Genomic DNA, 72,089 nt, shown 5'->3' with positions numbered 1-72,089 from the left:
ATGTGCTTGATGCTGTGCCAAGCTTTACATATACATATGTATGCATGTATGGAGCCCTGCTGGCACAACAGTTAAGCACTCAGCTGCTAACTGAAAGGTCGGTGGTTCAAACGTACCAGCCGCTCTATGGGAGAAAAGACCTGGTAATATTCTCCAAAAAAGATTTCAGTCTAGGAAACCCTATAGGTCAGTTGTACTCTGTCATATATGGCTGCTATGAGTTGGAATCAACTCAACCACACACAACAACTGTATGTATATACACACACACACATTTGTTGCTATGAGTCAGAATTGACGGGACAGTGGCAGTGAGTTGGCAAACAAAGGTAGAAGGCGTGAGTTATTTGTGTAAAATACGGTGTGTGTTTATGTGTGTGTGTGTAAGAGAGCTTATATGCCTCATATAATTCACAGAAACCTTATTATATGACATTATTATCATCTCTGTTTAAAATTGAGAAAACTAAAACTTAGAAAGGTTGAGTTGCACAATCAGTAAGCCAAAATTCAAACTCAGAATTTCCAGCTCCAATAACCCCATTCTTTAACTACCACACTGTACCTCTCAGCATAGCAGTGCCTCCTGGAATATGGTCAAGGGCCCCCTGCTTTGAAAGTACCAAGATAGATTGTTAAAATGCGGATTTCAGGGCCCTGACCCTTCTGTACTGAGTAGAGCCTTTGGGGTGGGACCCAGTACTCTGGATTTTTATCAAGCCCTTGGACTGATTCTTGTGCTCACTAAAGGTTGCAAACCAGGGTCTATAGCTTAAGAACAGGTCTCTGGCCCAGGGCCTTCCCTTATTATCCCAAAATATAGGTGGGAAACGTGCTGTAGAATTGTGTAGGACTTAAATGGGGTTGGAGTAGCTGGCCTGAGAGCCCATGGCTGGGGAGTCCAGACTCTGATCCTCAGCTTCCCACTTGGAAGCAGAGGCGTTCTCAGGCTCAGCAGACTCAGCTGGCAGCAGACTAACAAGAACAGTTGGCACCTGATGTGGGCCCATGGGCTGGGGAAACAAGAAGGTGCCAAGAATGTTTTTTTATTGGCATGAAAAGAGTGGTTGATTGAGATTTTACTACCTAATTCAGTATGTGGAGCAATATCTGTTTTGTATTATTTTCTTGTCAAAATGGCATTTTTCCATATTTTATAGCAATAAAATTACCTTGGCAGGAGTGTCATGCAACTTAAACGAAAACACTGTCCAATGAAATGGCATTTTACCAACATTTAGCAGATGTCCTATGCTAGAAGGAAAGGGAAGGGGGGCTCCCCATGGCTGTTATGGAATCAGCCCAGTTCTCAAAAGCAGTGCCTGCCCCACTTTCTGTCCCCTCCTACCACGCCAGGAGTCACAGCTGGCCGGTTGGCTCTTGCATTCTCTCTCTGAATTTTGTTTTCCCACTAGAAGTCATTAAGTATGATTCTGGAGACACTTGGGGTATCCCCAACCAGGCCAGCTCAGGTCTGGACTGACTCACAGCCAATGTCCCTCCTATTCCCCTTACCCAACTTTCCTCGAGGCACCAACCTGGAAAGAATTGTTGCAGTAACATTACAGGCTCTAGACCCAGCAGCAGTCCCGGGGTTGTCTCGGGATGGCTTGGCCCTCTCTGCCTGGCTGGAACATCCTGTGATTAAGACATAGAATTTGGATGAGAGCACCATGGCAGTGCCCATGCAAATCTCAGTCATTTACACCTTCCTTGTTGAGAGCTAGTTTTGACTTGGGGAAAAGGCAAAGCACGTGAGGACTCAGGAAGGGAAGAGAAACTGGGAGATGGTGGAAACATTTGCCAGGAAATATTTCTAAGATCTCTGCATAAATGAGTGGCTCCTGGATTCCTTCCAAAATTATCCTTGGGGATGGGGAGGCTGTCAAATGGATGATTGGTCAAGAGTTGATGATTGTTGAAGCTGGGCAACGGGTATGACATGGGTGGGGATTATACTAGCCTCTGCTTTTGCAGATGGTTGAAATTTTCTATAATAAAACATTTTTAAAAAGGGGGTGGTCTGTGGACATAATCTATATTTCTGCCCCTGCAGGCTAGGAGGCTGGAGTCAACAGGAAAAGGATAGCCCAGCGCCAGGGACCCAACTGTCTAAGCTCCTCTCACCTCACGCTCAACCCCAGGCACCCATCAAAATCATTCAACACCATGACATCCTGGTAGTGCAGTGGTTAAAGCGCTCTGCTGCTAACCAAAAAGTCAGCAGTTTGAACCCACCAGCTGCTCTGTGGGAGAAAGGTATGGTAGTCAGCTTCTGTAAAGATTTACAGCTTTGGAAGCTCTATGGGGGCAGTTCTGCTCTGTCCCACACGGTCACTATGAGTCAGAATCAACTCAACAGCAATGGGTTTTACCATGAAGCCTGCTCTGTGCCAGGCACAGGAGTCCAGCAATCAACAAGGCAGACGTGGTCCCTGTCCTCATGAGCTTGCAGAATGACTGAAGGTAACAAAATGAACACATAAACAAATAATTAAGATCATTTCAGAGTGATAAGGGCTATAAGACAGTAAAACAGGATGATAAGAAAGAAAGAGAAGGCAAGCCTGCTTTAGCTAAGGGGGCCATGGGATGGATCTCTGAGGAGGTGACACTGGAGCAGGGAACAGAGAGAAATTTAGGAGTGAACCATGAAGACATCTGGGGGAAGTGTTTCAGGCAGAGGGAAGAGCAAGCGCAAAGGCCTTGAGGCAAGAGTACATTTGAGATTATAAAAAATGAACAATTCAGAACATCATTATTTTTTTTTTTAATGCTGGTTTAACAGACAATTTTAAAGTTGGGCAGCATGTCATTACCAAGTAAATCAGTGCTGCAATTAAGGTTTACAGGTACTTATATATCATTTTATGATGAACTTTGAACAAAAAAATGTTGATTGGTCGATGATTATGTCAGAATACATAAACCTTATGAGAGCAGTATATGCTCAAACATTATCAGAGCTTAAATAGGAACCTTACACAATCACAAGCTCCGTGAGCTGTGGCTGTAGGATCTCTGGAGTCTTAGAAAGAGGGCATTTTCATTAATCTTTGATTATTTGAAAGAATAAGGTTTAAGTGTTTCAGCGAGCCTGATCACCTAAATACAACCATGTGAAACAGGATAAGCTGCTTCTAAAGGGTAGTTACAGTTTAAGACATAACTGTAAGCTTTAAAAATTATACATACATTCAGCTCTCCATATCCGCAGGTTCCGTATCTGCAGATTCAACTAACCGCGGACTCAAAACGTTTGGGAAAAAAAAGACTCTTTTTTTTCTTGTCATTATTCCCTAAACGATACAGTATAAAAACAACTATTTACATACAATTTACATTGTATTAGGTATTATAAGTAATGCAGGGATGATCAAGCCTAGTAGCATAGTGGTTAAGTGATATGGCTACTAACCAAAAGGTTGGCAGTTCAAATCTGCCAGGCGCTCCTCGGAAACTCTACAGGGCAGTTCTACTCTATTCTGTAGTGTCGCTATGAGTCAGAGTGGACTCGAGGGCACTGAGTGTGCTTTTTTTTTTTAGGGATGATCAAAAGTATATGGGGGAGGCGGAGCCAAGATGGTGGAATAGACAGACGCTTCCAGTGAGCCCTCTTTACAACAAAGACCTGAAAAAACAAGTGAAATGAGCATATTTGTGACAAGCTGGGAGCCCTGAGCATCAAAGGCAAGCTTAGATAATGAACTGAGGGGCAGGGGAAGGAAGAGGCTGTTCAGAAGCAGAGAGGAGTTACCGGACCTGAATCACGGGGAGCCCTCAGGCACCATTCCCAAAGCGGCAGTGGCTGCAGAGGGCTGGTACTAGTGTTCGGCCACAGTTTCCTCAGGGAGAAGAAGCCAGCCACACAGCCTGCTCACACCTCTGGAACCTGAGGAGAACGGCACTCCCGGCAAAAGCTAAGTACTTGCATATATTTTACCACACCCCCTCCCCCAACCTCCAAGCCAGCCTCAGCGGCTGAATCCCTGGGCCTGAGATAGACCCTGGTGAGCACCTAGAGCCATCCTCCCAGCCTTGGGAAAGGAAAAAATTTTCAACTGCGGAGAAAAGATAATTTGCTAGCTCCTTAACCAGGGAAGCTCAGGACACAAGAGGCTCCTGTCCAGGCATAAACCATCTGTGGAACTTGAGCACCTTTCGCTTCTGCATGGACCTGTGTGGGCCTATTTCGGGAGAATAGGCCCTTGTTGGCAGACTCCAACCATTTCAGCTGTGCAGTGGAGAGGTGGGTGTTTGACATTTGATATTGCTTTACCTATTAAACAAGGTCCTCACCTACCCACATCAGGGACCAAAGGACTAGAAGCTCCACTCAGGTCACCCAGCCACCCACAACAGGGTCCAAAGATAACTGGTACCTCCTAGTCCTTACAACCAAAAACGTTGGGTGCCCATGGTCCCTCTGCAGAGCCCACCCACCAGCACGCTCTAGGGAACAGAGACACATTTTCTTCAGAGACACTTGGGGGTCGGTTCTCAGCCCCCTGCCTTGTTCAGAATGTGACCCCCTGCTGCAATCAGATACTGGTATATGCCCTAATCACCCCTGCCCCTCTAAGACTGTAGGACAGAGCCTGTACCACACACTTGATGATCAGCTACCTGGAAACCTGAGCTGAATTCATACAAGAAAACTGAATGGACTCCTAGACTGATATACCTGATAACAGCTCTAGCCAGTTGGGGACAGGACACCAGAGCTCCAAAAGTGAAAATAATCAAGCTAGCTCATTCAAGCAACCCAGAGGGGTATACCAAAACAAAACAAAGCAAGCAGCTATGACACAGTAAGCGAGGATAAACTAATACATTAACTTATAGATAGCTCAGAGACAACAGTCAATATCAAGTCACATAAACAAACAGGCCATGATCACCTCAACAGGCTCTCAAAACAAAGAATCCAGGGATCTTCTAGATGAAAGTGCATTCCTAGAATTACCAGATGCAGAATACAAAAGTTTAATATACAGAACCCTTCAAGACATCAGGAAGGAAATGAGGCCATATGCAGAACAAACCAAGGAACACACAGATAAAGCAACTGAAGAAATCAGAAAGATTATTCAGGAACATAATGAAAAGTTTAATAAGCTGGAAAAATCCATAGACAGACAGCAATCAGAAATTCAGAAGATTAACAATAAAATTACAGAATTAAATAACTCAACAGAAAGTCAGAGGAGCAGAATTGAGCAAGTAGAAGCTAGAATTTCTGAACTCGAAGATAAATCACTCGGCACTAATCTATTTGAAGAAAAATCAGATAAAAGAATTTTAAAAAATGAAGAAACTTTAAGAATCTTGTGGGACTCTATCAAAAGAAATAACCTACAAGTGATTGGAGTACCAAAACAGGGAGGGACAACAGAAAACGCAAAGAAAATTCTTGAAGATTTGTTGGCAGAAAACTTCCCTGATATTGTGAAAGATGAGAAGATATCTATCCAAGATGCTCATCGAACTTCACATAAGGTAGATCTTAAAAGAAAGTAACCAAGACATATTATAATCAAACTACCAAAACCAAAGATAAAGAGACAATTGTAAGAGCAGCGAGGGATAAACAAAAAGTCACCTACAAAGGACAGCCAGTAAGAATAAACTTGGACTATTTGGCAGAAGCCATGCAGGCAAGAAGGCAATGGGTGACATATTTAAAAAATCGAGGGAAAAAAATTGCCAGCCAAGAATCATATATCCATCAAAACTGTCTCTTAAATATGAAGGTGAAATTCAGACATTTCCAGATAAACACAAGTGTAGGAAATTTGTAAAAAGCAAACCAAAACTACAAGAAATACTAAAGGGAGCTCTTTGGTTAGAAAATCAATAATATCAGGTAGCAACCCAAGACTAGAACCCTGGGCAGAGCAACCAGAAGTCAACCCAGACAGGGAAATCCAAAAAACAAAGCAAGATTATAAAAAGAAAGGAAAAGAAAAAAAGCCCAAACAGGGTAACAGTGATGTTATTACACAGAAGAAGACAACAATAAAATAATAAAGAGGGACTAAGAAATGTAATCATATACCTTCCATAGGAGAGGAAGATACAATGATACAAAGACATAAAAGTTAGTTTTAAATTTAGAAAAATAGGGGTAAATAATAAGGTAACCACAAAGAAGAGAAACTATCGTATTCATCGAAATAAAATACAAGGGAAAAATAGAGACTCAGCAGAAACAAAATCAACAACAACAAATATGAGGAAAAGACAATATATAAAGAAAATCTACCCAGCCCATAAAATCAAGTGGGAAAAAGAAACTGCCAACACACACAAAAAGGCATCAAAATGATAGCGCTAAATTCATACCTATCCATAATTACCCTGAATGTAAATGGACTAAATCCACAAATAAAGAGACAGACAGTGGCAGAATGGATTAAAAAACAAGATCCGTCTATATACTGCCTACAGGGGACACACCTTAGACTTAGAGACACAAACAAACTAAAACTCAAAGGATGGGAAAAAAATATATCAAGCTAACAACAATCAAAAAAGAGCAGGAGTGGCAATATTAATTTCTGACAAAATAGACTTGAAAGTTAAATCCATCAGAAAGGATAAGGAAGGATACTATATAATGATTAAAGGGACAGTACACCAAGAAGATATAACCATATCAAGTATTTATGCTCCCAATGACAGGGCTGCAAGATACATAAAACAAACTCTATCAGCATTGAAAAGTGAGGTAGGCAGCTCCACAATAATAGTGGGAGACTTCAGCACACCACTTTTGGTGAAGGACAGGACATCCAGAAAGAAGCTCAATAAAGACACGGAAGATCTAAATGCCACAATCAACCAACTTGACCTCATAGACATACACAGAACACTCCACCCAACAGCAACCAAGTATACTTTCTTTTCTAGTGCACATGGAACATTCTCTAGAATAGACCACATATTACATCATAAAGCAGGCCTTAGCAGAATCCAAAACATTGAAATATTACAAAGCATCTTCTCTGACCATAAGGCCATAAAAGTGGAAATCAATAACAGGAAAAGCAGGGAAAAGAAATCAAACACTTAGAAACTGAACAATACCCTGCTCAAAAAAGAATGGATTATAGAAGACATTAAGGATGGAGTAAAGAAATTCAGAGAATCCAATGAGAATGAAAACACTTCCTATCAGAAACTTTGGGACACAGCGAAAGCAGTGCTCAGAGGCCAATTTATATCAATAAAAGCACACATCCAAAAGGAAGAAACAGCCAAAATCAAAGAATTATCCCTACAACTTGAACAAATGGAGAGCAACAAAAGAGACCCACAGGCACCAGAAGAAAACAAATAATAAAAATTAGAGCTGAACTAAATGAAACAGAAAACAGAAAAACAATTAAAAGAATTAACAAGACCAAAAACTGTTTTTTTTAAAAAATCAACAAAATTGATAAACCACTGGCCAAACTGACAGAAGAAACACAGGAGAGGAAGCAAATAACCAGAATAAGAAATGAGAGGGGCAATATTACAACAGACCCAACTGAAATTAAAAGAATCATGTCAGATTACTATTGAAAAACTACACTCAAATTTGAAAACCTAGAAGAAATGGATGAATTCCTAGAAACACACTACCTACCTAAACTAACACAAACAGAGGTAGAACAACTAAATAGGCCCATAACAAAAGAAGAGATTGAAAAGGTAATCAGGAAACTCCAAACAAAAAAAAAAGCCGTGGTCCGGACGACTTCACTGCAAAGTTCTACCAAACTTTCAGAGAAGAGTTAACACCACTACTACTAAGGTATTGCAGAGCATAGAAAAGGACGGAATACTACCAAACTCATTCTATGAAGCCACCATATCCCCGACACCAAAACCAGGTAAAGACACCACAAAAAGGAAATTACGGACCTATATCCCTCATGAATGTAGATGAAAAAATCCTCAACAAAATTCTAGCCAATAGAATTCAACAACATATTAAAAAAAATAATTCACTGCGACCAATTGGGATTCATACCAGGTATGCAGAGATGTTTCAACATGAGAAAAACAATTAATGTAATCCACCACATAAATAAAACAAAAGACAAGAATCACAAGATTTTATCAATTGATGCAGAAAAGGCATTTGACAAAGTTCAACACCCATTCATGATAAAAACTCTCAGTAAAATAGGAATAGAAGGAAAATTCCTCAACATAATAAAGGGAATTTATACATAGCCAACAGCCAACATCACCGTGAATGGAGAGAGCCTGAAAACATTCCCACTGAGATCGGGAACCAGACAAAGATGCCCTTCATCACCACTCTTATTCAACATTGTGCTGGAAGTCCTAGCCAGAGCAATTAGGCTAGATAAAGAAATAAAGCGCATCCAGATTTGCAAGGAAGAAGTAAAAGTATCTCTATTTGCAGATGCAATGGTCTTATACACAGAAAACCCTAAGGAATCCTCCAGAAAACACTGAAACTAAGAGAAGAGTTCAGCAGAGTATTGGGATACATGATAAACATACAAAAATCAGTTGGATTCCTCTACACCAACAAAAAGAACATCGAAGAGGAAATCACCACATCAATGCCATTTACAGTAGCCCCCAAGAAGATAAAATACTTAGGAATAAATCTTACCAGAGATGTGAAAGACTTATACGAAGAAAACTACAGTACGCTTCTGCAAGAAACCAAAAGAGACTTACGTAAGTGGAAGAACATACCTTGCTCGTGCATAGGAAGACTTAACATTATAAAAACGTCTGCTCTACCAAAAGCTATCTGTACATTTAATGCAATTCCGATCCAAATCCCAATGACATTCTTTAATGAGATAGAGAAACAAATCACCAACTTCATATGGAAGAGAAAGAGACTCCGGACAAACAAGGCATTACTGAAAAAGAAGAACAAAGTGGGAGGCCTTACTTTACCTGATTTTAGAAGCTATTATACAGCTACAGTAGTCAAAACAACCTGGTACTGGTACAACAACAGAAACATGGACCAATGGAACAGAATTGAGAACCCAGACATAAATTCATCCACATATGAGCAGTTGATATTTGACAAAGGCCCTAAAACAGTTAAGTGGGGAAAAGACAGCCTTTTTAACAAATGGTGCTCGCATAACTGGATATCCATCAGCAAAAAAATGAAACAAGACCCATACCTCATTCCATGCACAAAAACTAACTCAAAATGGATCAAAGACCTAAATATAAAATCTAAAACAATAAAGATTATGGAAGAAAAAATAGAGACAACGTTAGGAGCCTTAATACATGGCATAAACAGTATGCAAAACATTATAAAGAATGTAGAAGAAAAACTAGATAACTGGGAGCTCCTAAAAATCAAACACCTATGCTCATCCAAAGACTTCACCAAAAGAGTAAAAAGACTACCTACAGACTGGGAAAAAGTTTTTAGCTATGGCTTTTCTGATCAGCTCCTGATCTCTAAAATCTACATGATACTGCAAAAACTCAACTGCAAAAAGACAAATAACCCAATTAAAAAATGGCAAAAGATATGAATAGACACTTCACTATAGCTAGCAGATATATGAGGAAATGTTCGCAATCATTAGCCGTTAGAGAAATGCAGATCAAAACTACAATGAGATTTCATCTCATTTCAACAAAGCCGGCATTAATCCAAAAAACACAAAATAATAAATGTTGGAGAGGTTGTGGAGAGATTGGAACACTTCTACACTGCTGGTGGGAATGTCAAATGGTACAACCACTTTGGAAATCAATTTCATGCTTCCTTCAAAAGCTAGAAATAGAACTACCATACAATCCAGCAATCCCACTCCTTGGAATATATCCTAGAGAAATAAGAGCCTTTACACAAACAGATATATGCACACCCATGTTTATTGCATCACTGTTTATAATAGCAAAAAGATGGAAGCAAGCAAGGTGCCCATCAATGGATGAATGGATAAATAAATTATGGTATATTCACACAATGGATTTCTACACATCGATAAAGAACAGTGAGGAATCTGTGAAACATTTCATAACATGGAGGAAACTGGGAGGCATTATGCTGAGTGAAGTTAGCTGCAAAAGGACAAATATTTTATAAGACCACTATTATAAGAACTTGAGAAATAGCTTAAACTGAGAAGAAAACATTCTTTTGTGGTTACAAGAGAGGGGAGGGAGGGGGGTGGGAGGGGGCATTCACTAATTAGATAGTAGATAAGAACTACTTTAGGTGAAGGGAAAGACAGCACACAATATAGGGGAGGTCAGCACAATTGAACTAAACCAAAAGCAAAGAAGTTTCCTGAATAAACTGAATGCTTTGAAGGCCAGCGTAGCTGGGGCAGGGGTCTAGGGACCATGGTTTCAGGGGACATCTAAGTCAAATGGCATAATAAAATCTATTAACAAAACATTCTGCATCCCACTTTGAAGAGTGGTGTCTGGGGCCTTAAACGCTAGCAAGCAGCCATCTAAGATGCATCAATTGGTCTCAACCCACCTGGATCAAAGGAGAATGAAGAATACCAAGGACACAATGGATTATGAGCCCAAGAGACAGAAAGGGCCACATGAACCAGAGACTACATCATCCTGAGACCAAAAGAACTAGATGGTGCCCGGCTACAACCAATGACTGCCTTGACAGGGAACACAACAGAGAATCCCTGATGGAGGAGGAGAGGAGTGGGATGCAGACCCCAAATTCTCATAAGACCAGACTTAATGGTCTGAGTGAGACTAGAAGGACCCAGTGGTCGTGGCCCCCAGACCTTCTGTTGGCCCAGGACAGGAACCATTCCCAAAGCCAACTCTTCAGACATGGATTGGACTGGCCAATGTGTTGGAGAGGGATGCTGGTGAGGAGTGAGCTTCCTGGATCAGGCGGACACTTGAGACGATGTTGTCATCTCCTGTCTGGAGGGGAGATGAGAGGGTGGAGGGGGTTAGAAGCTGGCGAAATGGACACGAAAAGAGAGAGTGGAGGGAGAGAGCTGGCTGTCTCATTAGGGGAAGAGTAATTGGGAGTGTGTAGCAAGGTGTATATGGGTTTTTGTGTGAAAGACAGACTTGATTTGTAAACTTTCACTCAAAGCACAATAAAAATTATTTTAAAAAAAGTATATGGGAGGATGTGAATAGGTTATATGCAAATGCTATGCCATTTTATATAAGGGACTTGAGCATCCTTGGAATTTGGTATCTGCAGGGGGTCCTGGAACCAATTCCCCTTGAATACCGAGGGATGGCTGTATATATATATATATATGATTATATATATATGATTGTGGGAGAAATTGTGACATTCTGCTTCCCTAAAGATTTACAGCCTTGGAAACTGTATGGGACAGTTCTACTCTGTCCTGTAGAATCACTATGAGTCAGAATCTACTCAATGACAATGAGTTTTTCTTTGTCATATATATGATTATACAACACTCAGGTTTCTAAATTTTAATAAGATGAACTTTAGTGTCATGGGCAAGAGAACTCTCCTATTTTCATGAAGCAAACTTATAATTTTATTACACAGGATGCTTGGGGAATATGAGAAACAACCAAGAGGCCAATGTAGCTAAGTGCACTGAGCAGCAGAGACAAATAGGACTGGAGATCAGGGAGGGAGTAGGCCAGGAAGAACTCACAAGACCTTCCAGCCACATAGGAAGTGAATTTTACTCTGAGTGCAGAGGGGGAATGCCACAAGCACTCTGGTTTGCAGTGAGGAGGAGAATCTAGGGGACAAAAGTGGCGGTAGGAAGGTAGAGCCAAGGCGATGGCCTAGACAGATGCATCATGCCATGCTTCTGCAGCAAAAACCTGAAAAACTAAGTAAAACAGAAACAAGTGTCATTCCTGGAACCCTAAACATCAAATGAAGAGATAAAGAAATAGATCAAATACCGAATGGAAGAAAAAGCTGAAGGAAAACAGAGAATGAGGACAGACATGGAGTGGAGGTCCCCTGCAAAATAACATGGCACAGCATTGCCATCTTGGAGCACAGCTATCAACAACCCTGGACAGGGAATACAGGAAGGCAACTTCACTGAGCTCCCAACAGCAGGCAGACCACCTGTTAACCAGAGAAACAAGCTTTCCCACACTTTACTCTTCTGCCCCATGTACTACCTCCACCCCTCCCAATGGGTCATGCCAAACTGCCTTGGCTAAAGAACTACCAGTTTGCTGCCAGCATGGGTCTGTCCCACCCCCACCTGCTGACTCCCACTATACCAATTAAAAAATTTTTTTTCCCTTTCTTTCTTTTTTTTTCTCTTTCCCACTCAATCCATACCTCACTGCTACCCTTCCCACCAGGCCACACCACACCACCTTGGCTAGAGCGACACCAGCCTGCCACCAGCCCAGGTCCACCCTGCCTACACCAACCAGCTCTGGCTATGCCATTTTTTCCCCCCAGCTCCTCCTTTTCTCTCCCACGTCTCTGTCGGTTTGTCATACTGTGGGGGCTTGTGTGGTGTTGTGATGCTGGAAGCTGTGCCACCGGTATTCAGATACCAGCAGGGTCATCCACGGAGGACAGGTTGCAGCTGAGCTTCCAGACTAAGACAAACTAGGAAGAAGGACCCGGCAGTCTACTTCCGAATAGCATTAGCCAGTGAAAACCTTATGAATAGCAGCGGAACATTGATATAGTGCTGGAACAGGTGCCCGCTAGGGTTGGAAGGCACTCAAAAGTTGACTGGGGAAGAGCTGCCTCTTCAAAGTAGTTGTTATTGTTAGCTGCCGTCGAGTCAGTTCTGACTCATAGTGATCCAATGCACAACAGAACGAAACATTGCCCAGTCCTGAGCCATCCTTACAATCGTTGCTATGCTTGACCTCATTGTTGCAGTCACTGCGTCGATCCACCTCATTGAGGGTCTTCCTCTTTTCCGCTGACCCTGTATTCTGCCAAGCATGATGTCCTTCTCCAGGGACTGATCCCTCCTGAAAACACGTCCAAAGTATGTAAGATGCAGTCTCACCATCCTTGCTTCCAAGTAGCATTCTGGTTGTACTTCTTCTAAGACAGGTTTGTTCGTTCTTGTGGCAGTCCATGATATATTCAATATCCTTCACCAACACCACAATTCAAAGGCATCAATTCTTCTTCGGTCTTCCTTACTCATCGTCCAGCTTTCACATGCAGATGATGTGATTGAAAATACCTTGGCTTGGGTCAGCTGCACCTTAGTCTTCAAGGTGACGTCTTTGCTCTTACAGCACTTTGAAGAGGTCCTTTGCAGCAGATTTACCCAACGCAATGCGTCTTTTGATTTCTTGACTGCTGCTTCCATGGCTATTGGTTGTGGATCCAAGTAAAATGAAATCCTTGACAACTTCAATCTTTTCTCCGTTTATCGTGATGTTGCTCATTGGTCCAGTTGTGAGGATTTTTGTTTTCTTTATGTTGAGGTGCAATCCATACTGAAGGCTGTGCAATTTGGCCTTCGTTAGCAAGTGCTTCAAGTCATCTTCACTTTCAGCAAGCAAGCTTGTATCATCTGCATAGCGCAGTTTATTAATGAGTCTTCTTCCAACCCTGATGCTCCGTTCTTCTTCATATAGCCCAGCCTCTCGGATTATTTGCTCAGCATACACGTTGAATAGGTATGGTGAAAGAATACAACCCTGATGCACACCTTTCCTGACTTTAAACCAATCACTATCCCCTTGTTCTGTACGAACAACTGCCTCTTGGTCTATGGAAAGGTTCCTCATGAACACAATTAAGTGTTCTGGAATTCCCATTCTTTGCAATGTTACCCATAATTTGTTATGATCCACACAGTCGAATGCCTTTGCATAGTCAATAAAACACGGGTAAACATCCTTCTGGTATTCTCTGCTTTCAGCCAGGATCCATCTGACATCAGCAATGATATCCCTGGTTCCACATTCTCTTCTGAATCTAGCCTGAATTTCTGGCAATTTTCTGTGTATACACTGCTGCAGCCGTTTTTGAATGATCTTCAGCAAAATTTTGCTTGGGTGTGATATTAATGATATTGTTTGGTAATTTCCACATTTGGTTGGATCACCTTTCTTGGGAATAGGCATAAACATGGATCTCTTCCAGTCAGTTGGCCAGGAAGCTGTCTTCCATATTTCTTGGCATAGACAAGTGAGCACCTCCAGCACAGCATCTGTTTGTTGAAACATCTCAATTGATATTCCTTCAATCCTGGAGCCTTGTTTTTCGCCAATGCCTTCAGAGCAGCTTGGACTTCTTCCTTCAGTACCATCGGTTCCTGATCATATGCCACCTCTTGAAATGGTTGAATATCGACTAATTCTTTTTGGTATGATGACTCTGTGTATTCCTTCCATCTTCTTTGGATGCTTCCTGCATCATTTAATATTTTCCCCATAGAATCCTTCACTATTGCAACTCGAGGCTTGAATTTTTTCTTCAGTTCTTTCAGTCTGAGAAATGCCAAGCATGTTCCTCCCTTTTGGTTTTCCATCTCCAGCTCTTTGCACATGTCATTATAATACTTTACTTTGTCTTCTCGATCAGCCCTTTGAAATTCTCTCTTCAGTTCTTTTACTTCATCAATTCTTCCTTTTGCTTTAGCTGTTCGATGTTTCAGAGCAAGTTTCAGAGTCTCCTCTGACATCCACCTTGGTCTTTTCTTTATTTCCTGTCTTTTCAGTGACCTCTTGCTTTGTTCACGGATGATGTCCTTGATGTCATTCCACAACTCGTCTGGTCTTTGGTCACTAGTGTTCAATGCGTCAAATCCATTCTTCAGATGGTCTCTAAATTCAGGTGGGATATACTCAAGGTCATATTTTGGCTCTTGTGGACTTGCTCTGATTTTCTTCAGTTTCAGCTTGAACTTGCATATGAGCAATTGATGGTCTGTTCCACAGTCAGCCCCGGCCTTGTTCTGACTGATGATATTGAACTTTTCCATCGTCTCTTTCCACAGATGTAGTCAATTTGATTTCTGTGTGTTCCATCTGGCGAGGTCCATGTGTATAGTTGCCTTTTATGTTGGTGAAAGAAGGTATTTGCAATGAAGAAGTCGTTGGTCTTGCAAAATTTTATCATTCGATCTCCGGCATTGTTTCTGTCACCAAGGCCATATCTTCCAAGTACTGATCCTTCTTCTTTGTTTCCAACTTTCGCGTTCCAATCACCATTAATTATCAATGCATCCTGATTGCATGTTCGATCAATTTCAGACTGCAGCAGCTGATAAAAATCTTCTATTTCTTCAACTTTGGCCCTAGTGGTTGGTGTATAAATTTGAATAATAGTCGTATTATCTGGCCTTCCATGTAGGCCTATGGATATTATCCTATCACCGTCAGCGTTGTACTTCAGGATAGATCTTGAAACGTTCTTTTTGATGATGAATGCAACACCATTCCTCTTCGAATTGCCATTCTCAGCATAGTAGACTATATGATTGTCCGATTCAAAATGGCCGATACCAGTCCATTTCAGCTCACTAATGCCTAGGATATCGATGTTTATTCATTCCATTTCATTTTTGACGATTTCCAATTTTTCTAGATTCATACTTCGTACATTCCAGGTTCTGATTTTTAATGGATGTTTGCAGCTCTTTCTTCTCATTTTGAGTTGTGCCACATCAGCATATGAAGGTCCCGAAAGCTTTAGTCTATCCACATCATTAAGGTCGACTCTACTTTGAGGAGGCAGCTCTTCCCCAGTCATCTTTTGAGTGTCTTCCAACCTGGGGGGGCTCATCTTCCAGCACTATATCAGACAATGTTCCGCTGCTATTCATAAGGTTTTCACTGGCTAATGCTTTTCAGAAGTAGACTGCCAGGTCCTTCTTCCTAGCCTGTCTTAGTCTGGAAGCTTAGCTGAAACCTGTCCTCCATGGGTGACCCTGCTGGTCTCTGAATACTGGTGGCATAGCTTCCAGCATCACAGCAACACACAAGCCCCCACAGTACGTCAAACTGACAGACACATGGGGTTATGGAATACTACACAATGAAAAGAACTATGATGAATCCACGAAGCATTTCACAAGATGGATGAATCTGGAGGGCATTATGCTGAGTGAAATAAGTCAATCACAAAAGGACAAATATTGCATGAGACCACTATTATAAAACCCAAGAAAAGGTTTATACACATAAAAACAATCATTGATGGTTATGAGGGAGGGAAGAGGTGGAGAGAGAAAACCACTAACTAGGTAGTAGACTAGTGGTAAGTTTGGTGAAGGGAAAAATGACACACAATATAGGGGAAGTCAGCACATCTTGACCAAGGCAAAGTCGTAGATGCTTCCTAGACACATCCAAACACCCTGAGGGACCAAGTTTCTGGGGTTGAGAGCTGGGGACCATTGTCTTGGGGGACATCTAGGTCAGTCGATGTTACATAGTTCCTAAAGAAAATGCTCTACATCCTTCATCTGGGGTCCTAAAAGCTTTTGAGCTGCCATCTAAGATACATCTATTGGTCCCAGTGTACTTAGAGCAAAAGAGAATGAAGAAAACCAAAGACACAAGGAGAACAGAAGCCCAGAGGACTAACGAACCCCATGATCCACAACCTCCACCAGTCTGAGCTCAGAAGAACTAGATGATGCCTGGCTACCACCACTGACCACTCTGACAGGGATCACAATAGAGGATCCTGGGCAGAGTGGGAGAAAAATGCAGAACAAAATTCAGATTCACAAAAAAGACCAGATTTACTGGTCTGATGGTAAATGCAGGAACCCCCAAGACTATGGCCCCTGGACAACCTGTTAACTCAGAACCTGAAGCTGCTCCTGGAGTCCACCTTTCAGCCAAAGATTAGGCAGGCCTATAAAACAAACAGTAACACACATGAGGAACTTGCTTCTTAGTTCAATCAAGTATGAAAGACCAAAAGGGCAACACCTGCCCAAAAGCAACAACAAAAAGGAAAGGACAGAAAAACTGGATGGGTGAACACTGAGAAGCCAGGGTGGAAAGGGAAAGGGGGAGAGTGTTGACATATTGCAGGAATTGCAATTAATGTCTTGAAACAAGTTGTGTATAAAATTTTTGAGTGAAAAATTAGTTTGTGCTATGAACTTTCACACAAGAAACAATAAAATAATAATAAAATAAACATTTTTTAAAAAGAGTGGTGGTAGGAGGATCAGACTGGAGACCACTGTTAGTTTTTGAGGCAAGAGTTGAAGGAAGGCAGCTTGGACCAGCGCGGTGGCACAGGAGACGGAGAGAAGCAGCCAGACTTGGAATGTGTTTTGGAAGTTGAGGACCTGCTGATGGATTGGATGTAGGGGGCTAGGGGAGAAAAGAATCAAGGACCACTCCCGATTCAGTGAGGAACTAGGTGAAGAGAGATGCTGAGTGCTGAGAAGGGAAAACCTGAGAGAGTAACCACTGAGAGAAGGCAGAGGCCAGTGATTGGAGGGAAAGAAGGCAGGAGAGTTAGGCACGAAAGATGACACTCAGAGGTCAGCAGGAGCCAGCCCCGAATAAAAACAAAATGATACAAAACAAAAAAAGCCAGTTGCCACCAAGTCAATTCCAACTCATGGCGACCATGTATGTCCGTAGAACCGTATTCCATAGGGTTTTCAATGGTTGATTTTTCTGACTTCAGGACTTTCTTCTGAAGCACGTCTGAGTGGACTTGAACTGCCAACTTCATTAGCAGCTGAGTGCTTAATCATTTGTACCACCTAGGAACTCCCTGCCAACCCCAATAGGGCTTCCTTTTTGGGCTGCAGAGCTGGTCATTCTAACGGGATCAGGCCCCAGGAACCTGTCACCCACCCTCCCCAACTGCCCATGAGCCGTGGGTTCAGAGTCTCCAAATACAGAGCCAGACCCTACAGGACAGGACTAAAGGATCCCGGAGCCTCTCTGGCCGGACTCTCCACACCACCCTACCCCACTGTTCCACAAGCACATGGGCCCTGCCTCTAATCCCAGAGCCCAGAGCCCATTCACTGCACAAATCCCACACCTCCCACATTCTTCACTTTCTTTGTGCTTTTGTCTACCTGATCTACACACTCAAAAGCACCTGTTCTGAGAATCCATCAAAGATTTTTGTTCTCCCATGAAGCCGTTCCAGATCATTGAAACTAGAAGGGGCCACTGCCCTCACTCGCCATAGACCCAAAGTGCCCCTCAGCTCTTTCATGACACTTTCATGATCTGCCTTGTCACCTAGGTCTGGATGGGTGAGGACATATGTCCACACATCAGCGGCTTGAGGGAAGGGATCAAAAAATAAATAAATAAACCCATCACCGTAGAGTCGATTCACAGGTCCCCTTATACACCTCATCCTTCTGGGACTCCTCCTCTTTCAAGCCTCATCTTGAATAGAACCTTCTGGATGTCCAGGCAGCTCTCGCTGCCCCTCCTTCAGTGCTCCCACAACATCTGCACTGATCTTATGCCACTGGGGCTGCGTGTGTGTGCTTGCCTATCTCCTTACAACTAGGGACTCCTCAAAGATTAACAATGTACTGATGATGACTGACACTTATTGGGTGTTCGTTACATGCTAGACTCTGTGCTCAGTGCAGTCTTATGCTCTTGTCATTCCTTTGGGGTGGGCAGTATTCTTAATCCAGTTTATGGACAGGGAAACTGAGGCTGGGAGAATTTACGTGTGTTGCCCAAACACAGACTAATGAATAGTAGAGTCAGACTTTGAATCAAAGTTTGTCTGAGTGCCAAGATTCTGCTCTTGCTATATTGCAACCTCGATCCCCACTGTACCCCCAATGCCCGGCAAAGGGCACCAGGGGCCCAGAAGGCCCAGGACACACTGTCTTCTTCCTGGCTGCCCAGCCCAGAACCAGCTCCAGCCTTTGGGAAGCAGCCAGCAGAAAGGCAGTATTTACCCAGGTGCCAGGTGTAACAGGGAGGGAGGTCTGGCTTCAGTGGCTGGGCACCTTCTCACAAACAGGAAGAAGCTGTCTTTGAAAAGAAAGAGCTGATCTGGTGACCAGATGGACAGGCAGGAAGAAACAACCAAGTTCAAAGAAAGCAGTTGCAGGGTCAGAGACTCTAGAGAACAAAGGCTGGGGCAGCTGCCTCACCCAATGTCAGCTCACCCCAAAAACAGCCTCTGCTGCCCTGCCAGGGCAGCTGAACTGTGTGGCTCTGCCACGGAGACCAGCACCCATCAGACCGGCCCCAGATGCCTTGGGAAAGCCTAGCTCTATCTGCCCAGGCATGAAGCTGATCCTCACGCTGCAGGCAAACTTTCTTCTGAGCAGATGGCCTCGGAGAGCCTAAGCAACTTGTTCAAACTCACATAGTTTATAAAAGCCAGAGCCTAGATGCAGACGATCAAGATGACCGCAGCCATCTTAAATGCTGGCAGTATTGCCTTGTTACCTGTTCTTCCAAGCAAGGTTGGTCAGGTAAGTAGGCACTAAATAATGGTAGTGCCTGGTCTGCCACTTCATCCTTGCCATCGTTGCCAACATCCCCATCAAAGCTTTATGTGTAGCCAGTTGCCATTGAGTTGATTCCAACTTATGGCGAACCCATAGCATTTTCAATGGCTGGTTTTTCAGAAGTAGACTACCAGGCCTTTCTTCCAAGGCATCGCTGGGTAGACTCAAATCTCCAATTTTTTGGTTAGCAGCCAAGCATGTTAACTATTTGTACCACCCAGGATACTTACTGTGTGCTAATTGTCTTGCATATATTATCTAATTGACTCTCCAATGCCTCCATGAGATAGATAGGTGTTAATATCTTCACTTAATGGATGAAGAAACCAAAGCTCTGAGAAGCTGAGAACATGCTGAAGATTCCAGACTACTAAGTGCAGTGCCAGGCTTCTCACTTTATTGCCAGCAGCAGCCATGTTGGGATTGCCACGAAGGCAGCTGCTTGGCTGGGTGCTGAGCTGGAGACATTGCAGGGACTGGCACATTCTGTGAAGCAGATCTCCAAAATGCAGGCCCCAAACTGGATGCTGGACCTCTGAATCAGGGGGTCCAGGGCCCCAAGTACAGGCCTGCAGGGAGGACGATGAACATGTCAACAGGAAGACATTTCAGAGCCTGGCCAGAATGAGTCAGAGCTCAGGGGACACTGGCTACTCCCTCCCCGTTCCAGGTCATCTCCATTCAGCCATGAGTGCTCCTGGCAGCCCCTAGCACTGCTTTGGCCATCCCAGCCATGCCTGCCTGCTTCAGAGGCACCCCTGGAAGTCCTCTCACCCCCAGCACCCCAAAAGCAGTCAGGGACACTGCTAGGTTTGTGTCATCAACCCAGACCACCTACTGCAGCCTGGCTGATAGCAGGAAATAGTCCAGATACTTGGAAGCAGCCAGAAAAGTCAGTTGGGAACATAAACTTTGCAGCCAGCCAGTACTAGGCTTGAATCCTGGCTCTGCCATATATTAGCTAAATGATGTCGGGCAGGTTATTTAACCTCTCGTGGCTCAGTTTCTTTATCAACAAAATGGGGGTAATAATGATATCTATCTCAAACAGTTAATAGAAGGATTGAATGGGATAATGTATGTAAAGCTCTTCACATACTACCTGGAACGTTGTAAATACTTTAAAAACAAACCAGCAAATTAAAAACAAATAAACTAGCTAATTTTGATCCAATCTGACACTTACAATGTGTTCCCCAAAGGAAATAGCCAAACAGCAGTGGCCTGGAATCAGAAGTTCTAAGTGTGAATTTAGCCAATGACCACATATTTCTGGGCCTCAGTTTCTCGTCTATAAAATGGGGGTGTTATGACCATCCTACTTGTTATCTGACAAAAGGATCTAGGTTGTTGATGTGTGGGGAAGATCTCTGGAAAGTCCAAAGCCTGGAGAGAGATGAGTTACAAGCTTCCTTGTCCTCCAGATAGCAAACCCAGACTCCACCTGCTCAAGAAAGGCAGGCCTGGGCTAGGGGACACCTGGCATAATTGAGAAGCTGAACTGGTTAAGAAAACATCCTTGCTTTTAACCCAATTTTCTCCAATATGTGCATTCAGAGAGTTTGTTCCTCAGCAAACCCCAAAAGCAAAAAGACCTCTGACCAGTCTCAGTGTCTACCAGTTGCAGGCTCCTTTCCTCCTGAGTCTCTTCAGCTCAGACGAGTACAAAAACCCATCATGAAACCTTTGCCATCTTCATAACTTCAAGCCAGGTTTAAAATGAGATGTGACAGCTGGAACAGTAGCAGAACTATGCAAATTAACACAGATATTTGCTGCACCTCAGGCTGAAAATCTTTGTAAGAGCACGGGGCCGCCATCAAGCAAAAGCACTGAGTCTGGTGTTGTTTACAGATAACCAGAAGGTGCTTGTGATTCTACTGACATTTCCCCCAGATCCTGGGGGGCTGGCACACCCAGAGAAAGGATTCTCATAGGTATGGTTGTGGAGGCACCCAGAGGAAAGAGCATTCACTCATAAACTATGTTCTGGGTACCCTCTAGGGCCTGACACGCATTGGGTACTGGGAACACAGTGGTGAACATGCCCATCCCGGCCTCCTGGAGCCCATGCTCTGGCAGAGAGAGAGTCACTGAGCAAGTCACAGTGGGATGGCAGTGTTTCAAAAGAAGATGGCCAGGCATTGAGGAGGCTAGCTGACCCCCCAAAGCTATTATCCTGAGGAAATCTTTAGAACTTGAACCAAAACTATCCCCTGAAGTCATATCTGAACCAAATAATAGTTTAGCTTAATTAGAAAAGAATACATGCATTAAGCATTACACCCCTTTAAAGTATTATCCCATCACGCATCCTTGTACAGCGGTGGCTTGCGTGTTGCTGTGATGCTGGAAGCTATGCCACCGGTATTTCGAATACCAGCAGGGTCACCTTTGGTGGACAGGTTTCAGTGGAGTTTCAGACTAAGACAGACAAGGAAGAAGGGCCTAGTAACCTGCTTCTAAGAAAAATTGGCTAGTGAAAACCTTATGAACAGCAACACCACATTCTCTGTTATAGTTCCAGAAGATGACGCCCTCAGGTTGGAAGGCACTGAAAAGGTGACTGGGGAAGAACTGCTTCCTCAAAGTAGAGTCAACCTTAAAGATATAGATGGAGTCAAGCTTTTGGGACCTTCGTTTGCTGATGTATGACTCAAAATGAGAAGAAACAGCCTCAAACATTCATTAATAATTGTAATGTACAATGTATGAAGCATGAATCTAGGAAAAGAATATTGAATATACCATGGACTGCCAGAAGAAAGAACAAATCTGTCTTGGAAGAAGTACAGCCAGAGTGCTCCTTGGAAGCAAGGATGGCAAGACTTCGTCTCATATACTTTGGACATGTTATCAGGAGGGACCAGTCTCTAGAGAAGGAAACCACCTTTGGTAAAGTAGAGGGTCAATGCAAAAGAGGAAGACCCACAATGAGATGGATTGACAGAGTGGCTACAACAGTGGGCGGAAACATAGCAATCATTGCGAGGATAGTGCAGGACCGGGCAGCGTTTCATTCTGTTGTACATAAGGTTGCTATAGATTGGAACCCATTTGTCAGCACCTAACAACAACAACAAAGAATTATATGTGGTCAACAACAGCTCAAAACGATAGATGAGAAGCTTGAGGGGGGTGAGTTTGTATTAAAGATGGTGAAATAGTTTGGGAAAAGTTGTTGAGAAAGGTAGCACAACATGAAGACTGTAACCAATGTCACTGAATTGTACATGCAGAAGCTGAAGTGGTATATATTTTTAGCAAAAAAAAAAAAAAAGAAGGAGAAGATGATGGCTGGGGTGGCTGGAGAGAGTAAAGCAGGGCATATGGTAGGCTGGGGAGTCAGGAAAGGCTTCCAGAGGGAAGTGACATTTCTGCCGAGAAGTTATCCAGGCAGCGATGGGTGGTGGGGAGAAGAGCAGGTGGCAGGCTGCCAGGTGCATGGCCTGACCCTGCTTTAAAACAGCCCCTCCTGTTAGAACAGCATGGGGGTTCAGGGGTGAAACAGCTCCTCACAGGTGAATGAGTACGTGGCCTATGTGCCCCTTGGCCTTGATATCTGCATCCTCAGAGGATGAGAAAACGCAGCTTCGCCCCTTTTGTCTGGGAGCAAAAGGGAGGCCTCCCAGAACGACCCTGTGCGGTGATCTCTGAGACAGTCTCGGCTCCGAAAAGGAGGCAGGCCGAGGCCTCCGTGAGCCAAGATTGAAGATTTCAGCTTTGCCTTTGGGGAAATTCCTCTGCAGCAGCTAATGCCTGGTTCTCCCCAAGTTTCCCAGGATTTCAGACTCCTCACCTTTCACTGTTCAGACAGAAGAGCAGAAGCCGGTGCATCTGCCTCTGCTATTTTGCCTGCGGGTCCCTGTCTGATGTTATCATCTACCTCACTGCCTCGACAGGCACTATGATGGCATTTTCATGGCCGTTGCTACAATAATTAAATGTCTTGAAGTCTTTTTTTTTTTTTTCTTCCAGTGCTGATAAAGGTGGCAGGGGGCTGTCAGAAGTGATGAATAAGCTCAGGCAGGTTTAATCGAGAAGGTGCTTTTCTAAAGGGGGCCCTGTGTGTAGCTCTGTTCACATCCCCGCATTAGCCATGAAGGAGGCTTGTTTGATGTTTAACAACATTTCTCAAACTGTGTTCCTTGGAGCCCCAGCTCTACACTACATTGTTGTTGTTGTTGTTGTGTGTCATCTTGGGGAGTCCCACTTATAGTGAGTGACCCCATGTGACAGGGTAGAACTGCCCCATAGAGTTTTCTTGGCCACAATCTTTACCAGAGCAGATTGCCAGGTCTTTGTCCCACAGAGCCACTGGGTGGGTTTGAACTGGCAATCTTTTCGTTTGCAGCCAAGTGCTTAACCATTGTCCCACCAGTGGGTGTTCTATGGGAAAGGTGTCCCAAGGTCTAATTTGTTTGGGAAATAATTGATTTAAAAATGTTGAACACTAAATGTCCATGAACAGATGAATGGATAGACAAAATGCTGTACAAACATACAATGAAATACTACCCTGCCATAAGAGAAATGAGTCCTGATATATGTGACCACATGGATGAATCTTGAAAACATTATTCTGAGTGAACTAAATCAGTCACATGGGACAAACACTATATGATCCCACTTACATGAAATACCTAAATCAGGCATATGCATAAGACAGAAATTTATTAGTGTTTACCAGGGGTAGGAGGAAGGGAGGGAAAGGGTAATTGTTGTTGGGGGTCACTGAGCTTCCGTTAAGGTGATGGAAAAATCTAGAAACAAATAGTGGTGATGATTGGAACAACAAGACAAACATTATTAATGCCACGGAACTGTACACGTAAAACTTGAAATAGCAAATGTTTTGTTACATATGTATTTAAAAACTAACCCAAACCCAGTGCCATCAAGTCAATTGTGACTCACAGAGACCCATCAAGTTCCCAAAGCTGTAAATCTCTATGGAAGCAGACTGCCACATCTTTCTCCCGTGGTGTTTTCGAACCGTTGAACTTTCAGTTAGCAGCTGTGACCACTGTGCCACCAGGGCTCCTCACACATATGTTTACCATACTAAAAAAGTAAGAAGATATAACAATTGAAAAAAAAAAGTTCAACAGTTTTCCTTGCTTTGGGACTTCTCAGAGCTTTTCATATGCAGGTGCACATTGGCAGTCTCCAGGAGAGGAAGGCAGTGCTCAGCATGGCCCAGACCTTGCCCACTGTAAGCACAGGATGGGTGGGGAGAGAAGAAACAAAAAAACAGAGGCTGCCTACATGGTGGCTCAGTGCACAGGCTTAGCAGTCAGATCTAGAATCAAATCCCAATCTCCACAATTGCTGACTGTGATTTGGAACAAGTTAGGAAATATCTCTAGGCTTATTTTCCTCAATCATAAGTAAAAGTCCTAACACCTACCTTGTAGGATCATTGTGAGGATTCAAAGATAAATATGTAAAGCACAGAGCCTGTTTCCTGGCATGCAATAAGGGCCTTAAGGAGGAGAGTGACACGGACAGATTAGTTTTTTGGAAGAAAATAACCACTCCAGTTTCTGTGTGGAAGAGCAGGTTTGCAGGGCAAGACTTCTGTCTTGATCTTGTTGGGCCCCATCTTGAGGGCATCTAAGGAAATACCCCACCCAGGCTATTGGGGCTTGATAAAAAATGTGTATGAGGAATGCCCAGATGTGAACCATGTGAGGTTCTGCTCAGGGAACACGGAGTGTGGGCCATCTGTCCATCTGTCTGTCAGCTCAGACACCACCACAGGACATGGACCAGTCACTCAAAGTTTTGGGGCCTGTTTCCTCCCCTAAAAGTGGGAGTGATAGTGCCTTGCTGTGTCCCTTACAGGATCACGTGGGAACTGAATGACAGAGTGCACAGCAAAGAGCTTTCTAATAAGTAATTCCGTGTTCAGGCGTGTGTGGGCGGAGTTATGTCCCCCCAAATAACTGCTCAGTGCACACCACCAAGCTCTCCCCCTCAGGTGATCTGGCTGATTTTGGTACGAAGGTGGGTGAGAACAGGGCTCAAGGCAATTATTAGGAAAAAAAATTCCCCAAGATGTGAAGATACTGGGAAACAGCAGAACCTCAGCCTGTGACTGCACAGATGACACCATCCTTAGCCTGTATCACCGAGCCCTTTGATTCCCAGGCCCCAGAGATGGTACCAGGGAGAAAAGGAGCAGGCACAGCCCAGGCCAAGTGGACCAGGGCAAGCCAGCAGGGAATCCAATCACTGGGTCTTGACTGGTGGTCCAAAGGCCCAAACCGTGAGGCGAGCAGGCCCAACTCTGCCCATCACTACCGAGGCCGAGGGCTGGGAACGTGCTGGGAATAAGGAGGGCCATGAGTTCCAAAGTGATTCTGTGCAGATGACAGTGGAGGTAACCCATCACCAGATCTGCAGGCAGGACAGGCCCCAACAGGCTGCCTCCTGGTTCCAAGGAAGGAAATCATGCTCCCTAAGGCCCCAGCCCTTCTGCGATTTATGGGGGACTGCAATGCTTCAACCTGCACCAAATCTGTTTTCAGAAGCTGGAAGAAGGTGCAGGCCTGGCCTCGGGGCGTCAGATCACATGCACGAACAGCATCGGCTTGTGCTGGCAGGAGCATGCCCCCTGAGCTCCAGAAATGAGGCAGCCCCCACAGAGGCCCAGGTGTACACTGGAGCCCCAGGGGACTTCAGAACTCTCTCTCTCTCTCTCTCTCTCTCTCTGACAGTGTGCCTATGCTTTGTCCCGCTTCTGGAACCAGGGCCTGTGAAGAAAGGAGGGCTCCCTGTGCCATCAAGAAAAACTTTTCCAACCAAGACCCCTCAGGAACACAACAGGAAATAAAATCTAAGGCTGGGTCAGGAGACTGTCAGGGAGAGCACCAAGGAGCAGCAAACAGGCCAATGACATTAGATGCCTTCCCTGTTACCAACCGTTCCAGACTACCGGCTCCCTGCAGTCAGTGCCTTTCTTGTTCACTGCTGTTTCCTCAGCCCCTAACACAGTGTTTGATGTTTAGTGTACCTTCGATCCAATATTTGGCAATGACTGAAGTTCACATTTTCAGTCCAGTACTGTTTTCTAAGTGCCTGCAAGGCCACGTGTTAAATGCTGTTGAGGACTTGGAGTTAACACAATGAGATCCAGTGAGACAATTAGAGTAGACAAAGTCTTGAGCCATGGAGTTCAGGTTCTGTCTCTACCACTTATTGGCTTTGCAACCCCTCACTGGTAAAAACAGGGGTTAGGACAGGGCCTATCCCATTGAGCGGTTATGAGCATTGCTGAGACCATTGGTAGAAAGTGTGAATTACAATGCGTAGAGTACGTTTTCAATAAATACTGGGTATAAAAAAAAAAATTTTTATTTATTTTCAAATGGAGATATAAAATATTTAAAAATATAATATTTTCTATAAAACAAGATGCACAGATGTTGAATGTTCCATTTGATGAATTTTGTCAATTGTATATATTCAGTGTGACCATTATCCAAAACAAGATATAAATATTAAATACCTCCAATCACCCTGGAAAGTTCCTTTATGTTGAAAACATTTGAGTTGTTTCCACTTTGAGGATATTATAAAGAAGTCTACTATAAACATTCTTATATAAGTCTCTGTATGGTTATGTTTTTGTTTCTTTTGGGTACATACCTGGGAATGGAATTGCTGGGTCATAGAATGGGTATATAGTTAAGGTTTTAAAAAACTCTCAAACTGTTTTCCGAAGTGGTCCTACCGTTTTATATTTCCACCAGTAACATATGAGAGTTCTAGTTGATCCGCATCCTCCCCAGCATATGGTGCTGTCAGAGTTTTTTTTTCAGCCATTCTATTGGATGTGAAATAATATCTCACCATGGCTTTAAATTGCATTTATCTAACAACTAATGATGTCTAAAATATTTTCATGGGTTTATTGGCCATGCGTATATCTCCTTTGGGGAAGTGTCTATTCAAATCTTTTGCCCATTTTGAAAATTGTCTTGTCTTCTTATTTATATGTTCATTGTCTATTCTGGATATAATGCCTTTGTCAGACCCATGTATTTCAAAGATTTCCCCATCTGTGGCTTGTCCACTCATCTTCTTAATGGCATCTTTTGATGAGTAGAAACTTTTATTTCTCGTGACATTCCATTCATTATTCTTCCCTTGTATGGTCAGTGCCTTTTGTATCATGCCTAAGAAATTTTTGTTTACCCAAAGCTTGCGAAGACACCCTCCTATGCTTTCTTCTAGAAGCTTTATGATTCTAGGTTTTACATCTAGGTTTATGATTCATCTCAAAGTAATTTTTTTTAACTATAGTAGTGGATCAGTGCCATAAACACTAAGGAAATACCCAAGTTCTTTAAAGAATCAAACTTTACCTAACTCTCAAGCCAAAGAGATAATATCAGTTCTGTGAGAGGGCTTTTGTTAAAGTAGGGCTTTGAACCAGTTCAAACTGGTTCAGTCATGGCCGATGAAGCAAAACTGGAACAGACCCTAATTTTTACTATTTGGGTGATCTAGAATGATAAACAGAATGGGAAAAATTACAGTTCAAAGTCCTGGAATAGAAGACTCACAAGAGGTGTAGTAAGCCCTTTAAGGATCCTGATGTGTGAGACTGGATTATTGGCAGGACTGTGGAGAGCAACACACTTTGAAAGCGGATTGGTCAGCTGCTGTCTTTCAGCGGGGCACTACTGTTTCCAACTCTGCTCAAAATCCCACAGGCAAGAGATTTTGTTGCTATGCAACTCATACGCTGCCCTTGTTTTCTAAGAGGGTGATTAGTTTTCTAGCAGGGCTTTGACTCGTGATTTTTCCCATTCGGGTTATCGTTCCAGTTCTCCCAAATTTTAAAAATTTAGGTCTGTTCTGATTTTGCTTACTCAGCCATGACTGAACTAGGAAGAGCTAGTTCAAAGCCTTGTGTTAAACTCATGAATTTGACCCATCCACAGAGTCACCACTGGCTGACCACAGGCCACAAGTGGCTGGTTTAAGAACAACCAGCCAAAGAAAAAGTTAAGTTTACTTTCCCATGTCCAGCCAGGGGGCATGAGTTTCAGTTACTAACTTAGACTGCCATGGCTTAGACTGCCATGGCCTGACCTTACAGTGGCCCTGGGAATCATAGAAGGCCCCAGTGTAAAGGCCATAGGACAACCACCAGGAGATGACACTAAGGATGCCAAGTCATCCCTGCCCTCTTAGGGCTCAGCTGGTTCTTAGAAGCCTCCCTGCACTGATAACTTGGAAGATATCATGATTTAGGCAGCTCCTTCTGGCTTGATGCAAGTAGCTCTGAAGATAGCAAGGTCTGTTTGCAGAAGACGTTTTGCAGAGTTCCCAGTGTGGCCCGTGACAGCCTGGACAGTTAAAGCAGCATGTCTAGGGGCACAGTGATGTGGGGGCCTGGGTCAGAGGCCACAAGAGGTCCTGGGGGGGGTGGGCTCCTCATGCAGCAAGGAGGAGAGACCCTCTAAGGCTCTGACCTTTAGGAACAAATGCCTGCAGCCCACCCTTTGTGAACCTGCTCCTAGAAGCTAGCCTATTAGCTGGGGGCCTGTGAGATGTGTTTTTACCACTCTGGGAACACTCTGTAGATGGCCCTCTTTCAGATCCTTGGGGAAGGTTTTGGGGTGTTCTGTCTCTCCAGGAGGCACTTACCTATAGCTCCAGTGTCCCACTGACTGTACTGGCACACCTGTCATGCATCTTGTCTACCCTCTAGTGATGTCAGACCTGACTCTCTCATCATGGTAGCAAGCACATGGAAGAAGAGGTGGCAGCTAGGCTCATGGAAGAGCATGGCAGGTTTTGAGGGCAGGGTCCAGCCTGTGGTCACGGAGGTTTTCCTATTGCCCACATTTCCACTGGGCCAACTGCTCCATCAAAGGAAGAGGATGGGCCAAGTTACACAGCCAGTGAGTGGTGAAGTCGGGTTTTGAATGCAGGCAGTCTGACTCCAGAGCCACTGTGATATCCTGAGGAAATCAATGGACCAGAGGTTTTTGATTGTTCCTTAGTCTCCTGAGAAGCCTGGGATAGGGCAAGTACCTCAGAAAAGCACCTGGCCAGCAGGGCTGTCAGGTAGCCCTTGGCTGGAAAAATAGTGACTCCCTTATGTGAGGTGTCCCAGAAAATCATTGCCCACCACCAAGCCCTTCATGATGGCCCTTGGAAAACTGAGCTGAGCTGGCACCATGAAGGAGACACCCTTGGTGTCACCTCCTCCCTGAGGAGGGAAGCATTACCTGAGGTGACCTATAACACTCTGGGTTAATTCAGAACTTAAAGTTTTCAAAAAAGTAAAGTTCCTTCCCCCTGGATCTCCTAAAAAGAGACTCATTCCAGCACCATTTCCAGCTCCAGTAATTTTGGATGTCAATTGTGTGTCTTTAACGAGCCCAGAAATTTTCATAATTATCCTTTTTTTTTTTTCAAAGCCATAATTATAGGTTAGAGTATATTCTACAGACTAGAAATTTAAATGGAGCTTTTTACACACTTAGGCATTCAGCTTCTTCCTTGTTTCAAAAAAATTTAAAAGGTTTCAAATTACCCCTCTGTTATCTTTCTCTTCTCCTTGAGGTAAACACTCCGCAATGGGTTTCTGCATCTAATAGTCCACTGCCTAGTCCCCAGGTGGTGTATCCCAGCCCCAGCCCCTCTTCCTTATGCCATCTCCTGCTCCTTCCAGTTCACACCAAGCTCCCCTGTGGCTGTGTCAGGCATCGTTAATCTCCCAAACTGGCTCAGAGTGCTGGCAGGGAAAGGTCAGCTATGAACTGGGACAAGATCCCCTTCTTCCCAGCACAATGACTGGCAGTAGGTGGGGGCTGGCTGGAGCTGCTTCCCAGTATGGAAGGCCCAGTCCAACCTTGAGCATACTTGGAGAAGTCCCACAGGTGTGCAAGAAGCTGCAGCCCCAATAGGTATTGGGACAATGTAGCAGAGACACCCCCCTCCCCCGCCCCGCCCCATATCAGTCTCCTTCAGTGTAAAAACCTGCTTCTATTGATCATCCAGGGCCTACACTAGTTTCATTGCAGGGATTTGAAGTAGAATGCAGGTGGAGAGGCCCACAGGGATAGGACAGGGAGATGGAGAAACCATATTTTCATTCATTCATTAAGCTTTCCTGCCCTCCTGGAATTTGCTGTCAGGCACATCTCTCTCTTCATTTAGACCTACTGTGTGCCTGGGATGGAATTTAGCACAGGGGATCCAAGACAAGTGAGACTCAGATCCTTCTCTCTCAGAGATCCTACACTTCTCATAGTACCACCAAGTGCAGCATCAAAGTGTTCCCTGGATGACTCATGTCATGTCCCCTTCTTGTCTTCATTTGGAATCAGAGGGAGGGCCCTGTCCACCTCTCCTTGGCTTGTCCCCTGTTGGCCAGGTCATCTTGTCCCTCCTGGCCTTGCTGCTGTATAATTCCTCTGACACTCCCTGGCATTTCTGGGCATTTCCACACTGAGCTGGTGCCAGCCACTTACCATGCATGTGATGCATTCTTAACTCTTCACAATTGCCCTTGGGCTTGGGTGTTACTACTATGCCCATTTTCATATGATAAAACAGAGGCTCAAAGAGGTTGCCCTTGCAGCAGGCCACAGAGCTCTCCTCTGCACATGTCTTTCCTGGACTTGCTCTGTGTCATGGCAGAGCTTCAGACTGCAGACTTGTGTCCTCTTGGGTTAGAATAAGCTGTCTCAGTTGGGAAGGGGCAGAGGTCTGTTCTTGGTGAGCCTTCAGCATTTTCTTTCGCCAAATGAGTAAGACTAAGAGCCAGCCTCTCTCCCATCCTGGAGCTTCTGGAAATTTGCTTACTTCTGAGCCCAAGAGCCCTGTGTCCTGGGGAGAATTTTGGGGCAGGAGGAAAAAACATGTGGCCAGCATCAGAGGGGAGACTCCTGGGAGTCACTGTCCTTTGGCCAGGGTCCAAGAGGAAACACAACCGCCTCCAGCACAGGCAGTATAGGAAAGTGCCAGCACAGCTGCCCCGAGGTAGGGGGGCTGGCCAGAGAGAGATCCCTGTGGGTGGAAGGCAGCATCAAGCAGAAGCTGAAGGGAAGGGGTCACTCAGGGCTGTGTATTCATTGCTTTGACACACCACCTTCAGGAGGGTCAAGGATGTGCCCATTACAACTTACCACCCCACTAAGCCTTCGAAAACACAGGAAAAAAAAAGATCCTCTGGTCCCAGTAGGCCTAGCAAAGATCCTTTCACTGTCACATACTTCTTGCGAATATCCTCTGTTCCGGCCACCAGGTTTTGCTCTCAAAACCTTACATTTTCACAGGAAGGAGCCTGATAATAAACAAGAAAAAAAGCAAATAAACAAGACAATTTCTGATAGAGATGAGTGCTACAAAGAAGATAGAGCAGAGAGACTTGACAGAGAGTGACTTTGTGGGAAGAAAGGTTACTACTTTAGACTGGGTGCTTAGGGAGTCTTCTTTGTGGAGGGGACCATTGAGTTGAAACACGAGTGGCAAGAAGTAGCCAGCCATGCAGTGTCTAGGGGAAAAGCATTCCAGGTGCAGGGAACAGCTAGTGCAAAAGCCCCGAGGCCAGAACAAGCTTAGAGCTTTTGAGGAGCAGGGAGGTGTGAGTGGAAACGCTGAAGGGCTGTGAGGAGGAGAGTGAGAGGTGATGAGGCTGGAACAGTCAGCTCGTATACCACTTCGCACACCATCTTGGTGAGGAATTGAGATTTTATGTTAAGTGGTTTAGGAAACTTCAATGAATTAAATTCTAAAATAGTCTTTCTGGCTGCCAGGTAGACAATGAATTTTCAGCACCAAGAGAAGCAGCAGGAAGATGGGATCAAATTTTGTTCTCCTTTTAATATTATTTTTGGGCATTTCCTAGAGCCGTTTGTATCTCTACATATTTATATCCTTGGGTGGTGCAAACAATTAAGACATTAGGCTTGCTAACCAAAAGCGTAGAGGCTCGAGCCCACCCAGAGATGCCTCAGAAAAAAGGCCCGACAATCTCCTTCCGAAACATCAGCCATTGAAAACCTTATGGAGCACAGTTCTATCTATTCTGACAAACTTGAAATTGACTTGAGAGCTACTGGTTTGGCTTTTTTTAAAAAAAATATGTCTAAGTAGTGACCTCTTAATGGAATCTGATTTCACCTTCATACAACTCAAAGTGAAGACTGTTCAAATCGTTTTAACCTCTGCAGCCCTCCCTCCATGGTGCCTGGGCTGGGACTCTAGAAGCCTGTGTGGGCAGGACACATCTGTTTACTCAATGGTTCAATAAAAATAGTTTAATACAGCACATGGGGCCGCCCAAGAGACAGACAGCGTTTCATCCAGAAGCCAAGAGTTTTCTTTAAAGTCTCTCCCTGTCTCTGTGCAGCCCAGCCCTGGATCTCCCCACTGTTGTGGCTGCTCAACTTCCTGTGAGCCACTCTGTCCCAGAACAGTTTCCCCTGGTCAGCTGAAAAGGTGAGCGTGTGGCCTTGTGCTTACCAGCCACATTGTCCTCATGGGCTTTCAAGGGTGTCTCCTAAACCATTTGGTGAGGAAAGACTCCCTCCCACCCACCCCGGAAGCCTGCAGGACAAAGGGTCCAGAAGGCTCATCACTTGCCTGGGAAGCTGGGGAGGTGTGTCTCCCCACACATGATACATTCTCTGTGAATTAGAGCAAGACGTCCACGAGAGGGGAGCAGGTCTCATTCAGGTTGTGGACAGAGTTTGCCTCTGAGAGCTCTTCCTCCTCTCCTCTCAGACCTTCCCCTTTCTCACAAGGCAGGTGCTCAGACTAGGTGCCAACAGCCAGGATGACAGTTATGCTTCTCTGGGCCTTGATTATATTTGATTGGTAGTAGTTACTTTGAGAATGGTGTTAACAGGGCTTCAGAGCATGTCTTGGTTGATCAGGTAAGAGTGAAGTGATAGATTAATGATATCTGCCCTAAATACGGGAGAAGATGGTAGAGGCACATGTGCCATTTATTTGCCAACACTATCAACTGCTAGGAGCCCTGGTGGCACGAATGGTTAAGCCCTCGGCTGCTGGTCAAAAGATTCAAACCCTTCCAGCCGCTCCACAGGGGAGAGAGCTGTAGATCTGCTGTCATAAAAATTACAGCCAAGGAAGCCCTCTAGGGCAGTTCTACTGTGTCACATGGGGTCTCTGTGGGTAAGAATCAACTCGATGGCTCCTAATAACAACAAGTTTGGAGATGTCAGAGGGAGATCTGGCTTATGATTGCATCTTCCTCTTCTTTGTAGCTGAGCCTCTTGAAGGCTGCTGAGTCACTAGGCAAAACTAGTCCCAATATTCCAATTAGGTCACCTCGGCATGTGGCTTACAGGACAGTCTCTGCGAAGAACTGCCCAGCACCACCTAGAAGCGATCCATTTATTTCCCTGAAATCTTTACCCCACCTGAATTGAGTCAAAAGAGCCTAAGTATATGGAGACTAAAACAGGTTTCAAAACCAGAATCCTTTGGGGCAGGCATTCTCCACACTAGACTCCACAGCCTTTAGATCCCTGATAATATACCAAGCTCCACCACCCATCTGTCAGTTTGTCATACTGGGGTGGTTTAGGTGTTGCTATGATGCTGGAAGCTATGCCACCAGTATTTCAAGTATCTGCAGGGTCACCCGCTGTAGACAGCTTTCAGCAGAGTTTCCAGACTAAAACAGACTAGGAAGAAAAACTAGAGCACCTACTTCTAAAAATTAGGCAATGAAAAAAATTTTGGATCACAACAGAATATTGTCCAACTCGTGATTATCAAGAGGGATCATTGCTACAAGAAGGCATGGTGTTTGGTGAAGTAGAGGGTCAACAAGGACGAGGGAGATCCTTGGTGGGATAGATGGATTGGCATGATAGCTGCAACGATGAACTCGAATGATTCAGGAGTAGGCAATGTTTTGTTCTGTTGTACATAAGGTTGACATGAATGGAGGTCTACTTATTGGCAGCTATCTATCTACCTATCTGTCTGTCTGTCTACCTATCTACCTATCTGTCTAATATACCAAGTTGAATGACAGGAGTTTAATTAAGCATAAATTTAAGGGAAGTTTACAATTAAAATCTATGACCATTTCAAATGATTAAAATTCCACTCACAAATCAAACAAGAAGAAAGTAGGTTGAATGAAGAAAGCAATAAAAATGCATCCCAACCACTAACTCTTTTCAAATTTAAGATGATTTAGTCTGGCTTTTAATTTCATCTTAACTGGTTTTAAAGTCTACCTTCAAAGGAGGAAATCTTAAAGGCATTTAGAGGAACGCTATTTTTCGGTCCTTAAATTCTAATCCAAATCTCTGTCTTCAGCTTGGGTTGAAGACAGGCAAGACCTAACTCAGCTCCATTTGAAAACAAATATGCATCTCCAGTTGAGTGACAGGTTTAATTAGCAGCCACATTCCATTTTAATTGCTAGATTATTAGCAAAGACAGCATCTCCATGGATGACTGCATTGCATGTAAATTGGGAGTAAGATATTCTGCTAAGTAACTTTTTCCAAAAAGAAAAACGTATGAAGAGGGCTGGCTCCTCTGGGCTCTCAGAGGTGGCCTTTGAGGGCTTTCCCTGCTACTTCTCTACCTGGTGCACTTTTTAACAGCAAATAACCCTGTGAAAAGACAAAGTAGGTAGATTTCTTTGACACTAAAACAGCCTCCTTAACAAATCAATAATCCATCCGACCCAAGAGTCAGAATGGGCCACATAAATCAAAGTCTACATCAGCCTGAGACCAGAAGAACTAGACTGTGCCTGGCTACCGTGATAGGCAGCACAACAGAGAATCCCAGAAGGAGCAGAACAGTGGGATGCAGACCCCAAATTCTAGTAAAAAGACCAGACTTAATGGTCTGACTGAGACTAGAGGAACCCCAAGGTCATGGTCCCCAGACCTTCTGTTAGCCCAAGACAGGAAACATTCCCGAAGCCAACTCTTCAGACAGGGATTGGACTGGACTATAACACAGAAGATGATACTGGTGAGGAGTGGGCTTCTTGGATCAAGTAAACACATGAGACTATGGGTGCAGCTCCCGTCTGGAGGGGAGATGTGAAGGCTGAGGGGGCCAGAAGCTGGCTGAATGGACATGGAAACACAGGGTGGAGAGAAGGAATGTGCTGTCTCATTAGTGGGAGAGCAACTAGGAAAATACAGCAAGGCGTATGTAAGGTTTTGTATGAGAGACTGACTTGATTTGTAAACTTTCACCTAAAGCACAATAAAAATATTAAAAAAAAAAAAATTCATCCGAGATTGTGTATTTCTCTACCTGTATGACATAGCCTATTCAAAATAGGTTTAACCACAAAACAGATACACGCATTGTCAGCTTTTGACTCTCAGGGGAGCCCTGGCCCTCCTTGTTGGCTAACCCTGAAATGGGGCCCACCCTGTCCAACAAGGAACAAACATGTGCTACTGTCAACCACCTCTTTTTGAAAGATATGTTATCTCAGACAACACTATTAGAGTAGACCTTGGGTTGGTTTCAGGATTTATCTGAGCCTCAATGTTTCCTAAGCTTGTCCTCTGGGCTGCTGCTAGGAGGAATGGAACCAAAAAAGAAAAAAAAAGAAGTTGCTTCTAGTCTATTCCAACTCACTGGACCACATGTGTGTTAGATCACAAGATATTTCTTCCAAGATGTCTCTGCGTGGACTTGAACCCCCAGCCTTTTGGTTAGCAGCCGAGCATATTAGCCTTTTACCACTACCCAGGGACTACAGGTGGAACAGAGGAATCTTATAATCCAGCCACACTGAACAAGGGGGCAGATGATAAGAAATCGGCTCCGCAGCCACACAGTGACCTTGTCCAAGCCCTTGCCTCGTCTCCTTTAATCCTCACACCCCTGGGTGGTCTAAGCATGCTGATTCCCATTTTACAGCTCTAGAGGTGGATGCATGAAGTCTAAACCCAAAAACTTTGGTTGTACACATTTGGTGTAATTGTTGGGCAGGAAATAAGGACTCTTCTTGCAAAAAGATTAGGCTTATTCTCAATCTTGCAAAAAGATTAGCCCAGTGCGCACAGCACTTTTTCATTTTTAGCACTAAAAGTCCCGTGTCATGGGATACCCCTCAGTCCTGGCACATGGGCATGGCTGTTCATTCTATTTCTAAGTGCCCAAGAAGAAGCAGGGAAACCCTGGTGGCGTAGTGGTTAAGTGCTACGGCTGTTAACCAAGAGGTTAGCAGTCTGAATCTGCCAGGCGCTCTTTGGAAACTCTATGGGGCAGTTCTACTCTGTCCTATAGGGTCACTATGGGTTGGAATCAACTTGACGGTGGTGGGTTTTTTTTTTTAGTAAGAAGGAACACATACAAGATGCCCCAATTCCCACTTCCAGGGAAGCCACTGGAGCAACAGGGAGCTTCCTAAAGCCTGACAAACGTGTGTATACACATGCATGTGCAAGAACACACACACGCGCACATACACACACACACACATGCCGTGGTACACCCAAGGTTTGAGGGAGGCCAGCAGGCATCACTGGTGCCTTGTAACACTCAGCCCTGAGTAAAGAGCCCTTCCCCCATATTGCTCTTTTTAAGAGCTACAGCCTCTGAATAACAAGAGTATCTGTGAGTAAAATTTATGATTTGTGTTTCCACTGGATTCAACCTTTTAACCCTGGGAGCACTTAATTGCCTTTTCCAGGTTTTGCTTTAATAGCCAGCTTGGCTCTGGCCAATTTTGGCTAAACTGAGAAGGACTAGACGTGTGACTGGAAACCAAAAGCTCATTATTGGATACAGCTTGTGCCAAACCCTTAATTTACTAATTTCATTAATTATGTCATCTTTTTCTAAAAGATAGGAATTTTCTTATACATAAAACACCCGAACTCAGGGTTACCCTCAAAGCTGGGTTTTTTTTTTTTTTTTTTAATAAAAATGTTTTATAAACTTAGGTGGAACTCCTGAACGTAAATTACAGGCCAGCGTTGGAATTCTTGATCTCCCTCAGAGGAACTCAGCCTTTCTACTGGGGCCTCCTGGGCCCCACACTCCACCTTCCAAAGCAAGTACAGTGTAAGGTGCAGACATCTGGTTCCTGTTTCTGGATTCAAAATTGATCTGCTGGGTGATTCTTGGCAAGTCACTTAACCTCTCTGAGCTTAAGTTCCCCTAATCCAGGCTTGCCAGACACTTCTCATGGGAAACGGTCCAGTGGCCAGTTAATGAGCAGGTGTTTCAGGGAGTGGGGAGCTCAGCCTATGGCATGGCAGAAGCAAATCCCAAGGAAAGGGGCGGACAGGTTGTGGGGTGGTGATGGAGGGGGTTGCGAATCATAGCAGAGCAGTAGCTAAACCCTGCAAACACAAGTGACTGAAAGTAGGGAAGAAGTATTTCTAGAATTACTCATATTTTATTCCAAGAAAAGCAAATCCTCCTGTACACTCAGACCAAATTGCATTGGTTCTTCAAGGTCCCTCCAGAACATACTTGCCCCCACGTATCTTTCCCCGATTGTCTTTGACTCATGCTTGTTTTGTCCTTTCCTGAGTGTTCTGCACTTCCATGCTATTCTTTTCCCTCCATGATGTCTTAAAGCATTCAGATACTGATGTTTCCTTGTGCATCCTGTTTTAAGAATCTTATCACATTCATTTCTCTCTTACATCAATCTTAAGAGTTTGGTGTCGTTATCTCCATTTTGCAGATAAGGAAAATGAGGCACAATGAACTTTAGTACCTTGACAGAAGTCACACACAGCTTATAAGTGATGGGTCCACCACCACCGCCAGATGCTGTCAAGTCCATTTTGACTCATGGCGACCCCATGTATGTCAGAGTAGAGCTGTGCTCCATAGGGTTTTTGTGGTTGTGAGCTTTCAAAAACAGATCAACAAACCTTTCTTCCAAGATGCTTCTGGGTAAATTTGAACATTTTGGGTTTGAATTAGGGTGACAAATTCATCCTGGTTTGTCTGGAACTTTACTGGTTGTAGCCCTGAAAGTTCCACATCCTGAGAAAGCCCTCAGACCCAGGCAAACCTAGGCAATTGGTCACCTTAGTTTGAATTCAAATGTCTGGCTACCCAAATGAATGTTCTTTCCTCAGTGCTCCTTGCTTCCCTGTATCCTCTGCCTCAAGTCCCCAAGTAGACACAAACTCCCTGAGGACAGAGACCGGGTTTTAAATCTTCGTTGTTTAAACAAATCTAGAATGGAGAAGGACTGGATGAATATTTCCCAATTTGAATAAAATTATGCCCCCACTTTCATGGCAGGAAGATCAGTTTTCCTTTACTGACATAACTGGGCTTCTCTAATAAGCTATTTTAGGGAAATGCCTTGCAAGATTCAGAGTTACAGAGAGTAGACATTTTCAGCTCTTCTCTCCTGTTCTTTTATCAACAGGGAGGCTAGTCAGCAGGGTGGGGTAATGTGACTCTGGGATTTCCAAGCAAGAGCCACCTGCTCTGCTCAGTTCTGGTAGCTCCAAATGCGCTAATGCATACAATAGAACTTTGAAACGGTGCTTCTACTCCTGTAGGGCTCTGTGATAAAGGGCTTAAGGTGGCACATTTAGCTCTCAAGGCCCTTTCTCTTAGTTTAGACATTTCTTTAACAATATGGGTACGCTGTCACCAGATGCCAGTACTGCTTCACTTGGGACAATCCATATTCAGCACAAACCTTAGCTGACCAATTTCTAGATCTCTTCTCCACAACTATGGGCAGCAGAGGGAATATCTATCATATGAGGTTGTACAATATCTGCCCCAGGTCTCAGAGGTTATAGTTAGGAGGGCGCTTGTAGGTTCCCTCCTAAAACTTGGGTGGGGCCTGCATATGGGGCTGGTGGCAGATCCAGGAGGCTCTAGAACACCCAGTTTCTTGTTGCCAGAGACCAGAGTGAGGGTGTTGGCTCATCTTATCAGCTTCATAAAGACTGTGATTAGAGGTAGCAAAGCATGTTGGGTTAGGTACTCAAACTCCAGATTTATGCAAACTTACAAGCTGTGTGACTTTGATCTCATGAGCTAATTTCTCTAAGTCTTTAGTTTCCTCATTTGTAAAGTAGAGAAATAATATATCTTATAAGACTGTTGTGAGGATGCACTGAGAAATGTCTGCAAAGTGTTGATACGTAACAAGCATTCAAAGAATGATGGCTATTATTATTATGGGATCCTATGGGTAGCTGTGATACATTTGGCTCCATTGACCTTGACCTCCAGTAAGTGCTCAGCCAGAGTCAGGTCGGGGAGGCTGGTGGTGAGGATTTCCATCCACTGTCCCACTTCTTGTTTGCCTCTCTGCACCAGTGACAGATACAATCGCCTTTCAATGGGCTCATGCTTGGCCAACTACTTTTCCACCGAATGCCATGGCATGGGATGAGTGTTGGCTTTTCATAGAGAGTACCGGCATTTCAGTCTTTATTTTTAGTATGTTTACAATAAACCTGAATGTTAGAATAAACATTCCCTGGAAAACGATCTCCATGTTCCCCAATGGAATCAGTTCTTAAGCAATTTCTTTCCATTGTGTAATTTTCAAAAGCTGCAACAGATGGTTCCATGCCAGACTTCTTCAGCGTTGCTGAACCTCTTCCTCAGACGTTCATGCAGACCGAAGTAAATGCAATTAACGCTTTGGTTCTCAAATCATAATCTCCTAGAAGAACGTCAGATAGAGACCAGTCTTCTAATAATCTTCACACTTTCCATCATGTCCAAAAGGCTGCAAAAAGCCCTCAGAGATGTAAGCAGTTATCAGAAAGTCCACGTACAACAAGAAGCCACCATCAGGACAAAGCACAATGCCTCTGAACTGTGTGTAAAATAAGTGCCCTAATTTAACTAGCTAGGTTATTTGAATTTCCCTAGCATCTACTGCAGGCCTCTGGGTAGCACAAATGGTTTCTCTCGACTGCTAACCTAAAGGATGGCGGTTTAAACTCACCCAGCCTCACTGCTGAAGAAAGGCCTGGTGGTCTGCTTTCCTAAAGATTACAGCCAATAACACCCTAAAGAGCACAGTTCTACTCTGTAGGATATGGGGTCACCATGAGTTGGAATCGATTTGGCAGAAGAGGTTTGAATTTTTGTTTTTTGGTAGTGTCTGCTGGAGTAGTTCCTAGACTAGAAACAGCAAAAGTTTATGCTAAGGGAAAGTGTGGTGGAGTTGACTGGCCTGATAACAGGTAGACACAAGAAGTGACACTCATTAAGAAGGGAGAGGAGAAGAATCACTAGTAAAAACAGAGCAGCTAGAGGCCATTTAGCGCAGGGCAAAGAGTTCTGCCTACTGCAATAGCCCCTGAGAACATCACCTAATACAAGAACCCAGGAAAACAATGTCTGTTTATATTGATAACCCGGAGTCTTCAGGAAATGGGTAACTTGTGTCTAGGGACATATATTTTTATAAAAACGGTGACATACAACAATAAGACCTGTCCTAACCTGACTTGGAGACAATTACAAAAGAAAGATTTCAAAAATGCTTTGAGCCATAACAGTGTTAGAAAAATGAGATTAATATTTGAAAAACCAAGTCCCAGTTATACAGAAATCTTACTCATCTGAAACACCATATTCCTCAGCTTGCATGTAAATGACTCATTCTCCATGTATTCATAACAATCCAATTAGAAATGTCACTGTAAAATATTTGAGGATTTTTTTAATACATTATGACTGGTTTTTACAGAAGGATGTACCTAATGATTTTTCTAAGCACAAAAAGTGCTCATCTTCTCACACAGTCCCCAGTCAACTTTCTAAAAGAATAAATAAGAAGATTCTTTAACATCATCCTCTCCAGTGCCCTAAGGGCCAGTGAGGACACCAAGACTCAAAATAGCACACAGCTTCATACCCTTCAAGTATGGAGAGACTGCGCGAACCAAGCCAATCAGTCATGCTTTCTTAGTAAATTTTTAAAAAGGCATCATTGGCTTGGGTTTGGCTGAGAAGAGGCCATTCATGTCAAGCCTCTGCAACTCTGTGGAGAAAAAACCCTTTCTTCGAAATTATCAAGTCAGAACCTTCAGCAGTAAATGAAGCCCTTCCCAGAGTATCAGATAAAACCCCAGGCACCTCATCTTTCCATTTGTCTGTCCATCCATCCATCCTTCTTTCCTTCCTTCTAGTCACCCATTCATCCTTCCATCCATCCATCATCCATCCATTTTTCCATCCTTCCATCCTTCTATCCATCCATCGTAAGGAACCCTGGTGGTGCAGTGGTTAAGCATTTGGCTGCTAACCAAAAGTTCAGTGGTTCGAATCCACCAGCCGCTCCAAGGGAGAAAGATGTGACGGTCTGCTTCTGTAAAGATTACAACCTTTGAAACCCTATGGGCAGTTCTACTCTGTTCTACATGGTTGCTATAAGTTGGAATTGACTTGGGGGCATTGAGTTTGGTTTGTTTTTTGGTATCCATCCATCCCTTCTTTCATCCATCTATCCATCCATTTTTCCATTCTTCCATCCTTCCATCTGTCCATCCATCCTTCTGTTCTTGCATCCAAATGTCAATTCAATCATCCATCTGTTCTCCAGTAACGCTTTGCTGAGTGCCTACTGGATATATGTGAACCACTCGGTGAAGCCCAGGGGAAAGACCCAGTGCCTCTGCCCTCATGGAGATCTCAGTCTGATGAGGGAGAGAGATTCACAGAAAATGAGAAGCACGAGAAATGTTGTAATGCAGGGTTCTAGGGTGGAACATGGAAGAGGCATCTAAACTATATATGGGAGCAGAGAAGGCTTCCCTGAGGAGGAGACTACTCTAAGACTTACAGGGTAAGTGGGAGTGGCTATCCAAGCCTAGTTATCCAAGGAATTGAAAAAGCCTCAGTGTGGCTGGAGTGTAAACAGCAAGGTGGGGATTAGGGAGAGAGGAGGTTGAAAGAGCAAAAAGGGGCCAGCTTGTGAGGGGCCTTATCAACTGTACTGAGTAGTTTGGACATCATTTCATTTAATCCTCTCAGCAACCCATAGAGATGCCTATTATTTTCCACCTTATATAAATGAGAAATTGCACCTCAGAGAAGTTAACAAATTTGTCCAAGATAACATAGTTCTTGAGTGGCAAAGGGAAGAGTTGAAGGTAGGTCTATCAACTCCAATGCCTATAATAATAAAGAGCACTTTCCATGAGAAACTTCACTCAAGTTCAATTCACTCTGTCCTCATATAGACCAAGTCATAGCGGGTGTTGGCAGCTCCAGGGACAGTCACCCTGAGAAAGAGAAAGATGGGAGATGAAGGTGGGGCCACTGCACTGGGAACACCAAGCCCACTGAACAGGGACTCTGGAGTCCACAGATAAGCCTAGGATCAATTACACTAAATCAAGCAAAGTCAATAATTTCCAGGGAAACTACAGGGCCTACTGTACTGAGGAAGTAGGGCACACACCACTGAAGGTAACACAGCTAGTACCAGCTTCAGTGGATTCAGTTGTGAATGGAAGAGCATAGACTGTGCACGGAAACCAGAGATGCCACATAACCTACTACTTTAAAAAAGTCCTTACAGGCCCAGGACAGGAACCATCCCCGAAGACAACTCATCAGACATGAAAGGGACTGGACAGTGGGTAGGTGAGAGATGCTGATGAAGAGTGAGCTAATTATATCAGGTGGTCACTTGAGACTGTGTTGGCATCTCCTGTCTGGAGGGGGGATGGGAGGATAGAGAGAATTGGAAGCTGGCAAAATTGTCACAAAAGGAGAGACTGGAAGGGCTGACTCATTAGGGGAGAGCAAGTGCGAGTACGGAGTAAGGTGTATATAAACTTATATGTGACAGTCTGACTTGATTTGTAAACGTTCACTTGAAGCTCAATAAAAGTTAATAAAAAAAAAAAGTCCTTACAATATGATAACTTCTTACAACTGTCTAAGTCTGTTAAAGAGTGAATTTAATTTCAACTTGTATTGCAAATGTTTAATTTTCTTAGTATATGAAGAGTTTCACAAGGATTAGACTGGACTACAAGACAGAAAATGATACTGGTCAGGAGTGGGCTTCTTAGATCAAGCAGACACACGAGACTATCTGGGCAGCTCCTGTCTGGAGGGGAGATGTGAAGGCAGGGGCGTCAGAAGCTGGCTGAATGGACATAGAAACACAGGGTGGAGAGAAGGAGTGTGCTATATCTCGTTAGGGGGAGAGCAACTAGGAGTATATAGCAACGTGTATATAAGGTTTTGTATGAGAGACTGACTTGATTTGTAAACTTTCACTTACAGCACAATAAAATTTTTTTTATTGAAGTTTCTACAAATCAACAAGAAAATGGCTAAGAACCTAAAAGAGATTGGACAAAGGCTATAATCAGTTTACAGGAAAGGAAATGCAAATTGCTCTTACACGTAATAAAAAGGATACTTAATCTCACTTATAAAAAGAGAAATTCAAATGGAAACCACGAGCTGTTATTTTTATTTTAACCTTTCAGATTAGAAAAACTAAAGTTTGATAACATAGTGTTGGCAAAGGTGGGAGCGTAAACTGATACAGCCTCTATGGAGGGTATTAGGTATTTATCCCAAAATAATTATTAATTATTTATTAATCCCAAAATCAATCCCCAAATTAAAAGCATACATATTCTTTGACCATGCAATTTGACTACAAGGATATACTTGAATGTGTGAGGAGACAAATCCAAGAGGCTGGTAACAAACTAAATGTCCGTTACTAGGGAACCGACTGAGTATATTATGCTACACCCACACAAAGGAGCACCCTGCAGACATTAAAAATGGAATAAGGAAGGTATTTACGTACTGATATGGGACAATCTTCAAGATCTACTGTAAAGTGAGAAAAGCAATGCACAGAACAATGTGCGTGGTCTGCCACCCAGCTAGGTGCTCTACTGGGCCCACCCAGATCCCCCAGCTGTCAGGAGTGTTGGTGGCTGAGGCCAGCTCCACAGCAGGGGTTGCCCATGGCTGAAAAAGAGCTGCCTCACCAATGAGTACACCCATATTCAATGACTGATAAATGTGGGGGTACAAAGACCTGGTCCCTTCTCCCCAGACTGGGACAACTCTGAGGGGCCATCCAGCACCAGAGCTCCCTGGGGATCAGCTGAGTCCTTGGTTGTGACTGCATTACAATGTAATTCCTCCCTTTGTTCAGTCTTACTTCCTTTCTCTCCCTTGAGGGCCTTGATCCTGAGGGCCCTCCCCCCAGTAAACTTCCTGCCCTGCAAATCTCCATCTCAGAGCCTGTTTCTCTAAAACCAACCTGCCACCACTGCCATTTGTGAAAGAAAAAGGGGGTGTGGGGACAGAAAACAAAATGATTACACATTTACATACTTGCTCAATTACACAAAAATACTTGTAGAATTTTTTGCAAGAATCTGGAATATTACATTACTCTGGAGAAGAGGCCTGGGTAGCTGGGGGTCAGGGGAAGAAAGAAAATATTTCATGGTCTTTCCTTTTGAAATATTTCAAATTTGAAGAATTTTTAAAAAGAATTTGAAATTCTTTTGAAATTTATATCACAAGCATATATTACCTCTTCGAAAAATAAAGAAGCAAGGTCTTTAAAAAGCAAAGGCAGAGGATGTTCAATTAAACCTAACAGGCCTCTTCCAGGCATTGTACATTGCCAGCAATCAGCATGAAGTCTCTGCCAGAGATGACATCTAGGTGACTGCTCTGAAACCGTGACCTGGACCTGTTCATGGTCACCATTTAGCCTGCTGGCATTGCAGGGAGATGTTGCTCCTTGTCCATTTCAAAACCCACAGGGACATCCTGAAGCCAAGCCAGGGTGTGACTAAGAAATGATTCCTGCAGGGTATCCTTGCCTAGATGCCCCATAGGGTTGTTTCCAAAGTCCAGGCATCGTTGAGGACTCACAGGCTTTTAATACTAACCGGTATTCCCATTAAAGATGACCGGGAACTGCAAGGTAGTGTTTGTTCTCTGGCCATGAGCAGAGTAATCACAAAGGAGCTGACTGGCCCACCAGGCTCATTTCTGGGAAGACATCTGAGAGCCTGGCCTTGCCCTCTTTGGCGCTGCTGACCACCCAGCTCTTCAACAAATACTTGGGGCTTGTAGATTTCCAGATGCTTCTTCCAAACCAGAGCTTCTGCTTCCACAACTAGCCAAGCCCTTGCTTTTTGAAATTTCTTCTTCCTCCCAGTTATGAATATAGAACTGAAATTCTCCAAGTGAGATCAAAGGTGAATTTCTCAAGAATTGCTAAGTCAGCAAGAATGCCAGTTGGCAAAAGGAGATTGGGAGTGGAGGCGATTTCCAGTGCTTGTTGATCCTGAGGGACCAGTAAACATTTGATGCCGACAACTCTGGTCCTAGCCACACCACAAAAAGCCTTTATGAGGCTTTACTCTTCTCCATATACCACATCTCTCCTCATTTCCAGACTTTCTGACCTCCTGTCCTCCTTTCACCCCATTCTTTGGTCAATCCTATTTAGAATCACGGAATTCTCTCCATTTTCATTCTGTTAGCAGCAATGTGAGTTATCAGAAGGTGTGGCCTGGTCAGTGGAGAGTTGAGATTGATGCTGTAAATGGACACAGTGTTAGCAGTGGACAGCCACTCTGGTCAACCCTTTGGAAGCTTCTCCAGTGGGGCTTCCTGCCTTAGATACAGCCATATTTTATCCAATGACATGAATCCCTTCTACTTTATCATGGTTAGCCATAAAATAACTGCTAAGAAGCACAATTGGGAAGGGGAGATAAGTAATAATCATAATAACAATACCAATATTATGCACATTCCCAATGAGATTACTGTTTAATATAAAACTGCAAAAGACTGCCAGTGTAAGGTATTGCTATGACTCCCTAGACTGGATTATTAACCTACTGTTAATCTTTAGGAAGAGACATATATCTTGCTGTTTTGGGAACCTGGGTTATATTTTCAATTGGTGACATCTCCCAGCTTTCAAGTACTAAGGGTTGGAAGCCTCTTTCAGAAGCCATTCCTCCTCTTGTTTTTGTTTTGTTTTTACTGAAAAGGAATGTGGCTGTATACTTCCCACATGAATGACCTGCTCACAGCCAAAGCACTGTACAGATTAGCTGATCCTCTTTAGGTCCTTCAGTGAAAGGTACATATGTCTGAAAAAACACACACATACATGTACTCACATGTAGGCATGCACACACACATGCACGTACATACAGAAGTAAACACTGCTTATACCTACATCTTCTCACTTTGACCAGGTTGGGAAGCAACAAGAGATTGCCTTGGCTAAGGGTAAAGCTAGGGATGATGGAGTAACAGGGATCAGAATTACTGTCCCACATTAAGATACTAAATATACATGCAAAATACATGAAAGAGCAGTTTACAGACGTTGAACTACCGGCAGCACAGGGCAGTGATCCCCAGAGTGAGCACTACCTGGTGCCCTAGGTTACTGCCTACAGAAAGTTTATAGGCAAGAGCAGGGAGGGGTAATCCAAACAGAACCCAGCGGTCTCCCTGAGCTGAGAATTTGGGGAGGCCAAAGCAGCTAGAATTTATGAGCAGAGTGTCAGAGAGGAAAGAGCTGCTACAGGAGGAACGACTTGCACAGCGAGCTCAAGAGATCTGCAGAATCTCAAGTCTTCATATGAATACCAATCATCATGTGCATGTGAAGAAGTTACCTGAGGCCAGGAAAAATCCACTAGAAAGGAGCAGATGGAACAATCGTCACTGTTCATACACAGCCAGGAATAGTTTGTGTACCCACTGGCCTGAGTGGAAAAGCCTCATTATACATGGGGCATCAGGCAGACTACTCAGACGGTATTGCCTCATTAACAGGGCAAATTAGCCCTAGACTACAGGCTACTCTGATCCCAAGTAGAAAAGATCAAAAGTAAGCCTCAAGAGATCAAACTGTTTCTAGATAGCTTCAATGCATCCCAGAACAAAGCTCAAGAATATTTAAAGGAATACAAAAATATGTAGTACCCAAAAATGTAAAATTTACAATGACTAAAAAAAATAATAATAAAAAAATTATTAGGTTTGCAAAGAAGGAAGGGAATAATACACATAATAAGGGGAAAAAATCGATCTAAAGAAGTAGATCTAGAAACGATACAGATAGTAAAATTAGTAGAAAAGGATTTCCAAAGAGTTACTATAACTATATTCTTTATGTTCAGGAAGGTAGAAGAAAGCATGACATACTAAGGAGAAACATGGAAGATATAAAAGAGAGCCAAATTGAACTTCCAGATGCAAAAAAAAAAAAAAAAAAACACAATGTTTGAAATGAAATATGAGGGTAACAGAAAATTAGACATTGTAAAAGAAAAGATTAGTGAATTTAGAGTTTAGCAACAGCAACTACGAAAAATTAAATACAGGAAAAAATACTGAGGAAAAATGAAGAGCTGTGGGACAATTTCAAGGGTCCTAGTACTTCAAGAGTCATATAATTGGAGTTCCAGAAGAAGAGGAGAGAGGGAGTGAATAGAAAAAAATACTTGAAGAAATAATGGCTTAAAAATTTTCAAGTTTGATGGTAAATTAATCTATAGTTTTATTAGAATGCGAAGCAAAGTTTCAGCAGAATTTTTGGGTAGAAATTGTCAGGCTGAATGTATATGGAAATGTAAAGGATCTAAGATAGCCAAAACAAGTTTGAAAAAGAAGAACAATGTTAGAGGATTTATACTACCTGATTTCTAGAAGTTTTATTATCTATATATCCATCTCTATATGAATACAATGCTGGAACTAAGACAGTATTTACATAAAGTTTGATATATAGATGAATAAAACATAATAGAGAGTCCAGGAATACACCCATACATATGCGGTCAATGGACGTTTTACAAAGTTGCCAAGGTTATTCAGTGGTGGAAAGGATAGACTTTCAACATACTGTGTTAGAATAAACAGATAGCCATATGCAAAACAAAAATGAACCTTGGCCTTTACCTCATACCATATATAAAAATTAGCAGATAATAGACCTAAATGTACAAGCTAAAATTATAAAACTTGTAGAAGAAAACCTGAGAAAAATCTTAGTGACCTTGGGTGTGGCAAAGATTTCTTAAATATGACACAAAAACACAACTCATAAAGGAAAAAAAACAACAAATTGGACTTCACAAAAATGTAGAGCTTTGCTTGCTGAAAGACACTTTCATGAAAAAAGGAAGGCAAGCCACAGACCAGGAAAAAATATTTACAAAACCTCTATCTGACAAAGCACTTGTATCTAGAATAAAGAATTCTTACACCTCAATGAGAAGAAGACAAACAACCTTGTTTTAAAAATGGACAAAATATTTGAACAGACTTAACAAAGAAGATATCCAGATATCAAATAAGCATATGAAAAGAAAATTAAAAATATTAAAGAAACACAATTTGCAATCATAATGAGATTCCACTATACAACCTGTAAAATGGCAAAAATCAAAGAGCATCTTTATCAGTTGCACTATATTTGATACAAGCAACATCATGATAAATGAAGAAAATATTGAAGTTATTAAGGATTTCATTTTCCTTGGATCCACAATCAACGTCCATGGAAGCAGGAGTCAAGAAATCAAACGGCATATTGTATTGGGCAAATCTGCTCCAAAAGACCTCTTTAAAGTGTTAAAAATCACTTTGAGGACTAAGGTGCACCTGACCCAAGCCATGGTATTTTCAATCACCTCATATGCATGTGAAAGCTGGACAGTGAATAAGGAAGAACAAAAAGAACTGATGCATTTGAATTATGATGTTAGTGAAGAATACTGAATATACCATGGGCTGCCAGAAGAATGAACAAACCTGTCTTAGAAGAGGTACAACAAGATGACCCTTAGAAGTGAGAATGGCAAGACTTCATCTCACTGACTTTGGACATGATATTAGAAGGAGCCAGTCTCGGAAATGATTGGTAAAGCAGATGATTAGCAAAACAGAGGAAAGCCCTCAACCAGGTGGACTGACACAGTGGCTGCAAAAATGGGCTCAAACATAGCAACAATTGTAAAGATGATGCAAGACCAGACAACATTACATTCTATTATACCTCGGGTCTCTATGAATTGGAGCTGACTCGATGAATGAGCACGTAGAGCAATGGAAACTCTCATACATTGCTGGTGGGAATACAATATGGTATACTCACTTTGGAAAAGAGTTTGGCAATGTCTTAAAAAGTTAAACATATACCTATCACACAACCCAGTCATTCTGTTGTTGTTAGGTGTCATCCAGTCAGTTCCAACTCATAGCAACCCTATGTACCACAGAACAAAACACTGCCCAGTCCTGCACCATGCTCACAATACTTGTTATGCTCAAGCCCACTGTTGCAGCCACTGGGTCAGTCCATCTTGTTGAAGGTCTTCCTCTTTTCCGCTGTCCCTGTACTTTACCAAGCATGATGTCCTTTTCCAGGGACTGATCCCTCCTGACAGCATGTAAGACGCAGTCTCGCCATCCTTGCTTCTAAAGAGCATTCTGGTTGTGCTTCTTCCAAGACAGATACGTTTGTTCTTTTGGCAGTCCGTGGTATATTCGATATTCTTCACCAACACTGCAATTTAAAGGCATCAATTCTTTGGTCTTCCTTATTCATTGTCCAGCTTTCACATACATACGATTCGATTGAAAATACCATGACTTGGGTGAGGCATACCTTAGTCTTCAAGGTGACATCTTTGCTCTTCAACACTTTAAAGACGTCCTTTGTAGCAGATTTACCCAATGCAACGCGTCTTTTGACTTCTTGACTGCTGCTTCCATGGCTGTTGATTGTGGATCTAAGTAAAATGAAATCCTTGATAATTTCAATCTTTTCTCCATTTATCATGATGTTGCTTATTGGTCCACTCGTGAGGATTTTTGTTTTCTTTAAGTTGAGGTGTAATCCATACTGAAGGCTGTGATCTTCGATTTTCATCAGTGAGTGCTTCAAGTCCTCTTCACTTTCAGCAAGCAAGGTTGTGTCATCTACATAACGAAGTTTGTTAATGAATCTTCCTCCAGTCCTGATGCCCGTTCTTCTTTATATAGTCCAGCTTCTAGAATTATTTGCTCAACATACAGATTGAATAAAAAAAAAAAAATTTTTTTTAGATTGAATAAGTATGGTGAAAAAAGAAACCTGGACACACACCTTTTCTGTTGTGTCTGAACAACTGCCTCTTGATCGATGTACATGAGCACAATTAAGTGTTCTAGAATTCCCATTCTTTGCAGTGTTATCCATAATTTGTTATGATCAACACAGTCGAATGCCTTTGCATAGGCAATAAAACACAGGTAAACATCCTTCTGGTATTCTCTGCTTTCGGCCAGGATCCATCTGACATCAGCAATGATATCCCTGGTTCCACGTTCTCTTCTGAATCCAGCCTGAATTTCTGGCAGTTCCCTGTCGATACATTGCTGCAGACACTTTTGAAAGATCTTCAGCAAAAATTTGCTTGCGTGTGATATTAATGATATTGTTTGATAATTTCTGCATTCAGTTGAATCACCTTTCCTGAGAATAGGCATAAATATGGATCTCTTCCAGTCAGTTGGCCAGGTAGCTCTCTTCCAAATTTCTTGGCATACCAGTCTTTCTGGTATGCCATTGCAGCTCATTGCAGCTTTATTTTATCCAAAAACTGAAGGCCACCCAAATGCTTATCCACAGGTGAAAGGATAAACACATTGTGGTATAATAATACAGTGAACTACTACTCAGCAATGAAAAGGAAAAACTGTTGGTATATACAACAACATGAATGAATCTCAAAATAATTACATTGAGTGGAAGAAAAGCCACACAAAAAAAGAGCATATGCTGTATGAAGCCATTTATTAAAAATCCTAGAAAATGCAAATTAATCTATAGTGACAGGAAGCAGAACATCATTTGCCTGGGGATGAGGGGCAGAGTAGGGAGGCAGGCATGGCTCTACAAGGAAACTTTAGGGGGTGATGGATATACTCATTACCTGGATCATGGACATGTTTTCATGGACAGATGCTTGAGTCAAAACTCATCAAATTGTACACTTTAAACACCTGCAATTTAATGCATACCTCAATTAAGCTCTACAAATAGTAATAAATAGCTTTTGTAAAAACTATGGAAAAAAAGGTGAGGCTAGGTGTCCATCCCAGAACCTCTGGGAAGGATCTAACTGCCCAGCCTCACTTTCCTGTATATCTTGAGTAGGACTTGGCTGTGGCTGATCTTACCGGTTAGCAGCTGGAACCATGATATTGGCACTTGAGGACCTGACACCTGAGTTGAGACCGTGGGTCTGAACAGCAGTGTCACAGTCTCACAATCTGGTGGGAAGACTCTCTTCCTGCCATTTAACCTGCTCGGTGTTGGCCTAACGCTAAGAAATAAATAAAAGGAAGGGCTCATGGGGTGTCTCAGGTGCCGATGACAGCTGCACAAAAGCCTGCGGTGGTTATGAGAAGTTCAACATGATCAGCTCCTCCGCTGCTCATTTCAGGCCCGAAGCCCACATTACCTCCTCTTACAAGCTTTAATATCCCTCAGAAACCCTCTCCCTTTACATTCTCCATCTCTTCCCTGGAACATCTCCAGAGGGGTCTGTGATTAGGTTGCATACAAGTTTCCGATCTCGCAACTTCCTTTCAGTCATAAATCACCTCTTGCACACTCACTTTTTCCTGCTCATTGTTCTTCTGTATTAATAGCCCCAAATCCTGGGAGTATTTGAGAACTGTTCCAATTTTGGTTTGAAAATCAGTTTGGAAGCTAGTGGTTGGCTTTTCTTATTCTTCCAATTCCTCTGGGAAGGTCAGTTCCTACAAATTGGCCAACCCAGAGACACAGGGCCTGGCCTGGTGACCTTCCTTGGTTTTATAGTTTCACCATTTTCTTTTGAAAGGCAGGATACCTTGGTCTTAGCATGTTCCCTTTAACTCTTTCTAAAATTAAAATGTTTATTCTGGAGGCAAAAATAATCTAATGCCTTCTGTTGTGTAAGGTCTTGTTATTCTTAGTTGCCATTGAGTCGATTCTGTCTCGTGGTGACCCTAGATGTGCAGAGCAAAACTGCTTCCTGGGGTTTTCAAGGCTGTGACCTTTCAGAAGCAGATCACCAGGCCTGTCTTCTGGGGCACTTCTGGGTGGATTTGAACCACCAAACTTTCAGCTCGTAGTCAAGCACTTAAATATTTGCACCACCCAGAGCTGGTAGATAATTTTAAAAATAGTTAATTTTAAGATAGGTCAAATTCTATTATGAAAGCAGAAGAATAAATTTAAAATTCAGCTGTGTTTGTTAAAAGGCAATGATATTCTTTTTAATTTTTTTGAAACATCTTTCTTCTAAATAAGTTCTGCTTCCTGCATAGGCTGCTGAACTCCTGCAGGGAAAATGAGAAACTGTCAGGTCTCAGCACATGCTGATGGGGTTGGGGGGGGATCTTCACCAGCAGCGAGTCTCTGCTGGCAAACTGGTCTGCTCCCAACATCATACCAAGAAATAGGCCTTTGATCGTGTTGCTTTGGGAAGAAAAGAAAGGATCTCCTCACACATTGATTTATGTAGCCTGTACCCCAAACCAGACCTGAGAAGTAAATGATGCCCAGATCAGGAGAGATTCATCCAAGGGCACCATGACTGGGCAAGGAGACCTTCTAGAAGGCTCCTGCATAAAGAGGGAAGGCTAGTGCACAGTGTCCCTCAATCATCAGTGAGGGCCAGCCTCCCAACTCCAGGGAGGGGCTTTACTGGCATCCTCTGGCCTGGCTCCGGCCTGCCTGGGCATACCTTTGAATTGCAAGCTTAAGCACAAGCTCAAAGGCAGGCCTTTTCCTTTCTCTAGATCCTTCTGCCCTGATTCTTGCCTCTGATAGTAGAGTCGGGTTTTTCATAGTTCCTGCACAGCTAATTCTGTTCTCTGATAGTAGAGTCGGGTTTTTCATCATCCCTGCACAGCTGGTTAGGGGTCTGCCCATGGCACCCATAATGTGTGCCCCCTGGCTGGCCCCAGGACAGGCCTCTGTGCCCTGGCCACAGGCTGCCCCTATTCAGTCCAGGGAGGGCTCAGGTAAGCCTGCTAGGGGTAAATTATTGATGTAGGAGCCGCTCCCTCAAGCTCCCTTTCTGAGAAGTCATCAACATTTCAAGAGGGTGATAAAGTCTCTTGCAACTGGGGAGGGAGGCTATTAATCTATTCATTAACGTGAGACAATGTCTCTTTTGAACTTGATACGTCTAATTGTGGAAGAGAACAAAGCCTGACAATTACAGATGGGGACAGGCAGAGAGCACCTGCTCCCATGACGTCAGGACTTCTTCCAGGCGGCTTTCAAAGCACCCTGAGTGCTCACTCCTGGTCCACTGAGTGGGATCTGTTGGGGAAAAGATAATATTAAGAGGCTAACATTGCTGAGTCCTGGCTATGTACCACACACCCAGCGAGCACTTTGTATGCATTACCTGGCTTAGTTCACACAATACCACTAAGAAGAATCCAGTATTTTTATCCCCATACTACAAACAAGGAAACTGAGGCTCAGCGTGACTGATCTGCCTGAAGTGACTCTGGCTAGTCTGCAGCAGACCCGGGACTCTACCCAGACCCGCTGTTTCCACAGCCTATGCTCTCATCTAGCATTCTGTGTCCATCCCTGGAAAAGACTTGCAGAGGAGTCTGGGAGCCCACCTGCCCCCACCCCTGGGCAGCAGCTCTATTAAAGAACTACAGAAGACCTTGCACAATGGGTCACCTGTCTCGTGCTCCTCAGAGAGCACCCATGGTCTACATGGTAGGGTGGTTTCTGTGGGCCAGCCAATCAGAACCCAGAGAGGCCAGCCTGCGTGATATTCCCGCTTCATAAGCCTGAGATTCAGAGAATTTAAGTAACTCTCTCAGAGTCACAGAGCTACTAAGTGGTAAAGCTGAGGCTCACATTCAGTTCTCATGCTCTGAAATCCAGCACAGTTTGAAAAACTTGTCTACAAAGGCTTCTACACCAGTTTACTAACAAACTCACAGATCATTGATCTTCAAATTGCATGAGGTCAACCTCAGTTGTCTCGAAGGTAAAATGAAGATAAGTGCACTGACGACACAGAATGGAGGTGGTACTCAGCTGAGATACATGTATGTGACAAGAATTCAGCACTGTGCCTAGCACACACCAAGTGATCACCAAAGGGTAGCTGCCAATATTATTACTACTATTGCTATTATCATCATTATTATTGACCTACTGTTTATATTAGAATAACCTGAGCACTGACCTCTCCTCCTTCACTGAACTGTGTTGTTGGACCACGAGTGTTTCTGCCTCCCCAAGAGAGCCCTGCACAGAGTTGAGGCTCAGAACATACCTGTTGCATTACATCGCTTGTTTAATCTTTGCATTACCTGTACCTGGATGAAAGCAAGGGAGATAGGCTAATTATCCTGCAATGCAGGCCCAGGGACCAGAGCCCCCAAAGCCCTTGCTGCCTCTTCTACCTATTCAGCTCTTGTTTGCAGCTCCGTGAGAGCTCCTGGACTAGAGGAACCAGCTCCAATTATGAGTTCACTTTGCATACATTTCTGACTCACACTAGACAGCAAGTGTCTCGAGACCAACATCTGTGTTTATCCATCTCCATGTTCCTCTTTGCCAGGCACATAGTAGAAGCTCAATAAAGGTTTGCCAATTGACGGAAATAACCTGATCTGAGTGTGCAAAAGAATGCCAGGAAGCTGTCATAGGAACTCATGTCAGTGACAGCTCAATATAGCCAGCGCCTGACCAGGCTGGTTTTGAAGGAAGACATCTCAGAAGTTAGAAGATGGCAGATTGTCACTACTTTTGTAACTTTGCTCTACTAGATGTATTTTACTGATGTCAAGTTACATTTAACTTTGCTGGGTGTATAAATAGCTCATATTTAGTTTTCAAACCATCGGTCTTGAAGCTTCTCAGTTTACAGAGTCTTGAGTTTCAATTATCTGGCCATTATGACGAAATGTCTGTCCTCTTGTTAGCACCAACATTTATTAGCTGAGATTTTAAACACCTGATTAACAATTACCTCACCCACCATTCATGACTGTTTTTGAGGTGTTAAGACATCTTAGTGTGTGAACGGAGCCATTTCTTGGCCCTGGACAGCTCTGCCATTTTGATTCTTGCACTGGCTGCCATAGCTCACAGAGAGGCTAGGACTGTGCCTTCACACCCCAGAGATTTTAAAATAGATTTCATGTTTGGAAAACAGCAGTCACAATGCCCATGCACTTAATTCCACAGGGAGAGTAGGACTATCCCCAAACCCAACTCGGAATCTATGGACTTAGAATTTCCTGAAAAATAGTTGTAAACACTGGATGAATATTAGAATCAGCTGAAAGTTTAAAAACGCCTATGTCTGGGATGCACCCTGCCCCATTAATTAAATCAGAATCTCTGAGGGTGGGACAAGGTGCGAATGTTAAATGAATTCCCAGTATCTGTAATATGTAGCCAGCCAGGCTGGAAACCTACTGCTGCAAAGAAAGGACAGTGATTCGTTAAGATCAATCATCCAATTTACTAGAAATCAGTAAATGAGAAGCAACAGGTCAGAAGAGAGAAGAAGGAATGGCAAGAAGCAGGTATCCCAAGTATACCAAGAAGTGACACTGACAAAAATGGAGAAGAATGATGGAAATCAGAAAGATTTTTTCAAATGCCTTTGTCTTGGGGCATTGTCTTGGGGCACCATCCCTTCTCTCTATTCCATGAAGACAGGGGTGGTTCCGTGGTAGAATCGTTGCCTTCCGTGCAGGAGACCCAGGTTCAATTTCCTGCCAATCCACGTCATGCGCAGCCACCACCCATCTGTCAGCGGACGATTGTATGTTGCTGTGATGCTGAACAGGTTTCAGCAGAGCTTCCAGACTAAGACAAGGAGAAAAATGCCTGGCGACCTACTTCTGAAAATCAGCCAGTGAAAACTCTGTGGGCCAGAGCAGTCTGATCTGCGGCATATCATGGGGATGGCACAGGACCAGGCAGCATTTCCATCCATTGTGTATGAAGTCGCCATGAGTCAGGGGTCATCTTGATGGCACCTAACGACATCTATGTTCCACGGCAGATTTCAACAGAGCACTTGCCATATTGAATTGTGTCCACTTTCTGTTAGCTTTTTTGTCTTGAGCTCCTTGAGGGACGGGACCAGGTTTGATTCATCTTTATGGCTCTGATGCCTGGCATCGTGTCTGGGACAAAGTAGGAGGTGATGAAACGTCAGTGGAGTGAGTAAAACAATGAGCAAGACTTTCCCACTCATGGATATCCCTGAGGACATTACTATTTCAAAAGACAGTGAAAGTGCTTTACCAACTAGACAGAATTTTTAAATGTCAAGGATTTTTATCCTGACATTTAAAATGACCCTGAGTCATTTATTCAAAGATATTTGGCATCTACTGTGTGCACTAGACACCAAGCATTGCGTTTCTAGGAGAAGACAGAGTTGAAGGAAACATTGTGGTCTGGAAGAGTGGGACACAAGTCTGGGTATCAAGTGGGCTCAGGATGAGCAAATGCTCAGAGTGGAATGTTTAGAGACGGAAAAGCACGGGGCATGTTCCAGAATGGGTAAGACTGGCTACAGTTCAGCCTGCAAGTGATGGGGGATGAGGCTGAAATTCAGAAGCAAAATGTTATTTCATGTACTCTTTTTGGAGAAGATGCCACACCTATTAGAAAGATTTCCTTCCTGAATTATTATTATTATTTTTCCAAGTCAGCTCACAGGGTTGGTATTCCATATTCTGGGGAATCCACTCTCGTGGTAAACCTTATTCTCATAATTCTGGATTTGTGAGGCATTGTTACAGCTATACTTCCCACCCAAACTCCTTCCCCTCATCACTGTGGCCACTACCTTCTGCACCCTAAGTCCTCAAACATGAGCAAGGTGAGGAGAGGGGAACAGCTTTCGTTTTCCAAACAAGCAGCAAACTGTCACCTGCTTCTGCAGTCCCCAGATCTCTCACAACTCTCAGTTGGGCTCCTGAGAGTTAAAGACTCCTGTCCCTAAACTCTTTCTCTCTCATCCCCTGAACAATGGGTCTCTTTTCCAAACTTTCCAAATCTTCCCAGGCCCCTCGAGTCCCCAGAATGAGGGCCCTGGCTTTTGGCTGTGGCTGTAAGCTGGTCACTGCTTCCAGAAGTTCCCCATGACTACAGGAAAACATCTGAGGAGCAGAGGGACCTAGGCCAGGAGTGATTGGAATTGGATTTCAATCCTCACTTCCAACCTGCTGAGTTCTTCCTGAACACAAGCTCTTTATGTGAAAGCTATCTGAAGACAGGGCGACCACTGGGGTATTTTACTGAAAAACCACACCATTATTTCCTGGTCTCAAAATGCACAGATTACTGAAAATAGCCCTCTAATAGATGGAGATGTTTTCCTTTCAGTGGTTCAGTGCATTTCAAGGCAGGGTCTCACCAGATTCCTGGGGTAGGGGCTGTTTCCCCCAATTTTATGAAAGGTGCACTGCGAGATGGAGAAATTAGGAAAGCTGGCCACAGTCCCACATAAAGTGGTGGCAGAGCAGTTCTGGGATCCTGGCGTCTTGGATGTCCTGGATGGTCCATGGAAGGACCCCACATCACATACTGTACACCTCTCACCAGTTCCTCGTGACAAGTGATGAATGGTGTGTTTTCAGGAAGTCAAGTCGAATGGCTAGTTTCACCAAACAGTGGTGGTACCACAGTGCGTTTAAGGCACTTAAGTTCTCAAGGAATGCATGCATTAGAAGGCAGGGGAGTACACAAATAACTATTCTATACAGCAGAACCTGGTAAAGATCCCATGAGAGGGTCAGAGAGTCATGCAGGACCTTGAAGGAGAGCAAGAGCCTACAGTCCATCATATTGGGAGCACACAGGCCTAATAGAAGCTCAAAAGCCTTAGAAGAAGGGCTCAATGATGGAGCAGATACTTTTTAAAAAAGAATAACAATAGTGTTTAAGAAAAATTGATATTTAAAAAAATCATAATCTCACTTCTGTTTGTGGCAGTCTCCTTTACACATTAGTCCATGCTCACCTATGGGATTCAGATATGTTTGGGCATGTCTGAGAGTTGTGAGGCATGCCACCAGGAGCCCATTTGCCTGAGACACTGAGGAACCTTCTGGGAGAGTGTCAGGCATGACACACTGGACCAGGATCAAAGCCAAAGTGGCCAGATGATGAGTAGGTCAGGGTATCTGTTCCTTGGGTTTGAGTCCCGGCTCAGCCTCCCATAGATACCCCTCTAAGCAGCAATGAGCATTTCTACCAAAATCGTGTGCCCCTCTTTCTACAGAGAACACAGAAACCTTGGCACCATGAGGGCTTTCACAGAAGCTGGGCACTTCCAGGGCTCCAGGGACAGTGTGTCTGGTAGAGGGCATCAGTGCCTGTCAGGGGGCCCATGTATTGGGATCACTCAGCCTGTGCAACCTGCCAGGCAAGGGGCAGATTCCATGGAAGGGGCAACTTGTGTGTGATGGGATTCTGTTGTGAGAGCATAGGAGATTAAGGGCACCCAGACGATTCTGGGGCCAGAATCTTGAAATAACAGGTGGAAGTGCGAAACAGCAACTTGCAGGCTGGTTCTATAAAAAGTGACCACAATTTTAGCCCCAGACGAGTGTAGCCCAAGGAAGCACAGCTTATATAGCTATTTTCATTTTTGCATATTCCATGTCAGTTCTCATCCACTTGCACACATAACAATCACAGTGTCCACCCTTCAGGAATTTGTTTTTTTCAGCTTTATCTCCCTATTATGAATTAGAGTTAGAGAGATATAGGACAGGGCTTTCGTGCAGGTGAGATAAATAATATGACTCTAGATCGGTGGTTCTCAATCAAGTAGGAGGGGATCTCGCCCCTGGGGGTACATTTGGCAAAGTCTGGAGATATTTTGGGGGAACGCTGGCAGCATAGTGGTTAAGAGTTCAGCTGCCAACCTTTTGGTCCACCAGATGCTCCTTGGAAACCATATGGGGCAGTTATACTCTGTCCTGTAGCGTCGACTATGAGTTGGGATTGACTCAATGGCAACGGGTTTGGTTTGGTTTGGAGAGATTTTTAATTGTCATGACGGGAGGAGGGGGTGGTGAGGTCTACTAGTATCTAGTGAGTAAAGGCCAGCGAGGCAGCTAAATATCCTACAATGCACACAGTACAGCCCCCCACAACAAATTACCCAGCTCAAAATGTCAATTGTGCTCCTGTTGAAAAATCACACCCTAAATGGAGAAACCAGAAAGTACGTATTATTTGTAATATCGTAAGTAGCCCAATTTGACATCAATATAGGATACATGCAGGCAACTAGGGGAAGTAAACCAGGAGGTTAAGTTAGGGAAAAATCCGAAGAGCCAAGATTTTATTCAGTGGGCAGTGGGGAGTCACAGAAAAATTTCTGGCAACAGAGAGGGGAAGACCCAAGGGCTGCCTCCTGAAGATTTTAGCTTGAACAGCCAGTCAGTGCCATCCACCATTCACAGGAAATATTTAGGGAGAAACACGTTCAGATATGGACATCTGAGTGTTCCTGGGGACACAGGACCAGGTGAATTGTTCCAAAGGCAGGGACACTGTGAGCTGGAGCCCAGGAGACAGCTCCCATGTGGGAGCCAATTGGATCACAATGAGACTGACACAGCCCCAGTGGCTGCTATCTGAAGGCATCTTGAATGTGTAGTGAAGGAATGCAAGGACCCAGGCAAGGATCCTTCAAATGTAGGTTGGGGAGAAGATGTTCACAGCTGGCAAAAATAGTGTCACAGAAGCCAAGGGTGCAGTAAGACCTAAGATCAGGGGTGCAGGCAGATGGAAAATTTCAAGATGGAGAAGAGGAGGAAGAGAGATGGGAAAAGGTCACCTGTGCCTTCGCAGCTAGAGCCAGGATTGGAACTGTGGTCTGCTAGCCCAGCTCAGTGCCCTTCCCACTGGCTGCATCATACTGTCATGGGACAGTGTGGACCCATGAATGGCCCTCTTGTTTGGATGAGTGGGCTGCCTGGAGTTTTGCTGTCATAGACCCAGAATGACGATTCACAGTTACCAGAACAGACAGAGCCTGGTGTCACATGGAAGCTTTCTTCTTTCTTCCAGCATGAGCTGCCGGACCCCTGGGGCTGCCGTGACTGCTCCTGCAGCAGAGTCTTTGCGTTAAACACATAAGTAGTCCTTACCTACTGCAGTGAAGTGCTCCGTGGGGCCTTCTCAGGGGAGAGCTTATTTGGGAAGGCACATGCCCTGGCCAGGGTGGGAGGGGGCGGGGTGGGGGGATCCTAGAAACCTGATCCTATGAGATGCAGATGGCAAATAAACATCAGAAGAGGTGCTCAGCTTTTCTAGTCATTAGAGAAATGCAACTGAAAACAAGGATGAAGTGTTATCTTTCCCTTAGCAAACTGACAAAGATGGAAATGCTTGATAATACCCCACGGTGGCAGGGGTGTGTGGCGTGCACACATATACCGTTAGGAGAGGGTAAGTGGTGCAAACAGTTAACACGCATGGCCGCTAACAGAAAGGTTGGAGGTTCAAGTCCACCCAGAGGTTCCCTGGAAGAATGGCCTGATGATCTGCCTCTGAAAGATCAGGCGTTGAAAACCCTGTGGAGCACAGTTCTACTCTGACACTCACAGGGCTGCTGTGAGTCAGTGTCAACTCGTGTAACTTTTTTTTTTTTTTGTATAATCTTTTTGGGGGGTACCATCTATCAAAAATGTAAATGCACTTACCCTTTGTTTAGCACTTTCACTTTCAGGCATTTCTTCTTGGGAGTGTTCGTTGCAACTTGTAATAGTGAAGATTCCGGGACAATCTAAGTGTTCACTAGCAGGGCAAGGTTTAACTATATTGTGGTATAGCCATGCTGTTGGATGTAGCTATTAAGAAGAGTGAGGCAGGTCTCCATGTTGATACAGAAGAAGGTCCAGGATTTATTTTGAAGTGAAAAAAGCAAGTTGAAGCTGTGAGACAATGCATACAGTATGACTCATTGTTGTTTATACATTAATAAATATTTGTATGCCCATAGTAATAGCTCTGGAACGATGCACACCAATAAGTTGGTAGTGGTTACTCCTTTGAAGGAAACCCTGGTGCTATAGTGGTTAAGAGCTTGGCTGCTAAACAAAAGGATGGCAGTTCAAATCTACCAGGCACTCTTTGGAAACCCTATGGGGCAGTTCTACTCTGTCCTATAGGGTTGCTATGAGTTGGAATTGACCCTACGGCAGGATGGGGGCAGTGAGGAAAAGAGAGTGACAATTTTTCCTTTATATACTTACATGCTGTTTGCATTTTTAAAATGAAACCGTTTTATTATGGAATTTAATGCCTGGAAGATGGCATTCAAACTTGGACAGAAAAAACCTCAGCTTGCTCACCTTCCCTGAAGGCTGCTGGCTCAGGTCTGGTAACCATGGTAACCTGAGGCATTGTAGAATTGTTCCCAGGGCTCATCTCTCATTCCCACTATTGTCTCTGATGTATTAAGGGGAAGAAAATCCACCTTTGGCAGTTTTAGAGCTCCTGGCAGTCATCTGGGCACAGGTGGTCTTGCTTCTCCCACCTGCTCTGGGACTGCTCTCCCTCTTACCACCCACATCTCCCTACCTGGTGAAGGAAGGCAGGCAGCCTGCAAGATCTGCTCTTTTGATGACAGGAGAACCTAGTGAGGGAATTGAGTGGCTTCTGGGCCCTACCTGTTCCCATAGGAAACAGCGCTGGGAGAGGGATTTGGTACCTGGTACCTTTTACGCTCTCTCACCCATTTCCTTGAGGCTAACCATCAGCCTCATTCTTGGCAGTCAAGTCCGGCCCTAGGACTGGCAAAGCCAGTGGCATTCCACAATCTGAACCTTGAAGCTCAGTCTCATTGCTTTGGATTCTATCCAGCATAGCTCCAGACTCATACTTGGAAACATGGCCAATGAGTATTGAGTGTTTTTATCAGGTGTTTCTTTCAGGTACTCTTCTCAGTACTTGCTACTCAAGGCATGATCTTGCACAACAACATTAACATCACCTGGGAGCTTGTTCAAAATGCACCATCTCAGGCCCCAGATCTACTGAATCAGAATCTGTATTTTAACAAAACCCCCAGGACATTAAAGTTTGACCAGCACTGTTCTTAGTACTTTAAATCTATCAGCTCTTTTAATCCCACAACAACCCTCTCAGCTGAGTTCTGTTATTATTATCTTATTCTACATTTGAAGAAACTGACGTACAGAGAGGTTAAGTAACTTGTCTTAGGTCACACAGCTAATAATGTCTGTAGGTAAGATTCAAACCCAGGCAACTTGCCTCTAGAGCCTGTACTGTTAGCCACCACATGATGATGCCGACTATGTACGGAGCATGGAGAACAGCCTTTTTAACTTTACATCTATCCAAATGGCAAAGGGCTTAGGATGCCTGTAAGGAATAATGTCAACATCACCAACATTGGCCTGGTAAAATCCATGTCTTTCAAAATTATAGAAATGGAGAACGGATTAGTGGTTTCCAGGGTTAGGGATAGAGTGGGGTGTCGGGTGGATCGTTGTGGCAATGGACCTGTCCTCTATCAATGTCAATATCCTGGTTGTGATATTGTACTACGATCTTGCAAGATGTTATCACTGGGGGAAGCTGGGTAAAGGATGCAAGGGATTTCTCTGCATTATGTCTTAAAACTGAATGTGAATCTCAAAATAAAAAGTTTTTAAATAAAAAAAAAAAGTCTTCCCCACAGCTAAAATCGCTAAGTTTAGAACCCTGTTAAATGAGCCAAAGTGAAACTTCATGCATATGAGAAAGAAGTGTGTTCCAATTAAAATCTGCAATTAAAAAGGCCTGGAGAATGAGGTGAGGCCTCCAGTACTGAGTGCAGCTAGGTACCAAAGCCATTAGTGCTCCAACACCTAGTTCTCTTCAGTTTTAGAATCCCATCTTATAGCCCATACGCGTGCGCACACACGCACACACACACACACGTTACCTCCACTTGAACAAGCACAGCCTGTCTGTGAGTCATTTAAAAGGAAACAATCTCGTACAACAGTATTGATGGAAAAGAACAGAATATGAGGACTCCAAGGTGGGAAACCATATGTGCTAATTCTCAGCTTGCAATAGGAAGAAAAGAGCGTCCTCTTGGCCGGGGTCAATTGTTAAGAGCAAAGAGCCAAACCAGAAGCCTGCTCTTTACAGTATGTCTTTGGAAGGGAATTATCTGGTTGTTAGATTGGGCACACAGGGTAGTGTCAATAGTCTGCAAAAAACACACAGCCAACCGGTTAAGCATGAACACCAAGGCTCTTGTGTATGTATATGAGTGTATGTATATGCATGTGTGTGGTGTGGTGTTGAGTATCACTTTCTTCTGACTGAAACTGATGGTTGGCTCAAGCCACCTGAGTTAGATGTTTTTTAGAAGGCTGACAATTCTGAAGTGAAGCGAGGGCTTTCCTGGAGGATGTCTGTCAGGCTAATGCATTTCTTCAGTTGGCTGTCACCTACAGCAACCTGCTGTGACAGAGGGAGCCTGGTAGCTGCTCCTGACACTCCTGTTAGGGAATCCAGACCAGATACACATATCCTCCAGCTATGTGTTCAGAGCACTGCGGGGCCTATTGTATTGGAGGGAACCATGTAACACAAGGATCAAAAGAGCCACTTTGGGGCCTCCACCTCCCAGTCACTTTGCACTCTGGTCTGTGGTCTCTGACCATGGCCAGAAGCCAAGACCTGGATCATCGCAGACATCCCAACACAGAGACCCACATGTGAGGCCTCAGGAAGCTACCACATGGCGCTCCTGCAGGTGGCAGGTAAAAAGACAGGTCTTTGTGTGGGTGGTCATTCCCAGGGCACCCAGCAAGAGGCCCGCCTGCCCACACCCGGGGACTTCGGTCTTCTGTGGAATGAAAGCTGGCAGGCTAGTATCAGCCTTTCTTCTTTTCACCCCTTCCCTTTCTGCTTATATGTCTCCCTTTTCTTCAGACCTCATGGGAATATACTGCCTAGCTGAAGATTTAATTCCATCTTCTCCACTGGAAAAGTGGTCAATATGCTCTGGTAAGATCTGCCACACCCACCATCTAGTCTTAACAGAGGGCTAAACCCTACCCTGGTGGCATGCCACCAGCCCTATATGAATACATGTCACCAGAACCATGCATTTGGTTCCACTTCTGTCCTGAATCACTTGCCTTGACCCAGCACACACTGCTTCCTTACTTGTTTTGGATCCTCGCAGACTAAGACCTTCTGCCTCATTTTCCTGCTTATTCTCTGCTTGCAATCCTGTTGAATGTAAACCCAGAGGGTAGGGATTTCAATCTGGTTTGCTCATCACTGTTTCCTCAGTGTGTGGAGCCTGGTGTACAGAATATACTTAATTAATACTGGTTGAAAGAATAAAATCTAAGACTGAATCTCTCAAAGCTAAAGCTTGTCCTCTCTCCCTTACTTACAGCTTTGGCCTTTGACTATAACTTGGATTGGCCCTTTGGCCATTCTGGAGAAATTCCTCTCTTTTTCCTGCCAGCATCCTAGGACCTCATCTCTTCACAGTCTATGCCCTCCCTGTGTTCGCCCAAACTCAAGACAAGGAACAGCCATGCTTGGGCCAGTGCTAAGTCCCCAGATGCCAAAGCTGGTCTGAAAACCATCCCTCTCCAAGGCCTGGCAAGAACCAGGGTCTTCGATAAACTTGCTAAAGACCATGAGGGGCACCCATACATGGAGCCCTAATGCTGAGGGTGGTAGAGAAACCATGAGTGAGAAATTCGAAGCTGGGAGAGAGCACCAAGGAAAGAAAGACCAAAATTCAGAGCTATACACCAAGAACTCAGCCCAAGGCTAGGTGAAATAATGTCTCGACATTATTCTCTGAATGCATAAAAGACAAGCAAGCTGGTTGTTGGTTCTCTTTATTCCATAGCCCATGTCCTGTAGATGGCTGCCCCTGTGCCATAAACATATGGAAGTTTGCATTTCACAAACATTTGATTCCCACAAGTCCTGCCTTTTCCACTGAGAGCCTTGCTGCATCAGCATTCCGAGAAATATCTTCGATCAACTAGGGCCTCATCTTGGTCTCTATGGGTGGGAGAACAAACTAAAAGGAGAATTCATGCATTTGGATGTTGACTCCAAATTTTAACTGACCCTGGGCATCTGTTATGCAATACAGCTTTCCTGAGAACTGAATAGTGATTGAAATAAATAACAAGGTTGGTCAATAGGAAAAAAGTGGATGTCTCAGCATTACCTTGGCAACTCTCACCCTCTGAAAGTAGCACCCAATATTGTGAGTCCAAATGCTCATTGGGGCTTATGCTGGCCCTTCCTGGAGGGTGGGTTCTGGTAACGTGCTTGAAGAGCAGGAAAGCTGCTGACCCAGGAGAAGGAGGGGGACAGTTCCCAGAACTAGGAGAGAATGATGGCCTAGAAGTTCCACGATTAGCAGGGTCCAATGTTCTGGGAGCACAGCAGGACAACAGGAGATCTATGAAAGAAATATCTGTGTGGGGAGGCAGAGCCCAGGGTGCCACAGCTCTCTGCCTTATCAAATATCCCATACCCAAGCCATGCATAGAAGTAGCAAAACTGCCCAACACAGGCCACATGGGCTTGAACAAGGAGTACTTGGACAGTGTAGGCTGTAGACCAACACACCTTTCTAGAGTGTCCTGGCCAGTGAAGTCCTGAGAGCTTTCACAACCTGGGGCAGCGTAAGGGGAAGTAGGGGGCCAGAAACCCCAGTAGGGACTGACATAGAATCTCACTTGAAGTCCAGTTTATTTTTATTTAGAAAATATAAATGTAAATAGAGAGTTCTTGAACCCAACAAATGTGGGGGCTGCAAATTTATAGAGGCTATAAACATATTGCTTTGCACAGAGTCACTCTTATTCCCATACACTGTGTAAGGACCCAGCCCTCAGGATACGGAAGACATGAGTCAACGTAGCAAATGGGGTCAAAATGACAGTGAGACCAAACATGGATGTCAGTAGGGAATCATGATGAACCTGGAGAAACCAGTGTTGGTTCAGACCCCCTTTCCCCCTCAATTCTTGAAGAAAAGAATATTAATAAAATAAAACTCCAAACTCTCACCCCAGAGCAATAATAGAACACTCGTGCCAAACTTCACAGCCATGGGGAGGATGTATGTAGCTAAGCAATCTGTGTACAGCAGTTCTCTGCTGAAATTCCTGAAAGCTGTAGAGTTTAAGCCAAAACACACTGGAAACCAAGTCCTGTGGAAAATGCAAACTTTATGAATTGCACATGTGGCCACAAAGCCAGCGCTATGACTCTGAGTGAATGATTTGCACAAGAAATCCGTCCCCACACTGCAGACCACCAGGGCTGAGGCACAGCAGGCCGGAGGTCCCAGAGAAGATAGGAAAGTTGCTCAGCCTCATGGGACTTTCTTGGCAAACTCATCACAGAATACAAGTGGCGAGCTGGCTGGATTAGGCATGATAGAAGAAAGGGCCAAAGCCATTTGCCTGAGTGGACATCCCTGGAGAAAGAACATCCAGGGGAGACACGAATCCTTTTCTAGCTGCCTAACCTCTTTGTTCCCTCCCTTTTCTCATCAGTGAAATAGGAATCATATAGTCCTTATCTCATGGGGTAGCTATGAGGATGAAATGAGTTAGTATATGTAAAGCACTTGGGAAGTGCCTGGCCCATCAGGAGGGCGACATAAGTTCTCACCTGGAACAAGCAGTCTTCAGCAAAGCCCAAGTTTCAGAATCTTTCCTCTAAGTTGCATCGCTTCTAGCCCTCCCTCGAAATTCTCATTTTTCCTTTCTAGATCTCTGATTCTCTTCCCACTTTGTCTCACAACAACCTATTCACAATCTGGAGAACTTCCCACCCACTGTCATAGGATCTAAGGACAGGAAAGGCTCTCCTCAGTCCCTTGGCTTCCTCCTCTGCCCCAAGGCAGAGCTCTATTCACACCGACTCAGACAGATGGATGTCGTCTCAGTACAGGAAATATTTACTGAGCATCAACTCTGGGCCAAGTCCCGTGCTCAGTGCTGCTAGGAGTACAGGCAGGAGTGTGACATGCAGTGGTTGCAGAAGGGGAGTAAGACAGCTTGCATGTGCCTGTCACACAGGGCAAGGTGATCTTGGTGAACATCCTGAGAAAGGGGCAACCTCAGAGCCTGAAGGGTCAAAGGTTGAAGAGATTGCATTAGGGCAAGGGATGATGAAAGGGTTCATGAAGGAAGTTACATTAAAACTGGGCTTTCAGTGATGCTGGGAGGAGAGAAATGGGGGAATAGATAAACAGAGCAACAGCAGAAGAAGGGCCAGAGCATGTCAGGGAGTCATGAACTCTCTGGTTTGGCCAAAGCATACAGCAAGGATACACATGTTGGGAAGTGAGGCTGGAAAGGCACAGCATGATGAACCCCGTGAGGGACTTCACATGCCAGGCTGAGTAGTTTGACTATAATCTTAAAGGTTTCTACAGAAGAAAGCAGAAGATAAGCTGTCCTGAGAGCCCCTCCGAAAGTGGTCATGAAAGCAGGAATGGAGGTGAGTTCAACAGCATGGACTTCCCCTTACTTAGGCTGATCTGGGTACTGCTGCTGCTGAGTGTCCAATGTTCTAGCAGAAGAGACTACGCTGGTCCCACAAGATAACCTCATTCTCTGTGGGGACCAACCAATCATCTAATGGAAGGCTAGTTAATTACGTAGGACTTCTTCCTTTATGAGGAGGCAGCAATTTGCCTTCTCTGCAGTTGACACTATTCTTTACATAGATTGTGTTCTCTAATTGCAAAGGCTCTGTGACCCCATGGGTTCCAGTTTGTTCTCCTGGGTTTGGCCAAATCATTTTATAGCAAAGGAAGTGTGGCTATGGGATCATGCTCGTAGAATCCAAAGATTTTTATCACATTCTCCAACACGATGAAGCAACTGGCCTGCCAGAATGTGGAATGGCCTTCGAAGTCTCACTTATGATGGGGATATGAGGCTTATCTTGTAGTGGGGGGAGCAGCATGTCCACAGCTCCTCCAGATCCCAAAGGACCTTTTTCTTCAGATCCTCTGAGTTTTGGGCCTGCTTTACCTGCAGCTCCATGGTGAAGAGCACCAGCTCCTTCTGCCAATCACATCCCTGAGGATGAGGCAGTGAGAAACACACACAGGCTGTAGTTTATCTTTGTGGGTTCAAGTTTGCCCTCTCCCCAGCTGCTCTTCCTGAATGCTGGCTTTGCTGACTTATGGCAACTTCAGAACTACCATGAGATACAGAGACTGGCTCCTCAAACCTTACACAACACACTCAGTCCCCTACTCCTCTAGGAAGTTACACTGACACCTTCCACCCATAATGGCCTTCTCTGTCCCCAGGATTTTTAAAGCTATCATTGTCCACATCATCCCCTTGGCATTTAATCAGATATGGTTTTGTAATGTTGTTAAGTTTTATATTTTTCATTCTACCAGGAGAGATATGGTATGTGTTGAGAGGCCCCCTCCTAGAGGAGACATAGTTCCTTCTCTCATGCAGCTTATAGCCTGGTTCCCATTTGTACCTTATCTCCATCCAATTCATTCTATTTGTTGAAAAATATGCATAGAATGCTTACTGTGTGCCAAGTACTGTTCTAGACTCTAGGCATGCAGTAGTGGTCAAGACAGACAAGGCCCAGCTTTCATGACACTTGCATTCTAGTTGGAGGACACAGATAAGAAGCACATAAGCAAATAAATAGTAAGATCTCAGATAGTGATAAGTCTATTAAAAAATAAAAAACAGGGCAATGGGTTATTGATTAATGTGTGAGGTGTGCTCCTTTAGATTGAGTGGTCAGGGAAGGTCTCTATTAGGAGGAGACTTATGAACACCTGGATAGCCAAAAGGAGCTATCTTCTGTTATTTAAAGATCAAATTGTAAAGTTAATCTCTAACAACTTGCATATAAAAGAAAAATAGGAAGAAGAGAGAAGAAAGTAGTTAGTATACACAAATAAACACATGTATAACAAATAAGAGAAAATATGCAAAGCAACCACAGTCCTCTTTTCTGAAATTAGTCATGGGGCTGTAACTGATACCTATGGCTTCCTCCTTGCACTAACCATTTTGTCCTTCCTCTACCCTCATTCAGAACCTCGGCTCGTTGGAGTTCTTTACCTGGTAGAGTGACCCAAACCTTAATTCCTGAAGGGTCTCACTCCTCAATCTCCCTGCCTTTTTTTCATTGTTATAGTTTTTTTTTTTTAATAGTTTACCATTAACGTTTACTACTAGACACAGAAGCACTAAGAGGTGCCCCAGGTAATCCCCTGGGTTTCAGAAATAGTCCTTCCAGCCACCATCGTGTAGTAGCAACCCAATCGACCCTTGGTAACCAGGATCAATCACTTCAGCCAGTAGAGCAACCCCTTTTTCTGCCTGTTGGTTTGGTGGCATAAGAAGCCCTAGATGGCCAGGTCTCATCTTTCAATTTACTAGAGTTATTTTTGTAGCCCCCAGTTGGAGCATTCCTCAGTTAGGGACTAAGACGTACAAATCAGCAGAGCTCAAGTTTACCTGAAAAAGAAGCAATAACTGTGCATAGATTATTGGGCATTATAATGAAAGGAGCAATTCCCACTTATACCATTTGACTTCCGGACCCATGTATTCTTGCTGTGGGAGAGACAGCACCACACTATGGTCTCTGATTAAAAGCATATACTGTGTCCTGTAAGACAGCACCCTGTCTTTTCAGGGTATTGACTCCTAACTGGTGCTGCAACAGAGTCTTCAGTAAGTCATTGAAACTTTCAATTAGCCCAGCTACTTCTAGTTGATGGGGAATGTATAAGACCAGTTAATTCTATGAGCATGAACCCGTTGCCACTTCACCTTGGCTACTAGACTTCCAGATGCATGCATACAACATACATTTGAACTTACATATAACAATTACTAAACAATGCTATATTTCCACCCCACTATATACAGCTATCCTTCTTCCAATTCTTCTTCTCCCTATCCCCAAATGAGGTGACACACAGTCCTAACAGTCATTGTATTTACCACTGTAGATATATTAATTACTCTTTGAACCTATCACAGATCCAGCAGTGGCATTAGCCAGGTCAGCATTTGTACGGGGAATCCTTGTCAGTCCTGCATAGCCTCCATCCCTGCCACCCTGGCCCCCTTGTTCACTGGGGAAAGAGGCTGACTGATAGCCACAGAGCATGCCATTTTGCAGACCTAATTATTAAAAGCCTCCCCCTACAGTGGATACCCTATGATGGGAATCATATACGGGACACAAATATCTTTAGAGTGTGTCCATTCTGAGAGACATCCATCTATATACTTGTTCCCCAGACTTGCTTGTCACTAATCTTTAAATCTTGTTCCTTCCAAGTCCCACTGCCAATGCATTGAAGTAGATCCATGCTTTGGCCATCTCTTATTTCTAACTAGTGGACAACCAAAGGAGCTGCTAGAAGCTCTGCCCACAGGGTCCAATCAGGAGATAGTAATCACACAGTAATTCACACAGGAAAAAAAAAAAAAAAAACTAAATATAAAAAATTGTTAACAGGGGATTAGAGTAATGGGGACATGGCTACTAAGTTTAGAAGAGAACTCTTAAGTAATACAGGAATAGCAGATAGCAGATATTGGTAACATCCACTAACCCTAGGGCTGAGATAGAAAATCTAAGTAAGACACCCCTCACCCACTCAGGCCTGAGATCAAGATCTTGGAGAGGGCATAGCCATGACTCACTGGACGGCAGGAAAGTCACTGAGATGCTTTGCCAGTGGGACTTGCTGAAAGCCTATTCTCTGCAGAGTCAGGAGAAGGTGTCCACAGAGATGTGCTTCACCCTGAAACTTGCTATGAAGTCACCTGAGGAGGTGCTGAGGGAGACCATTCACAAGGAAGCACCTTACTGGTGGCCTTTCACTGAGAAGTTTCTGGAGAAGATGCTAGGGGGTAGCTGCTGGCCATTGGGTGCTGCCAAAACTCAAGAAGCCACCCTCTACATGAACCAGGCAGAGAAAGGTGTCACCTGAAGGATCCTGGTAAACAAGGCATATAGAAACCAGGAAGAGAAACTCCTTTCCCCAGCATCCCTTCAACATCCTCTATTAACAAGGCTTAACATCATGCCAGCTGGCAAAGGAGAAATATTTACACAGCACACCACCATTACAACAAAGCCAGCAAATAAGGGTGAATTTGGAACTGAGACAATAACTGACAATAATTTGCTCCCTGGCACAGGAGAAGTTCTAGGAATGAGATCGGAGAGGAAGGCAGGGAGCAGACCAATATGTGGCCGTACGTTATTCTATGTATAAACTGAGCAGGAGATAGGTCTAGAATAATCAGGAAAGGTTGCCTGTAGGAGGCAGAAAGTGAGCATTTCCCTCTCAATAAGATGAGGCTCTCTACCCAAGGGTAGGTAGGGGCTGGGTGTTCCGAGTTCTGTTCAACTCGAAGCAGACCACCTTTCAGAGCAACTCCTGTGGGTCTGGCAACTGAACTTTCTCTCATTTCCCCAGCACCTGGCCTAGGCTAACAACAGATGCTTAATAACAATGGGTTATTTTGAAAGGGAAACCCTGGTCGTGTAGTGGTTAAGTGCTATGGCTGTTAACCAAGAGGTCG

The sequence above is a fragment of the Loxodonta africana genome, chromosome 2 (genome assembly GCF_030014295.1).
Source record: "Loxodonta africana isolate mLoxAfr1 chromosome 2, mLoxAfr1.hap2, whole genome shotgun sequence".
Classification (NCBI taxonomy): domain Eukaryota; kingdom Metazoa; phylum Chordata; class Mammalia; order Proboscidea; family Elephantidae; genus Loxodonta; species Loxodonta africana.
This window is presented reverse-complemented; position numbering follows the sequence as displayed.